This window comes from Pinus tabuliformis, chromosome 7 (assembly GCF_031772625.1).
Source record: "Pinus tabuliformis cultivar Carrire ecotype Pingquan chromosome 7, CPIR1, whole genome shotgun sequence".
Classification (NCBI taxonomy): domain Eukaryota; kingdom Viridiplantae; phylum Streptophyta; class Pinopsida; order Pinales; family Pinaceae; genus Pinus; species Pinus tabuliformis.
In genome coordinates, this window is record NC_142293.1 from 2054565687 (window position 1) to 2054637775 (window position 72089).

Genomic DNA, 72089 nt, shown 5'->3' on the forward strand with positions numbered 1-72089 from the left:
TTCTGTAGGTCAGCACCTACATACTAGTACCTCAGCTAGTACAAGAGCTAAGGGGGTTGCAACTCCCTTCCAGGAGAAGCTGGAGAATGAGAGAAGGTTGTAGCCTTCTGCAGGTAGCAGCCTGCGTACTAGTATAAGACTGCACCAGTATAGAATCATTGTAAAAAGAAGTTTCTAATTAAAAGAAGATAGAGACGAATTGCAATAGGTGGTTTTCACCCACATTGGGTTTCCACCTTACATCTTGGTGTCCATGTGTGTTGCTTATGTACGATGATTTTTTCTGCTTTACTGATCCTGTTTACTGTTCATATGGTTAATAATTTTCTGATGCACTCATTAAGAAGAAACTAACTGAATTATAAGTTTACTGGATATACTCTTGTTGCATTACACACAGTTGCGTATACACGCAATTTTCCTTAACTGAAGTAGCGTATATACATCTGAATATGGAAATGAAAAAGTTATATTGATTTGATAATACTGATTCAGCCCCCCCTCTTAGTATTATTTCCAACAATTGGTATCAGAGCAGGTCCTTGAGAAGAAGCTTGATCGCTTGAAGGAAGATCTATCATCATGAGCAACTACGAAAAAGAGGCATCGATCAGGCCAACAATTTTTGATGGGAGCAACTTCGTCTATTGGAAGGTAAGAATCACAGCCTATCTTCAATTTCTTGGTACAGAAGTCTGGGATATCGTGGAAACAGGATACACATTTCCATCAGCAACTCCTACAAATACGGCTGGTAAGAAGCAGTATGAAACAAATGCAAAGGCTATCAATACTCTATTAGGGAGTCTATCTCAATTAGAATTCGTCAAGGTTATGTAGCTCAAAACCACAAAAGAAATATGGGACAAGATCGTTCTGAGCTATGAAGGAGATGATCAGGTAAAATGAGCAAAACTACAAACTCTCAGAATTCAATATGAAAATCTCAGAATGCACAATGATGAAAGTGTGGCTAACTATTTCCTACGTATAGATGAGATTGTTAATTTTATGAAAAACTTGGGTGAAGAAATAAAAGAAGTTGTTCTGGTTGAAAAGGTTCTAAAATATTTGTCTTCTAAGTTTGAATCAAAATTTTCTGCCATAGAAGAAAAATAGAATCTACAGAGCATTACCATGTCACAGCTGCACGGAATCCTAACTGCTTATGAAATGAGAAAAGGGGGACCATTAGACGAGAGAGAAGTTGCATTCAAAGCCTCTAGTAAAGGAGATTACAATGACTCAGGACATATGTTAGAAGAAGAGGAAGAATCAAACTTTGTCAAGAACCTTCAACACGGTTCTGGAAGATTCAGAGGTGAGCTACCTTTCAAATGTTTTTCTTGTGGAAGAGTCAGTCACTATGCAGCCAAGTGTCCTCATAAAGATAAGCTTGAAAAAGGTAAGGAACCTGTTAGATGGAACAGAAAACAGAATATAAGTAAGAAAAGCTATTATATACATGAGGACAGTGATGGATTTTCAAATAGTCATGAAGATGAACAATGCAATGATTATAGACTTTTGATGGCCTTTGAAGATGATGATTTCTTGGATGCTATAGATGAAGAAGGTCTTTATGAAGAAATTTCTAAACTTAAAATTTGTTTGGAGGAAAAGAATATGATTATAGATACTCTGACATTCCAACTTGCTGAAAGAGAAAAACACAATGAAAAGTTAGAATGTGAAATTGTGGGACTTAGAAAAGATATTGAGAAATCAAAAGCTCTTAATCTTAGATTTGCTAAAGGATCTAAAACTTTAGATGAGATTATCAAAGTGCAGCATTCTCCTCTAATCAAGACGGGTATTGGATATATTGAAGAAGCATCTCAAGCACAGAAGCCATCCACCTCCAAAAGTTATCTTGATGCAGCAAGGAGAAGTGAACAGGTTGACAATTGACAGCAAAAGAATAATGCAGATCACTAGGTAAATTAGGGACAATTTACTTCCCAAATGAACAGAGATCACCAAGTAAATTGGGGGAAATCTACTTCAAAGATGAATAGAATCTACAACAAACCACAGGTAAATCATTCTCAATTTGCCTCAATAATGGATGTCAATGGAAACTACAATCATTTGGTCGGTAGGTTTGATAATTGCAGGAATTTCTTCAATGGCCAATGTTTCTCTTGTCATAACTTTGGACACAAAGCTGCTCAATGTGTTGCATATAAGACCATCATGACTAGAGAAGCTCAAAAACAAAGGAGTATGGCTGGAATCATGAAAAGGACCTACAATAAATTTTCTGCTCTTGAGAATGAAATAGAATGTTCTATTTGTAACAACTTCGGTCATGAAGATTCTGAATGTAGGAGTAGGTTTCGACAAACAACTCAGAAGGAGCAAGCTTCATTGAGTCCCAAAACATGGAGAAAGAAAGAACCACAACCATAAAGATGTGGGATAGCCTTATATGCAGAAGGACAGGAAAATCAGTGGTACATCGACAATGGATGCTCAAAACATATGACAGGTGATAAAGAAAAACTTCAGTCATATAGTGCCTTAGAAAAGGAAAGGAAGGTCTCATTTGGAAATGACACCCCTGCACTCATAAAAGGTAAAGGTTCTGTTCTTTTAAAAGAAAAGGTCAAAGCTGGAAATGTTATGTATGTTGATGGTTTAAAGCATAATCTATTGAGTGTTAGTCAAATGTGTGATCAAGGAAATGAGGTAATATTTCGATCAAATGGATGTATTGTTCGTGAGCTTGATACAGGAGAAACAGTGATCAAAGGCATAAGAACTCCAAATAATTTATACATACTCAAGGGAGGACAACAACAATGCTATCTAAGCAAGAATGATGAACACTGGCTATGGCACAGAAGATTGGGGCATCTAAGCTTCTCTTAGATAAGGAAAGCATGCAAATATCAGGTGGTTCGTGATCTCCCTGACATCAGAATTCTAGACAATACAATATGCAAATCATGTCAGTTTGGTAAGAAAACCAGAACTAATTTCCCTGAGAAGGAAGGATCAGCTAGCAGGCCACTTGAACTTGTCCATACCGATGTATGTGGTCCATCTAGGAAAAGGTCACCTGGAGGAGAAGAATATTTTATATTGTTCATTGACAACTTTTCCAGGATGTGTTGGATATGACTTATGAAACATAAAGATGAAGCTTTCGAAAAATTCAAAGCATTCAAAGCCTTGGTTGAAAATGAATCAGATCGCAGAATCAAATGCCTCAGGTCTGATCGAGGAGGGGAATTTACCTCAGATGAATTTTTCAATTTTTGTGAAGAACATGGAATAAGAAGGGAATTCTCTACTACAAGGACTCCTAAAAAAAATGTAGTGGAAAGGAGGACCAGAACGGTTCAACAAATGGCTCGTGATATGCTTGATGAGTCTAGAACTCTCGCAACCTTCTGCGGTGAAGCTGCATTTGCTGCAGTTACTATTCTCAACAAGACAAACATCCGAGTAAACAACACTCAAACTCCTCATGAACTCTGGTATGGTAAGACTCCCACGGTAAAATACTTCAAAATTTTTGGAAGCAAATGTTACATCAAAAAGACTGATGAAAACCTTGGCAAGTTTGAACCTAGAGCAGATGAAGGCATTCTCCTTGGATACTCTCCCCACAACAAAGGATATAAGTGTTACAATAAAAGACTTGGAAAAATTGTTGAAAGTATTGATGTAGTGGTTGATGAAGAAGGAAACATTCCTAGGCAAGTAAAATCCGAAGATTTCGAAGATGATGAGGACTATCCTTCAACATCAAATCAGACTTATGATGAAGAAGAAACCCATGAGGCACCAGAAGAATAGATAAGGATAGAAGAAAAGACTCCATCCAGGTACGTTCAGAAGAATCATCTAGAAACTCAAATTTTGGGGCAGAAAGAGGCAGGTGTACAAACAAGAAGAACTATTTCAGAAGCTTCAAGCTATCTAGCATTGCTCTCCTCCACTGAACCGCAAAATGTAAGAGAAGCATGCAAAGATGAATGTTGGGTCAAGGCCATGAATGAAGAACTTGAGCAGATTGAAAAGAATAACACTTGGTAGTTGGTTCCTAGACCAAATGATAAGAATGTCATAGGGACAAAATGGACATTCAAAAAAAAGCTGAATGAAAATGGAGATGTTATTGGAAACAAGGCCAGACTTGTTTGTAAAGGGTATGCTCAACAAGAAGGTATAGACTTTGAAGAAAATTTTGCGCCAGTTGCTAGACTTGAGGCCATAAGAATGTTCCTTGCTCTTTCTAGCTTTCAGAAGTTCAAAGTATTTCAAATGGATGTGAAATCTGCCTTTTTAAATGGGGACTTAGGAGAAGAAGTGTATATTGAGCAACTAGATGGATTCATCCTTGGAAATGATCCAAAACTTGTATGCAGACTTAAGAAGGAACTCTATGGTCTTAAACAAGCTCCAAGGGCTTGGTATTATCGTCTGGACAAATATCTCCATCAACAAGGTTTTTCAAAAGGATCAGTAGATAGCAATCTATATATAAAAGGTGATAATGATAAATTGCTAATACTTGTTGTGTATGTTGATGATATCATCTTTGGTAGTAATGAAGAAGCCATGAGTCAAAACTTTGCTTTGGTGATGTAGAAAGAATTCGAAATGTCCTTGCTTGGTGAGCTGACATATTTTCTTGGTTTACAAATCCAACAAAATAAAGACGGTATCTTTTTATCACAAACCAAGTACCTCAAGCAGATCTTGAAGAAATATGGTATGGAAGATTCGAAACCGGTATGTACCCCTATGGTAACAGGATGCAACCTCAGTGCAAATGATGAATCAGCAACAGTACATCAACCAACCTATAGATCCATGATTGGTAGTCTGCTCTATCTAACTGGTACCCGACCAGACATCATGCATGCAGTGGGAATAGTTGGAAGATTCCAGGAAAATCCAAAGGAAGCACACCTTCAGGCAGTTAAGAGGATTTTCAAATATCTTCAAGGAACACAAAACTATGGCTTATGGTATCCTAGAGATGCAGATCTCACACTTCATGCATATACAGATGTAGATTGGGCAGGAAGCGTGGATGATAGGAAAAGCACTAGTGGTGGTGCATTCTTTATGGGTTCCAGATTAGTATCTTGGTTCAGCAAGAAACAAAGTTCAATTGCTTTATCTACAGTTGAAGCGGAATATGTGGCTGTTGCATCTTGTTGCACACAAATCCTTTGGATGATGCAAACTTTGCAAGATTTTCAAATCACTTGTACTCCACTTATCTCCATCCTATGTGATAATACAAGTGCAATCAGTATTTCAAAGAATCCAGTCATGCATTCAAAGACCAAGCACATACCTATCAAATATCATTTTCTCCGGGAACAAGTGCATGAACAAAAGGTCAAATTGGAGTATGTTCCCTCTAAGGAACAAGTTGCTGATATACTCACCAAACCACTGCCCAGGGATACATTTGAATACCTCAGACAAAAACTGGGAGTAGTCGATGCATCATCTCTCTGTTGAAACTTTTCTGTTTCCGAGAAAAGTGGTTGTACACGAGTTTCATGAGGAGGATCCGCGTACATACGCCGGTTTATGTGGGTACAGACGTGTATATGTTGGTTGAAGACAAACAATGGGCCAGGCTCTGGATGAAAAGAGTCTGATATGGGTCTAACAGAGACCATCTGGCACAGGTTCAGGGGGAGCATATATTCTTCTCATAATGCATTGTTGGAATTATCTTAGAAGATCTTGGTTCAATTTCACAGTTTTTTTTGGTTTCAGGTGGAACAGATGCAGAGGGAGAACTTACCGGTCTAAATGATGATTGACAGATGCTGTTGATGATAGTTGTTGAATAACTATCATAGTCTTGTTGTAGATATTTTGTCTCTATGTCATATATTTCTTTTCTTATTAAGGTCATGTAACGGCCTATTTTGGTTTCCCCACTATGCCTGGGATGGTTGATGTAATGTTCTTGTGTAAACTTTTGGTGTATCCCCACTTGGTTGGGTGGATGAGTCAATATTGGTATATCCTCACTTGGTTGGGAGATGGATGTATGTATGAGTCTTTGGTAATAGGAAGGTCACTTATAATGTATAGAGTCATGGTCTTTCTTATAGACCATTTTTTTCAGACCTTGCCTATAGTCAGGGGGAGCATAACCCTTTGCCCTTGATGTTAAAGGGGGAGAATGACCTTGAATGATTTGGGGTTGCCATCAAGTCCAAAGGGGGAGATTGTTGTCATTATGACACAAGTTTGGCACTATGGCACAGGTGTTTTCCTTGATGGAAACTCACTCAAATGGCAGATCACAATTCAAGCTCCCAGAATGGAAGAAAAATACATATACGCAGGTTCCTCTTAACCAAGTCATGTATACACACGAGATTGCTGATCAAAAGTCGTGTATGCATATACATGCACTTTCATGCACAGAAAAGCGCGTACATGTGGGAAAGCTTATTTTTGGGTCCATGGTATTTGGACCTATGGTTTTGGACCTTGGTATTGCGTCTAAAGTATTGAACCTAGGTATTTGGTCCCTAGTATTGGATCTCTATGGTTTTGGACCATGGTTTGAGAAAGGCCTAAGACTATAAAAGGGGAAGGAGATCATTTGAAAAGGGCATTGACTTAAGCATTGAATATCTTATGAAGAGAAAGATCTAGAATACTGGTCATTGGGTTATGGTGCATAATTAGATCTGAATCAAGGAGGAGCCTGAGTGCAAGGAGAAGGATAAGTTCCATTGATGGGTCAAGACCTTAAGGCTTGAAAAGACATATCATTGTGTAATTTTGATCTGTTATATTTGGCGCATGACTTGATATATAAATATGATAATCTGGGTATAACTAATGTCTGAATAAGTGAAAAGGGTAAATTATCTTTTATAGATCTGTACACAGGTTTGGCACAGCAGAGGCGCGTATACACGCTGGTTCACTAGATCAAAACAGTGTATACGCTGGTTGGCCTTGATGCAGAAGTGTATGCACGCAGGTTCTACATATTGAAGTAGCGTACGTCTCATGAAATATGTTTTAGCTGCTTCTGTTTATTGTTGCAGTGTTCTGGGTTCAGGATTGGTGTCTGGTTACTGTTATTGTATTCTGGTTACAGCTTTCAGAGAAGTGATTGTTTGATTCAGTTGTGGTTTGTACAAAGAAGATTGGTTGATGCAGATATACTTGATGTTTGATTGATGTTATTCATGGATCCAGTCTGAAAATTTATGAAACGTGGTCCCTGGAAGAAAAGAGAAGGTTGTAGCCCAAGGAAAATTTTAAGGATGGAAAATTTTCTTGAAGTTTAAAACATTGGCGAATCTCACTAATCCCTAATATGCAAATTATAAATTTTTATTGATATATTTGTAAAATTAATCAAATTTATAATTATTTTATATATAGTCTCTATATAATGTTGGCGATTTTTAAGGTAAAATAATTTTATATTCTAAAATTTGGGCGAATCGTCTTTTATAAAATTGGAAATTGGCGATTCTTTTTTGTGGACAAATCATGGAAAATTAGCCCACTGGGCGAACATTAGCCCCTAAAATTTTCCATGTTGTAGCCTTCTGTAGGTCAGCACCTACATACTAGTACCTCAGCTAGTACAAGAGCTAAGGGGGTTGCAACTCCCTTCCAGGAGAAGCTGGAGAACGAGAGAAGGTTGTAGCCTTCTGCAGGTAGCAGCCTGCGTACTAGTATAAGACTGCACCAGTACAGAATCATTGTAAAAAGAAGTTTCTAATTAAAAGAAGATAGAGACGAATTGCAACAGGTGGTTTTCACCCACATTGGGTTTCCACCTTACATCTTGGTGTCCATGTGTGTTGCTTATGTATGATGATTTGTTCTGCTTTACTGCTCCTGTTTACTGTTCATATGGTTAATAATTTTCTGATGCACTCATTAAGAAGAAACTAACTGAATTATAAGTTTACTGGATATACTCTTGTTGCATTACACACAGTTGCATATACACGCAATTTTCCTTAACTGAAGTAGCGTATATGCATCTGAATATGGAAATGAAAAATTTATATTGATTTGATAATACTGATTCAGCCCCCCCTCTCAGTATTATTTCCAACAGGTTTTTCCTATGTGAACCACTAAAACATGTTATGACTGAAGATTTTGGAGCACAGGTGTTGACCTCACATCATATCGTAGCAGTTCCACGATTCACAACAGCTGATCGACCATGATGAAACAACATAACCAACTTGCAGCTGTTCTCAACCCGTTTTGGATCATTTCTGTTCTTGCTCTCTTGGCATTGGTGATTTGTTGAACTGATGTATATCTTTGGGCATATAGTTGCCAGGTTTTGGGGATGATGTTATTCCCCTTTGTACTGTATAAAAGACGGGTCATTCTTGTATGAGGGGTTAGCCAGACCCTGATCTGTATTGTAACAACATTTTTCAGATTAATAAAATACAACCCTTTTTGCTATTCTATCTTTCGCTGTCAGTAACGCAGCCCTGATCAGAGAGCTGGGCCCGCTCTTCTGATCAGGTGCTGCATGTTTCCTTTTCTTTGTGTGTTGTTCATTGCTGCGTGTATTTCTTGATTGTTGTTACAGATTTCTTTAGATTACTGTGAATGCATTTTTTTAAGTTTTGCAGTTTAGTTTTTATTTCCGTTATAGCAATGCTTTGATTCTGTAATCGTGAACCCTTGGTCGATGACAAATTGTAACCTTGCCCCTGCATATACCTTGCGTGTTGCCTTGAAAATAATACACACCTAGATTGATAAGTTAATGTAGGAAAAGGGGTGAATAATTTGTTCATACCTGTACACCAACATTTTGGTGCCATTGCCGGGGAGGCTAACAAGGTGCAAGACACGATCTGTATCAGCCAGAGGGTCAATCTCTCATCCTGGGGAGATAAGGAGCTTTCTCACTCTGCTCCAGGTCCCGAGCATAGGTATTTCTTTTTTTTTGTGCTTTTATTGTTATCCTGTTTTTATTAGTGCCGATCTCTCATCCTGGGGAGGGAGGAGTCCTTTGACGCCCTGCTCTAGGCCTTGAGCTTAGATTTTTCCAGCATCTTTGTTGTTTTGGTTTTGAGAAACCCAATCTCTCGCCCTGGGGAGGGAGGGGTCCTTTGACGCCCTACTTCAGGTCTTGAAGTGTTAGTTTTTCTCGCATGTGTGTTATTTTCTTGTTTGGCTTCTTGTCCTGGGGAGGGAGGAGTCCTTTGATGCCCTGCTCCAGGCCCTGAACCCTAGGTTCCTATTTTCTTTTCCGTTGGCTGTTTTCCTTTCAACATGATCTCTCGTCCTGGGGAGGGAATGGTCTTTTGACGCCCTACTCCAGGTCTTGGGCACTGTGATTTGGTATCAACATCTTTCGTCACACCAACTTGTATGAACAAAGAGCCAAATAAAAGGGGCAGAGGGAGAGCCCCAAAGAAGGGAGGATAGGATTTGGGAAGGAATACTTATATCCAACAAATCATTGCAAATCTGAATCAGAGGCGTCTTCTTGTGTAGCTGTGAGGCCAGGTGTGCGGACAAGATCTGAGGGACAATCTATAGATCAACTAGTGTTGTCCACAACACCCCCTACTGATTCGATACAACAGACCCTTCCAACAGTCGGAGATACAAGCAGCAGTACACTTGATAAAGGGGTACAATTGCTCATAACAAAAGAAGAAGAAGTTGCAAGTAAAACATCTGAGGAAACGGTCCATTCCGGTAGGGAAGAAGAAGTTGTAGAGAGAAGCTTTGAAGGGTCAAGCCACTGTGACAGGAAGGAAGAAATTGTAGGGACATTTCTATCACCAGAGGATAGAGGGAGCATTGTTAAGACAACTCAAACCCCCATGATAAGAGCCCTTTCTACAAAGTCTACTGAAATCCCCAGTGAGTATTGGAGGATATTCATGGCACCTACAACCTCTACTATTGACTTCCCAATTGGGGATCTTAGGACTGGCCCACCAACAAGGCCCATTCCTTTAACAACTTTACCCAGCTTCCATGGGCTTACTTCAGAAGACCTCGACACGTTTTTGTTTGAATTTGACATTGTGTGTCGACGATATGATTATATAATGGATGCTCAGAAATTGAAAATCTTCCCTGCTATGCTAAAAGGGACAGCTTTGCGGTGGTTTATGGGTCTTGGGGGAAGGACTATCACAACATGGGAGGATATGAAAATTGCTTTCTTGGAGAAGTACCAGGGTTACTGTAAATCACGAGACATTAAGGAAGAACTTTTCAAGTTTACACAGAAAGAGGATGAAAATATGGAAGACTGTGTGGAACGCTTCAAATACACATTGCAGAGATCATGTCACTCTGACCTGGATAAGGTCATTTTGAAAATTATCCTTCTCCAGGCATTTCGAGAGGACTCTTTGGAATTGTTAAATATAGTCGAAAAGGGAGATATATCAAAGGAGAACTTCGACACCATCTGCGAATTGTGCATCCAGTGATCAAGGGGAGTTGCAAGGAATAAACAAGGGATTCAAACAACAAAAGTATCTGGTGGAGGTTTCAAAAAAGTAGAAATTGGAAACCTGTTGGATAATTTGAGAACTGATATCCTGAGTACCCTGTCTGCACAAATGGACACACTACAAGTGAAACAGAAACAGTTGGAATTGGAAAGAACTATGGCCATATTTTTCCCAAAGTGTAGAAATAAACATTCAGAAAGGGAATGCCCATTGAACTCAGTAGAAGAATGTGTGATCTGTGAGTTAAATCATGCAACAAGTTCATGCCCCTCCTTGCTAGGACTGAAAGCGGTATTTCAAGGGATATGCGAAGAGATGGAGCAGTTGTACTTCATGGGACCCAAAAAGCCATGGCAACCTTGACCATCGATGAGAAATCAAGGTATGTTTCTGGATCCATCTCAATATTTCAGTAATTTTAATATGGGTCCTCATTCCATGCCTTATTCACCCATGTGGCCCCAATACCAGCTTCCACCTTGGCAGCAGTGGGCTCCTCAAGCTAGTTTGAGTTCCTCGTGGGCTCTGAACTGGCGGGGACCTTCTCCTCCTAGGAAGTTTCCCCAGTCGATGCCACAACAACAACTCTAGTTACCCTCTAATGTGCCTCCTGGTAATCAGCTTGTTCATCCCTAACTTCCCATCCAACCCAATCCAAATCCTAACAATAAAGGGGCTCAGCAAGCTGACACCCTCAGTCTACCTTCATACAACATCTCTACAGCAGAATTTTATGAGATGAATTTACGATCTAGGCAGACAATAGATGCTCAACCCTCACCAGTTATCATTGAACAAGTTGGTAGTGAGGAAAAGGAACCAGAAATGGTTGAAGAGAAATCAAACCAAGTCAACAAAAATCATGCACCTCCTCAACTGCTAGTTACTCAAAAACACCAAGCTGAACCGCCCTATCTAGAAAGGTTAGCTTTGAGTAAACAAATCCCTCAAGATGATTTCAATTTGTTGGGGGAGCTGCAAAATTTGTTTGTTAAGATTCCCCTGCTGCAAGCTATGAGGGACGTACCTATATATGCAAAACCTATTAGGGAATATTGTGCTAAGAAGCCTAAAAAGAAATCAAGAGACCCGCTCACTATTCATGTAATGGGGAAGCTATCAGATTTTATGATGGGAAAGTTCATGCCTGTAAAGTATGGGGATCCCAGGAACCCAATTTTAACCGTGCAAATTAATGGGGTAGAAATTCAAAATGTACTGGTAGATTTGGGTGCCACCATAAATGTCATCACTACTGAAACTATGCAAGCATTAGGTCTTCGTAACTTGAAACATACACCTACAGTGTTAGAGCTGGAAGATTGATCTACAGTGAAACCGGTAGGGAAGTTAGAAGATATCACAATTTTGGCTGATTCATGGCACTACCCTGTGGACTTCCTAGTACTACAAATGCAATCTCCAGCTAGAGGCCATCCTCTGATTCTGGGAAGACCGTGGCTGGCAACTGCAGATGCTTATATTGGGTGTTGGTCTGGACATATGGTCATTTTGAATGGACAAATCACTAAGAATTTAGTGTTATATCCTCCTGTAGAGCCTAACCCGACATCAAAACCAACAGGTCGCAAGAAATATTTACCCAGGAAAGAGTCTGAATTGGAAAATGAGGAATTAAGACCAGTTCTTACTATTGGATAGGCCCTCCAGCTGAAAATAGAAACAGAAGATGACACAATTACTACTTTTATTAGTGACCCTTGTTTTGTTTCATATTTAAATCAACAAATCTTGGAGTTCGTCTTGAGCTGTGAGACACAAGAAAGTATTGGAACAACAGATGGATTTGGTGAGCTACCTACAACTGCGCCCCATGATAGTATTTCTATGGAAATAGAACCAAGAAAAACCCTGAATATCAATCCAGATCTGTCAGAGTCCCAAAAGAAACAACTCTTGGATGTTCTTTGGAAACACAAAGAAGCCTTCACCTGGGACCACTCAGATATGAAGGGATTCCTGCTAATCTATGTACCCATCATATATACATTAAGGAGGACTGTCATCCTGTAAGGCAGCCCCAGAGGAGGATGAACCCTGCTCTGAAAAACATTGTCAAGGAAGAACTTCAAAAGCTGTTGGACGTGGGATTTATCTACCCCATTTCAGACAACCAATGGGTTTCCCCATTGGTAATGGTCCCTAAGAAAAATGGTAAATGGTGGATATGCGTGGATTATAGAGAATTAAATAAGGCAATGCAGAAAGACCATTTTCCATTACCATTCATTGACCAAGTCTTGGATACGTTGACTGGGAAGAAGTTTTTCTCCTTCCTGGATGGATTTAGTGGGTATAACTAGATCCAGATAGCTCCTAAAGATCAGGATAAGACCACTTTCACATGCCCTTGGGGAACATTCGCATACCGAGTCCTCCCATTTGGTCTTTGTAATACACCTGCAACATTCCAGAGGGCAATTTTGGGGATTTTCTCTTATCTGGTGGATGACAGTGTTGAGATCTATATGGATGATTTCACTCCAAATGGGGATTCATTCGAAGAGGGGCTAAGGAATCTAGAAAAAGTACTTGAAAGATGTAAATAGGTGCATGTCCCTTTAAATACGGAAAAATACCATATGATGATGAAGGAAGGAATATTCCTAGGACACTTGCGTTCGGCTGCAGGAATCTGTATGGACCCAGCTAAGATAAAGGTAATATTGCATTTTTCGATACCCAAAACACCCACACAGGTATGTAGCTTTATCGGTTGTGCTAGTTATTATAGGTGCTTTATAGAAAATTTTGCTAAAATAGCACATCTGCATTTTCAATTGCTGACAAAAGATACAGATTTTGTGTGGACAGTTGACTATGATGCAGCCTTTATGAAGATCAATGAACTAGTCTGTAGCGCTCTGATCCTTAGAGGGCCAGACTGGGCATTACCATTCCATATTCATGCTAATGCTTCCCAGACAGCAGTTGGGGTAGTTTTGAGGCAGCAAGTGGATAGGGTATCATATGCATTTTACTATGTTAGTAAGAATTTGGCTCCTGCTGAGTTAAACTACACAGTGACTGAAAAAGAATTCCTTGCTATCATCTATGCCATCAACAAGTTTTGGCACTGTTAGCGCTCAAATCTTCCCTGGGCTGAAAGAAAGAAAAAATTGAGGCAACATCAAACCAAGCTCAGCCTCATAGTTAGCCCTACGAGGGAAGGAGAGAGCTCTCTCCAGTCAATCTCGATAAAATGAGGAATTGGGTGCGAGATGACTAAAAATGGGAACTGATTTAGGCTAGTAAAAAGATAAGAAATGGTATTTTGATAAATGACTGGGTTTTCTGGGCAGCGTGGGGTCAAGGAATAGCATGAACAGAGAAGTTAAATCAAAGATACAGATTATCTCCTGAGGCAAGATAGGCAAGAGATTTAACATCAAATTTGAAATAATGTGGAGTGGGTGAACTGTTGAGAGGTTGACAAGGGCATAGAAGATGAATCCTTGTCAAACAGAAGAAAACATTAAATATGAACACTTTCCCAAAGCAGAGCAATAACTTGGATTTTGCCTTTCTCACTTCAAAAGCATTTAGCGGAAAACGATTATGAATGAACTATGAAACAGAAACAAGAGACATATGAAACAGGAGAAGAAACACATGCTAAATTCATACCACAAGGATCTCATGAAACAGAGCTGTACCATTCAATTATTTTCTCTGTCAAATCTGTACAATTCCTTCCACACTTTCCTCAGAACTCTAGAACCTCTCACAAATGATTTGTCATACAATAAATAAACTTCATCTGTGGGAAAACAAATCGATGAAAAATAGGGATCTCGAAAGCCAATCGAAGAAGATAGGAAAAGAGTTGTCCATCTATGCTGAGGACAGAGCAGCGTTACATCTCATTTTTCTCTGGTGACCAATTAAAAATAAAAAATGTAATGTGGATACCATGAAATCATGATTGAGGACAAAAATGGGCAAGCGTTCCTATCTCCCTGCCGTGATGGATGTTCTGCGTTCTAATTTTGGCTTTTGTTCCTTTCACCTTCCCACTACTGCTTGACTCGTTCAAAATGGAATAGATCTTCCGCAAGAGCTTCAACTTCTTTCCATTTTTTCTCCTCATTTATAAATTCCACCATTTCACGTCCATAATCAGCTTCTTTGTAAGGATCTCTACCGAAGGGAATCAGATCATTAAAGCTATTACCAGATATCGTACTTTTCTTTCTAAAGCATTTGAAATTTGGAGTAGCTTTCTTTGATGAGTAATTTGTATTTCTATAATCCTAGTCTTTCCTGACAATCAGATTTGAATTGAATAGTATGTCAAATTTATGAAATTTACCAGTCTCAGAACCAACATCTCCTTCTTTTTCCATAATGTAGTCCTTTGTGCCAGCTTCAACTTCTAATGTTGTTGCAGATTTTGAAGCCTCCTGCTTACTTCTTTCTTCCTTTTCTCTATCACTTGTTAAGTATTTCTCATCACCAGTAACTCTTCTAAATTGTTGATGAGTTCGATTTGCGAAGGACTCTTCTAAACCATTTTTTTCCAAAGACAACCCAGCAGAGCTTGCTTGTGATACATGCTTAAATCTTTTTATTTCAGTTGTATTTGAAACAATTTTTCTTTCCTTACAAATTGGCGACAACCGCACACAATTACCACTCAAGCTTGTCTTGCTGCTATCTATGACCTTAGAATGTTGATGTCTTGTGGTAACCTCCTCTTCATCTTCAGAATCAGCCACATTTACTGTTTCTTTAGTTGAAGATGATGAAGGGCAGAAGGTAGTTTTGAAGGTAAATGCACTACAGTCTCTAGCTACATTCGCTTCAACTACTTTATCTTCACTCAATCTAGCGATTTCCTTAATGTAACTGAATTCATTAGAGTCAAGTCGTAAGTTCTTTTTTTGTGCCCTCTGCTGGAATTATCAAAAATTCACATTCTCTTGATACACCTGCCTGTGTACTTGAAAACCTCTTAGAAAATTGAATAACAGTAGCCCCAACAACTTCCAGCAGACGCTGCAATTTCTCCTTGTAATGGTACAAATGTAATGGCCCAACAACAAATGTGGCTCCACATAAGCATGCTTCTCGATGTTTTGGATCTGCAATCTTGACTTGTACAGAAACTCTCCCACATTTTAGTGCCATGGAAGGAGGAAAGCTCAAGCAGTTCGGAATCTCTGAAGGTAAAGATGTTTGCCCCACCATGGCTTGAAGCCAGTCATACACAGCTATGGGTTTTTTTTTTTCGCCATAATAGCTTCCATCACTTCATTTGTTATAGGAGAAGAATCTTCAACAATAAGATGTGTACACTCTGACATCCATTTCTCTATTGCGTAGGCTCCCATTGATGAGACAATGTTACATAAACCATGTTTCCGGTTCAATTTTTCTAGAGCTGGTATACAGAATAAGAATGGAACGAAGTTCAACCTGAAAGTTGAATTATTTGTTCCAAACGTTATCAAGTCCCTGTTACTTAGAATTGTCTCCTTATTTGCTAAAGAAAACACGGGCTTTGAGCAAATTTCCTTGTTGACAAATGTGCCAAACTTTGAAAGATCCTTTAGGTGAATTTCTGGTGAAGGGACACTTGAAAAGCACTGCAAGGCATTCCAAGAAGAGGTTGCCTCAACTATGATCTCCGCATACACACGTGAGATAGTTTTATCAGTTTGAACTGCCACTGCACAATCTTTCCGACCAACGTTGTATGTTCCTTAAGATATCAAATAGTACTTTGAAGCACCTGAGGAATTCAAAGGTTCAAGCTCCCAAACCATTTTCGCATGAATCAACACACATTACATGCTCTCCTGCATGAAATCCAACAAAGGTGGTAGCGAGAGGCTCTTCGTCTATGTCATATCCAGGGGATACAACTTTCGAAATTTTGGACGTTTAAATTTATATAATCATGAGGGTGCTCTCCTCGAATCTATGACCAACACCTTGACATCTGGTAGAGAAATCAAGTGTTTCTCTAACTGTCATTTCTGCGACGCGTAAGTCACGCTGGCTTATGTAAACAGATGTTTTGAGAGGAACAAACGCGTCCAGTTTATGCCCGTTGTAAGTGCTCTCTCCAGTCACCTATTCTATGCACATCACAACAAATTTTTGAGCTTCACACACATCTTCCTGGAGAACATCACACCTAATAGTCTCAATTAACACCCATCTCAAGCGATTCAGACTCAATAAAGTGAATGATTTGCAAAAGGAAGTAATTTTTCTTCTAAGAGCCTGCACTGATTTTATGAAACCCAATCTAATATCATCTTGTTCCTGTGCATTATCAAGAGTGTTTCCTTTCATCGGCCTGGTCGATACTGTTTTCATCTGTGCTCTTCCTTTCATAATGTGTTGAACCAATGTCAATCCTATCAAAAGCTTCATCATCTATCTCCCATAGGTCCAATCAGCTACTACTTAGACCTGATTTATATGACATTCTAGTTTCCCAGTCAAGAAAAATGGGAGCCGCTAGAATATGTGGCACTATCTCAAAATTTTCATCTAAAACTTTAAGATAGAAAAAACTTCCATCGAGAACTTGTGCAGAAAAGTTGGCTATCTGCAATGTTTCTTCCAATGATGCTTTATTTGTTTGTAAACATTCTTCAATTCCATTAGGCAATATTAAGGAAGACGCATATTTTTTCCAAGCAATGCGAGATTCCATGAGTGCTGATGTAAGATGCTTCAACAGTTCCTCAATTACAAGTCTTGCAGCTTCTTTGGAAATAATTGGCACTGGATCCTCTTCTGCTCCTCCAAGGACACATCGTAAAAACTGAACACATGAAGGGTTCTTCAGAGTGTTACGACGAGCAATGGCAACAACTACCGCATCTAATCTCCTAGAATACCAGTTCTTAGCTTCAAAGCCTAACATTCCATATGATTTTTTCAACACTTTCTTGTCAATGAACTTGTCCAAATGGAAGCTACGGTGAAGGAGTTAAGCGATCCCCTGAAGTTGGTTGAGTTTTGACAGTACCCTGCTCCACCAACACATTGATGAAAGGAACGGTGCTATTTGGTTGAGTGCCACTGCCTGCTCCACCAGTTTGCTGCCTTTTGCGACCTTGACTAATCTATGGGATTTATTAAGTTAGTATCGATGCTCTGTGTATAGCAGTAGAAACGAAGATCGCCTCAGTCATTTACCATGCGACAAAACAATGGTAATTTCCCCTCACATTGTCTGTGAGAAACCGGTAGTGACCTGATTTCCCATAAAACCGGTTTGTAGCAGAAAATTTTGAGTTATTTCGGAAATTTGAGGAAGAACTGGTGAAAAAGTTCTTTGGAGGCTCTGTGTGCCGCGTTGTGCTAGTGCAAAAAGGGCACTGTGGAGGAGTGCCCAACGTGCCATGCGGCCTATGTGCACCGCGCTCTAAGCCAATGCGCTGCGCAGACTAAAAAAAAATCACTAGTTTTGCCCTCTCCATGAAACTTCGACTTTCCTTGATTTCTTAGATGTAAATGAGATTGATTCATGTGCTTTCTTGTTTTGTAGACTTGCAGATATGCTAACAGATTAAAAAATAATGTTCCTCTCAATTCATCCTACCCAGTTTTCCTCAAGAACGTATAGGAAAGGAGCCCAATACTCTGTGTTGACGAGCTGCCAGAAGAACTTCGGGTGAAAACAATAGCATCTGCTCCTAGCCTCATCGTGCTTGTTTTGAAACCATTACCATATTGTCCAATGGTAGTATTTGTGTTCTTCATGGAGTATCCCAAGCTCATGCACCGCCGGATGCATTCAGGATCCATACCCCCTCCATCATCCTGAAAAAGTAAAGCATGGCTGTAATCTCGTGGGTTAAAAATTTGGTCTGCTTTAACATAAGTTGCACCATTTTGGATCTCATCAACTGCATTATCAAGAAGCTCTGCAATCGCTCCAAATGCCCATTTGTGGGAGGTTGCATTAGAATGAAGAAATTTAGGGTGTACACGAACATGGTCCATTCCACCTGTTATAGTTCTTTTTTGTGTAGATTGAACATCATAATCGCCTGCTCTCCAAAACTGGTGATTTTCTCGGGCAAGAAATTCAGACTGATTTGGCATTGAAGAGATGACTGGACGTATGCCTGTGGTTTGATCATTTGCTATCAATGCCTGACTTGTTCGACTGACAAGACTGAGTCTAACATTGGCTCCAATTGGGATGGCAGCTGCCGCTCCGTGGAGGTGCCAAGAACTGCAGATCTTTGGGTGAGTAGATAGTGCCTTCGTCCATTGGGCTATGGAATCCATTATTCCGAAAAACCAACATGACACAATTTATTGACTGAAACTTGGCTGAAACTGACTCAATGCAAACTGAAATGACTAAAAAACTTGACTCTAACAAACTAACTCAAAATGGCAAAGACCTGGACTTAAAACTTAAAACTGGGTGGTAGTACATGGCCACTTGTGTTTCTTGCAAGACAATATATCCTCAAACTATATCAAAATTCCAATGCAACCAATCAAGAAGATGGCTTCTTGACTGATTCTTCCTATCAGATCTTCTGGTCAACAGTAGATGTTTATAACTGGGTCTCCAAAAAGCTAATTTAACATGATCTCCTTCATCACCGAATACTACAATAATCACCTTCACTGTTGGCTGCAACAAACTTGCCAGAGGATCTTAAAAAACATGAAGATTTGCCATTGCCACCTCCTGCTAAAAGAACAAGGTGTCCTTTTCACTTGCTTCTGATCTTGCTTCAAAATGTACTTCATTAAAAATCTGCTCCTGGTCCCCAAATTTTTTTGAACAAATAGATGATCAGATCTCTTCTTGGAAAAACATTTGAGCACATGAAACATATGAAGAAGAATCTGAATGGAAATCCTGAATGTTTTGATCTTCTACGGTGTAAATGTATTGTAGGTTATCTTCATATGATATGATGGCTAGTTTTTCATGTTCCTTATTGCATTCATTAATCATAAGAAAAGCAACTTCGGATGATTCTTGAAACCCAAGCATGACATTATATATCATAAATTCATCCAGAGAAACTTTTTCACCTACTTGAACAAAGATATCCTCTTGCTATTCATGAATTGGCTGGATTACCTTGGTAGGGAGGTTGTGTTCTGATGAGATGAGGGCAGTTAAGCCTGTAACTCTGCTTTCTTCATTTGAGGCAGCCTCAACAATGCAATTCTCTTCTATGAGATCCAGAACAACCTGTTTCTCCTCATCACAATCCGTCTCTCGATGTGGTTTATCATCATCACTTTCAGATATTGGAACATCATTTTCCTGCGTATCCCCATTTATTTCAACCAGATCTGAAATAGGGCTTCTTTTTTCCATCATTTTCAGTCATATGGAAATCTTTAACCTGCTGATTTTGATCCTGCTGCAAAGTTTCCTCTAAGAGTTCTGTAGACTGCTGAAACGGATTTTCATACAATGCTTCCATGATTTCTTCATCCATGAAATTATCATCTTCATAATATTTCTCAAGGCTTTCAATAAAACTATGAACATGGCTACAACAATTTTGAACTAAAGTCAAGGATGGATATGATTCTTTGTACCTTTCAAAGAATACTGCATGAAAATCCTTTAAACAATAAATAGAAGCAGGTGGCAAACTTTCATACCAAGATCGGGCTTCGTCTTCCAGGGTAGCCATAAACATTTTAATCAAACAGTCCTCAGGGAAATTGATCTTTAATCTATGCACATGAATGTGAAATTTCACCAGATGAAGAGCAGCGTCATTACCTTCCACATTTCTAAACACAGAAAAATTCTTTGACCAATCTACCTTGGGCATTTTATTTGGAAAACCTGGGATGTGATCTCGGCTCATGGCAGCATATCTTCTTTCAATCCAATCCATCTTAAGAAATATCAAAGCTACTGATCCCTCTGCAGTGGAGTCACGATGAAGGACTGATTGCATGGATTCTTCAGTGAATGGAGTCGCCAGGTGAATGATTTCAGCCGTCTTCTTAAGTCTGATTGTTGTTCACCATCAACAATCAACTCTTAACTTGAGATATGTACTAGGGAAAATCAATCTTCAAGCAAACTCGGTCCCCAGCGGAGTCACCACTATGTTAGCGCTCGAATCTGCCCTGGGCTGAAAGAAGGAAAAAATCGAGGCAACATCAAACCAAGCTCAGCCTCATAGCTAGCCCTATGAGGGCAAGAGAGGGCTCTCTCCAGTCAATCTCAATAAAATGAGCAATCGGGTGCGAGATGACTAAAAATGGGAACTGATTTAGGTTAGTAAAAAGATAAGAAAGGGTATTTTGATAAATGATTGGGTTTTCTGGGCAGCGTGGGGTCAAGGAACAACATGAACAGAGAAGTTAAATCAAAGACACAGATTATCTCCTAAGGCAAGATAGGCAAGAGATTTAACATCAAATTTGAAATACTGTGGAGTGGGTGAACTATTGAGAGGTTGACAAGGGCATAGAAGATGAATCCTTGTCAAACAAAAGAAAACATTAAATATGAACACTTTCCCAAAGCAGAGAAATAACTTGGATTCTGCCTTTCTCACTTTAAAAGCATTCAGTGGAAAATGATTATGAATGAACTATGAAACAGAAACAAGAGACATATGAAACAGGAGAAGAAACACATGCTAAATTCATACCACAAGGATCTCATGAAACAGAGCTGTACCATTCAATTATTTTCTCTGTCAAATCTGTACAATGAAGCGCTGGGTTTTTTCCTCCCACACTTTCCTCAGAACTCCAGAACCTCTCACAAATGATTTGTCATACAATAAATAAACTTCATCTGTGGGAAAACAAATCGATGAAAAATAGGGAGCTGGAAAGCCAATCGAAGAAGATAGGAAAAGAGTTGTCCGTCTGTGCTAAGGACAGAGTAGCGTTACATCTCATTTTTCTTTGGTGACCAATTAAAAATCAAAAAATGTAATGTGGATCCCATGAAATCATGATTGAAGACAAAAATTGGTGAGATTTCCTATCTCCCTGCCGCGGTGGATGTTCTACATTCTAATTTTGGCTTTTGGTCCTTTCACCTTCCCACTACTGCTTGACTCATTTATAATTGAATAGATCTTCCGCAAGAGCTTCAATGTCTTTCCGTTTTTTCTCCTCTTTTATAAATTCCACCATTTCACGTCCATAATCAGCTTCTTTGTAAGGATCTCTACCGAAGGGAATCAGATCATTAAAGCTGTTACCAGATATCGTACTTTTCTTTCTAAAGCATTTGAAATTTGGAGTAGCTTCCTTTGATGAGTAATTTGTATTTCTATAATCCCAGTCTTTCCTGACAATTAGATTTGAATTGAATAGTATGTCGAATTTCTGAAATTCACTAGTCTCAGAACCAACATCTCCTTCTTTTGCCATAATGTAGTCCTTTGTGCCAGCTTTAACTTCTAATGTTGTTGCAGATTCTAAAGCCTCCCGCTTACTTATTTCTTCCTTTTGTCTATCACTTGTTAAGTATTTCTCATCACGAGTAACACATCTAAACTGTTGATGAGTTCAAGTTGCCAAGGACTCCTCTAAACCATTTTTTGCCAAAGACAACCCAGCAGAGCTTGCTTGTGATACATGCTTAAATCTTTTTATTTCAGTTGTATATGAAACAATTTGTCTTTCCTTACAAATTGACGACAACCGCACACAATTACCACTCAAGCTTGTCTTGCTGCTATCTATGACCTCAGAATGTTGATGTCTTGTCGTAACCTCCTCTTCATCTTCAGAATCAGCCAAATTTATTGTTTCTTTAGTTGAAGATGATGAAGGGCACAAGGTCATTTCGAAGGTAAATGCACTACAGTCTCCAGCTACAATCGCTTCAACTACTTTATCTTCACTCAATCTAGCAATTTCCTTAATGTAACTGAATTCATTAGAGTCAAGTCCTAATTTCTTTTTTTGTGCCCTCTGCTGGAATTATCAAAACTTCACATTCTCTTGATACACCTGCCTGTGTTCTTGAAAACCTTTTAGAAAATTGAATAACAGTAGCCCCAGAAACTTCCAGCAGAAGCTGCAATTTCTCCTTGTAATGGTACAAATGTAATGGCCCAACAACAAATGTGGTTCCACATAAGCATGCTTCTCGACGTTTTGGATCTGCAATCTTGACTTGTACAGAAACTCACCCACATTTTAGTGCCATGGAAGGAGGAAAGCTCAAGCAGTTTGGAATCTCTGAAGGTAAAGATGTTTGCCCCACCATGGCTTGAAGCCAGTCATACACAGCTATGGGCTTTTTTTTTTTTTTTTTTTTTGCCATAATAGCTTTCATCACATCATTTGTTATAGGGGAAAAATATTCAACAATAAGATGTGTACACTCTGACATCCATTTCTCTGTTGCGTAGGCTCCCATTGATGACACAATGGTACATAAACCATGTTTCCGGTTCAATTTTTCTTGAGCTGGTATACATAATAAGAATGGAACGAAGTTCAACCCGAAAGTTGAATTATTTGTTCCAAACGTTATCAAGTCCCCATTACTTAAAATTGTCTCCTTATTTGCTAAAGAAAACACGGGCTTTGAGCAAGTTTTGTTGTTGACAAATGTGCCAAACTTTGAAAGATCCTTCAGGTGAATTTCTGGTGAAGGGACACTTGAAAAGCACTACAAGGCATTCCAAGAAGAGGCTGCCTCAACTATGATCTCCGCATGCACATGTGAGATAGTTTTATCAGTTTGAATTGCCACTGCACAATCTTTCCGACCAACTTTGTATGTTCCTTGAGATATCAAATAGTACTTTGAAGCACCTGAGGAATTCAAAGGTTCAAGCTCCCAAACCATTGTCGCATGAATCAACACACATTACATGCTCTCCTGCACGAAATATAGCAAAGGCGGTAGCAAGAGGCTCTTCGTCTATGTCATATCCAGGGGATACAGCTTTCAAAATTTTGAATGTTTAAATTTATATAATCATGAGGGTGCTCTCCTCGAATCTATGACCAACACCTTGACATCTGGTAGATAAATCAAGTGTTTCTCTAACTGTCATTTCTGCGACGCATAAGTCACGCTGGCTTATGTAAACGGATGTTTTGAGAGGAACAAACGCGTCCAGTTTATGCCCATTGTAAGTGCTCTCTCCAGTCACCTATTCTATGCACATCACAACAATTTTTTGAGCTTCACACACATGTTCCTGGAGAACAGCACACCTAATAGTCTCAATTAACACCCATCTCAAGCGATTCAGACTAAATAAAGTGAATGATTTGCAAAAGGAAGTAATTTTGCTTCTAAGAGCCTGCACTGATTTTATGAAACCCAATCTAATATCATCTTGTTCCTGTGCATTATCAAGAGTGTTTCCTTTCATCGGCCTGGTCGATACTGTTTTCATCTGTGCTCTTCCCTTCATAATGTGCTGAACCAATGTCAATCCTATCAAAAGCTTCATCATCTATCTCCCATAGGTCCAATGAGCTACTGCTTAGACCTGATTTATATGACATTCTAGTTTCCCAGTCAAGAAAAATGGGAGCCGCTAGAATATGTGGCACTATCTCAAAATTGTCATCTAAAACTTTCAGACAGAAAAAACTTCCATCGAGAACTTGTGCAGAAAAGTTGGCTATCTGCAATGTTTCTTCCAATGATGCTTTATTTTTTTGTAAACGTTCTTCAATTCCATTAGGCAATATTAAGGAAGACGCATATTTTGTCCAAGCAATGCGAGATTCCATGAGTGTTGGTGTAAGATGCTTCAACAGTTCCTCAATTACAGGTCTTGCAGCTTCTTTGGAAATAATTGGCACTGGATCCTCTTCTACTCCTCCAAGGACACATCATAAAAACTGAACACATGAAGGGTTCTTCAGAGTGTTATGACAAGCAATGGCAACAGCTACTGCATCTAATCTCCTAGAATACCAGTTCTTAGCTTCAAAGCCTAACATTCCATATGATTTTTTCAACACTTTCTTGTCAATGAACTTGTCCAAATGGAAGCTGCGGTGAAGGAATAAAGCGATCCCCTGAAGTTGGTTGAGTTTTGACAGTACCCTGCTCCGCTGACATATTGATGAAAGGAACAGTGCTATTTGGTTGAGTGCCACTGCCTGCTCCACCAGTTTTCTGCCTTTTGCGACCTTGACTAATCTATGGGATTCATTAAGTTAGTATCGATGCTCTGTGTATAGCAGTAGAAACGAATATCGCTTCAGTCATTTACCATGCAACGAAACAATGTTAATTTACCCTCACATTGTCCGTGAGACACCGGTAGCGACCTGATTTCCCATAAAACTGGCTTGTAGCAGAAAATTTTGAGTTATTTCAGAAATTTGAGGAAGAACTGGTGAAAAAGTTCTTTGGAGGCTCTGTGCGCCGCACTTGGTGAGTGCGCTACGCCAGTGCAAAAAATGCACTGTGGAGGAGTGCCCAACACGCCGTGCAGCCTTTGTTTGCTGCACTCTAAGCCAATGCGCCGCGCAGACTAAAACAAAATCACCAGTTTTTCCCTGTCCATGAAACTTCGACTTTCCTTGATTTCTTAGATGTAAATGAGATTGATTCATGTGCTTTCTTGTTTTGTAGACTTGCAGATATGCTAACAGATTAAAAAACAATGTTCCTCTAAATTCATCCTGCCCAGTTTTCCTCAAGAATGTATAGGAAAGGAGCCCAATACTTTGTGTTGACGAGCTGCCAGAAGAACTTCGGGTGAAAATAATAGCATCTTCTCCTAGCCTCATCGTGCTTGTTTTGAAACCATTACCATATTGTCCAATGGTAGTATTTGTGTTCTTCATGGAGTATCCCAAGCTCATGCACCGTTGGATGCATTCATGATCCATACCCCCTCCATCACCCTGAAAAAGTAAAGCAAGGTTGTAATCTCGTGGGTTAAAAATTTGGTCTGCTTTAACATAAGTTGCACCATTTTGGATCTCATCAACTGCATTATCAAGAAGCTCTGCAATTGCTCCAAATGCCCATTTTTGGGAGGTTTCATTAGAATGAGGAAATTTAGGGTGTACACGAACACGGTCCATTCCACTTGTTATAGTTCTTTTTTGTGTAGATTGAACATCATAATCACCTGCTCTCCAAAATTGGTGATTTTCTCAGGCAAGAAATTCAGACTGATTTGGCATTGAAGAGATGACTGGATGTATGCCTGTGGTTTGATCATTTGCTATCAATGTCTGACTTGTTCGACTTACAAGACTGAGTCTAACAGGCACTATATTACTAGGTACCCCACCTTTGTACCTACTGATCACGCAACCATTAAGTATCTGATGAATAAACCCGTTACTCCTGGTCATATTACAAGATGGCTTTTGCTACTTCAAGAATTTGACATTACTATAGTAGATAAACCAGGGAAGGACAACGTGGTTCTTGATTTTCTGTCTAGGTTAGAAAATAATGTTGAAGGTACACCTATCGAAGATAGCATTCCAGATGAATATCTCTTTGCAATTTCCGCTGACGCTCCGTGTTATGCAGATATTGCTTACTATCTTGCTACAGGTAAGGTACCTCGTCATTTGTCATATAGGGATCAATGGAAAATTATTCATCATAGTACCCGATATTCATGGATGGCAGGGTACCTCTTTCGTACAGGGGTTGATCAACATATTCGGCGTTGTGTATCAGAGGATGATATCTATGAGATATTGAAGGCCGCCCATAATGGACCTTATGGAGGACATTTTGCAAATAAAAGAACATGCCACAAGGTGCTTCAAATGGGATACTACTGGCCTTCTATCTTTCGTGATGCTCGAGAGTATGTCCGAAGATGTGACAGCTGTCAACGAATGGGACAACCTTGGAAATCAGATGAAATTCCATTACAACCCCAGATAGTCCTTGAACCTTTTGAGAAGTGGGCCATCGATTTCGTTCGACCCTTCAACCCACCTTTGCACCAAAAGGTTCACATACTGGTCTACACTGATTATGTGACTAAATGAGTGGAAGCCAGAGCTGTTGCGAAAGCAACAGAACAGGTGGTTGCAGATTTCCTTTTTGAAGAGATTTTTGCCCGATATGGTACCCCAAGAGAAATTGTTTCAGATGGGGGAGCACAATTCACATCCCACATGATAGGAAGGCTTATGCAGAAATACGGGGTTAAACATAGAGTGACAACTCCTTACCATCCCCAAGCGAATGGACAGGTAGAAAGTACAAACAAGGTATTGGAGAATATCTTGACAAAAGCTGTAGCAAGTCATCACCGGGATTGGTCACAGAAACTTCCAGAAGCTCTTTGGGCATATAGGACAACATGGCGGAATACAATCGGTTTTCACCATTTGAGCTAGTCTATGGGAAATCCCCCTTGTTTCCAGTATAGTTCGAGATTAGTACACTCAGAATGGCTTTGGAAGTGGGGTTAGACTTATCAGAGGCCCAGAAACACCGACTGGAATATCTCAATGAGTTAGACAAGATTTGTTCAGTAGCTTTCCAGAAAACTACTGCTATCCAACAGTAGAGAATGAAATGGCATGATAAATTTATCAAGAGCAAGGTGTTTCATACAGGAGACTAGGCATTGCTCTATGACTCCCGGTTCAAAGATTTTAAAGGAAATCTTAACACTTGTTGGATGGGACCCTATGAAGTGGATGTTGTATTCAACAATGGAACAGTCAAATTGGTTACAATAGATGAAAACCATACTTCCTTCCCAGTGAATGGACACCATATGAAGTTATACCACGTCCAAATTATAAGGATGCCTTCATCAAACATCTTTCTGATACATTTGGTTTGATGGTTGTTGGTGTAGAGAATACTCTCTCTTCCTTCTAAAAAATAAAAAATTAATAATAATAATAATAATATAATAATATGTTGTTACTACTTACTTGTTTGTCTTTTGCAAGTATAAGAATCGAATTATGACAAGGAGAAACTGAGAAATCTTCCAAGTAACACTCAGTGTTGTTACTCCACTGTTGTTGTTACTCCGTCGGTGTTGTTACTTCGTCGTTGTTGTTACTCCGTCAGTGCTGTTACTTAGCCGTTGTTGTTACTCCGCCGGTGTTGTTACTCCACCGGTGTTGTTACTCTGCCGGTGTTATTACTCCGTCGTTGTAGTTACTCCATCGGTGTTGTTACTATGTCGTTGTTGTTACTCCACCAGTGCTATTACTCCACCGTTGCTGTTACTCCTTTGGTGTTGTTACTCCGTCGTTGCTATTACTCCGTCAGTGTTGTTACTCTGCCATTGTTGTTACTCCGTGGGTGTTGTTACTCCATCGTTGTTGTTACTCCGTCGGTGCTATTACTCTGTCATTGATGTTACTCCACTGGTGTTGTTACTCCGTCGTTGTTGTTACTCTGCCATTGTTGTTACTCCGCCATTATTGTTACTCCACCATTTATTTTTGTTGTTACTCCACTGCCAGGTAGGTCATCAGGTATGCCTCCATTGACTCTTACAGATTTAATTAAAATATTCCAAAAGAAAAAGATACTGGTACGTGCCGCAGATGGTTGCATTTAAGTTGGGGGGGTCCCATCACAAATAAATAACAGCGTACCTAAAATTGTATTTATATCACATCATTACCAAATCTAATGCGAACGAAAACCAAAAATATTGTGATTTTGTAAGCATGATTCTGACGCATTGGAATTTGAAATCGTACGCCAAAAACCTTATCGGTCATTTCCCCAGTACACCGCATTCAATCATTGTAATCATTCAGCTGTACTGCCATAACCCACCATTATTCGTTGTGTTTTTCGAGATGTACCAATCATTTTTATCATTCTTTTACCCTACAGCCACCATGTTGCTATTATTGCCATCGTCAGTTTGGAATGCTATTAGTATCCCCCTACCAGCTGACTATATCCATCATGCTGATCCCATTTCTGCAGCAATGGGTGGGTTGGTTGTGCACCATGAGCCGGAGGATACAACAATGGTCCAAAATAATTGAGAAGTATGGCAGGTTTTTGAAAATGCAGGTTGGAATTTCTATCTTGACAGGTTTCAGGGGTTTAACGAAGCAATTGCAATGAATTTGCACTCAATCTAGAGGAAGGGAGCTCTCAGGTCTGAGGTATAGAAATCCTTGTTATAGAAGAAGCCATTGCGGAGGTCAGCGGGCTACCCTGGCAAGGGAAAAGATGGTTTTCATGAAGAACCTCCCTCCCGAAGTTCCCCGAAGCATTTTTGCAAGCCAGAGAGAATGTTGTTCAGAAAGGCCAGGGGTATGACTAGAATTCATTACCACACCCATGGGGTGAGGTAGCAGGTTTGGTAGTGAGATACATAACCTGCGAGGGGAGGTATACCATTGTGTTTAAATATCATTTCAGAGTATTGGATCACCTCTGGTTTCCACAGTCAGAAGCTTTCTCATTGAATATGCCTTTCTTCCCGTTAAAAAGTCTCCAGCTAATGGCACAATCTGCTCGGTGTTCACGACAAGTTGCGGCAGTCAACCAACCATGGGCTGGTTCAGATGTTAGTCATGCATGCAATTGATCAGTTTCAAATCCCGTGGGAAACATTCTGGGATTATATAGAGGAAGAGATAGCAGCTACTATGGCTGCTAGAGAAGAAGAGCCGGAAGCAATGGAGGAAGAGCCCGGGGCAGAGGACGAATACGTAGACCAAGAAGAACTAGAAGAAATGGATATGGAACTCGAGGTGCCGGAACAAAATAGGGAACTTGAACCAGAGAGGATAGTCGAGGTTGCTCCACAAGAACTAGCCTCGACTGCAGAACTGATGGGAGAAGAAGTACTGCAGCAAGGAGCCGATATAGAAAGGGTCACTAGCACCACGGCCGAGGCTGTCCCACAAGAACCAACCTCGATTGCGGAGCTAGTGGAACAAATCGGCAGCACTGTAACAAGACAAGAGGTACCATAGCAGGCTAAGGTGGAAGAATTTGTTAACATTGCGCCCGGGGGTGTCCCACAAGAACCACCCTCGACCGTGGAACCAATGGAGGAAGATGAACCAGGACGATAAGTGCCTGAAGCTGAAAGAACCGTGGGGCCAACAGAAGGAGAGGCTATAGGTATAATGGATGGAGTTGAAATAATGATACAAGAGTGCATTTTTATCAATGTCGTGCTGGAAGAAATAGTGCCAGCATCATCTGCTCAAGAGTTTCTGGATACGGAGGGTGGTGTTACACAATAACCACCATCAAACCGCCCAGCTCTGGAAATTGCAGAGGAATTAGATCCTGAGGCTGACGCTACTCCACAAGAACCAACATCAACCTCAGAATGGGGGGATACATAGACAAGGGTCTCAACCCAGATCAAAGATGTTGCAGACAGAGGGAAAGAGCTCGAGGTCATAGCCACGGTCGGGATAGACCAGGTAGAAAAATTCTTTCAATTCCCCTCTTATTTCTCCATTCCGAGAGGGGCGAGGGTGTCTCGCTCTCCCTGATGGGCAGAGGAGGATGTTTCCATTCCACCTATTTTGAAGTTTGATGGGTGGACCAAAGGACTAGCTGCCATAGGTCTGTTGGATGCAAACTTCCAGAGAGACCTTTCCCAGGAACCAAGAAGAGAGGAAGAGACAGGTGTTTCTGAAACAAGGGAACTTGGAGGGGAAATGTTGGCTGAAACATCGATGGATACCCATCCAGTGAGTCCACCACCTACCAAGACAACTTCAAAGTGGGTCGAGGTAGGGGAAATAAGGAAGTAGTTGCCCCCGAGGAAGAGGAACCAAGCAGAGCAGCCCCGTCAATTAAACCTGTGGATACTCCCTCGAGTAATCCACCACCTGTCGAACCAGCTACAGTACCAGATGAGGTGGTGGTCAAACAGGAATGGATAGAGTTGTGTGAGCAATGGAGGTTTCCTGTTAAGCAAAAATATCAACTGCAATTCAGGGAAGCAATGCGGCTCAAAAAAGAGGTCAAAAGGCTGAGAAGGTAGGTACACCAATTGAAGAAACAGGTGAAGAAATATAAGCGGCGGGCTAAGAAGCTCAAAGCCATGATGGCTGAAGCAGAGACACAGGTAGACGAAGTGGCAACAACTTCTGTTGCCACTCAAACATACTCTATTAAGCATTTATTTGAAGACCACGAGTATTCCTTGACAGGTGAAGTACAAACCTAGAAATCCACCGCGGCGCAATATCAGAACGAAGTGAAGAGAGCCCAGGAACGAGAATCCACGGCTATCTTCGAATATGTGGAGCATATAGATATAATGTGATTGAGGAATGAAAAGAAGCAACTCAAGGTGGAGCAACTAGAATGACAAGTGACAGAACTGAAAGCCGATAAAGAATAGATGTTCAGTTTAGCACAAGAGGTGATGGCATGTCACCCTCCTGCCTCCAGTTATTCTTTATTTTTGCATGAAAATTTTATTTTCTTCTGTTTGGAAAGCATCAAGAAAGAAATTAGTCACGAGATCAAGGATGGTGTACAGTTCCTCCGGATATTGAGGGGCCATGATTTTCCAACTCAACATTTGATGTGTGAGATTTACATGCATGGGTATCTCCTTCTTTTTGATAGAAAATTTAATCTGGTCCCAGTTGTGGGGGACATTCATTTAAGGGCCCTCACCTCTTACATTCTCAATCAGATAAGTTGGCAGAAGGCTTCTAATATGTTTGAGTCAAATCAGGTCATGAAGCCTTTTATGGTAAGAGGAGAGCACGAGCGGTCAGTGGCTATGTACAATAAGCACAACACATTTTTAGAAATTGTGGGAAACAGGGAACAAATGTTGAAGACACAAAAGTGGTGCATTGATCTCTGTGTCAAGCAATTAGTCATGTTTCAAGATGAGGCCCTTGATAGTTGCCAGAAAAGGTGGATGATGTCACCCACGTCTGTCCGAAACAGAGAACCATTTGGAGCACCAAATTTTGCACGAGCACTCAGTAGGGTGCCAAGGTATGTGGCATGCATCCAAACATGTGGGGTCTTGTGGATGGGAATTCGGTTTCAGTACCCTGTCATTTGGTTGCCAGCAGAGCACTACACCCCAACATATAATGTACAAAATGACTGATGGAAGGAAGTTCTTCTCTCAAAGGGGTTTAAGGTTCCAGGAACAGAAATGGTCGGGGAATATGATCTCGCCTGGCTCCATGAAGCCCACAGCTTATCCAATCCAGACCGGCGGAGGCGGCGAGCTGCACGAGGGCATGTAGAAGGCTAGTTGGGGGGAGATGTTGGGTACCAAATCATCCTATCTTTTTCCTGCATTTCCACTCCTCTTTTCATCCTTTTTGTATTCATTCACATGTATTTACTATGTTAAAACTATGAGGTAATTCCCCTTTCTTCGTCTCTTGGAGTATTTAATTAATGAAGTAGAGTCATGAGGGTTTTGCCTATGTGAACCATTAAAACATGTTATGACCGCAGACTTTGGAGCATAGTGTTGGGCACCAAATTGGCCTATCTTTTCCTTGCATTTCCACTCCTCTTTTCATCCCTTTTTCATTCATTCGCATATATTTACTGTGTAAAACTATGAGGTAATTTCCCTTTATCGTCTCTTGGGATATTTAATTAATGAAGTAGAGTCATGAAGGTTTTCTACCTATGTGAACCACTAAAACATGTGATGACTGCATATTATGGAGCGCAGGTGTTGACCGCACAACATATTGTAGTAGTTCCGCGATTCACAGCAGCTGATCGGCCACGACGAAACAACATAATTGATTGCAGTTGTTCTCAACCCGTTTTGGAGCATTCCTGTTCTTGCTCTCTCGGTGCTAGTGCTGCAATAGAACTGATGTGTATCTTTGGGCATATAGTTGCCAGGTTTTAGGGAGAGATGTTATTCTCCTTTGTACTGTATAAAATACGGGTCACTCTTGTATCAAGGGTAGTCAGACCCTATATTGTATTGTAACAACATTATTCAGATTAATAAGATACAAACCTTTTTGCTGATCTATCGTTCGTTGTGAGTAACGCAGCCTTGATCAGATAGTTGGGCCCGCTCTTCTGATTAGGTGCTGTGTGTTTCCTTGTTTTGTGTGTATTGTCTATCGTTGTGTTATTTCTTGTTGCTATTGTAGATTTCTTAAATAATTGTGAATACCTTTTTTTTAAAGTTCTGCAGTTGAGTTTTTATTTCTATTTCAGCAATGTTTTGATTGGTAGTCACGAACCCTTGGTTGAGGACAGACTGTAACCTTGCACCTGCATATACCTTGCATGTTTCCTTGAAATAATACTCACCCGGATTGATACATTAATGTAGGAAAAGGGGTGGATAAATTGTTCATACCTGGACACCAACATTTTGGCGCCGTTGCTGGGGAGGCTAACGAGGTGCAGGACACGATCTGTGTTAACCAGAGGGTCAATCTCTTGTCTTGGGGAGAGAATGAGCTTTCTCACTCTGCTCCAGGTCCTGAGCGTAGGTATTTCATTTGTTTTGAAGCTTTTACTATTTTCCTATTTTATTAGGGCCGATCTCTTGTCCTGGGGAGGGAGGAGTCCTTTGACACCCTGCTCTAGGCCCTGAAACTTAGATTTTCCCTAGCATTTTTTGTCATTTCGATTTCGAGAAACCCAATCTCTCGCCCTAGGGAGGGAGGGGTCCTTTGACGCCCTACTTTAGGTCTTGAAGTGTTAAGGTTTTCTCGTGTGTGTGATATTTTCTTGATTGGGTTCTTGTCCCGGGGAGGGAAGAGTCTTTTGACGCCTTGCTCCAGACCTGAACCCTAGGTTCCTGTTTTCTTTTCTTTCTTTTCATTCGTTAACTACCCTCCTTTTAACGTGATCTCTTGTCCTGGGGAGGGAATGGTCTTTTAACGCCCTACTCTAGGCCTTGAGCAGTGTGGTTTGATCTCTGTCATCACACCAATTTGTATGAACAAAGATCCAAATAAAAGGGGCAGAGGGAGAGCCCCAAAGAAGGGAGGATAGTATTTGGGAAGGAACACTTACATCCAACAAATCATTGCAAAAGTTGAGTCAGAGGCATCTTCCCATGCAGCCGTGAGGCCATATGCGTAGACAAAATCTGAGGGATAATCTGTAGATCAACCAGTGTTGTTCATAGCACCCCCTGCCGATTCAATTCAAGAGACCCTTCCAGTAGCCGGAGAGACAAGCAACATTACGCCTGTTAAATAGATCCTACTGCTTGTAACAGAAGAAGAAGAAGTTGCAAGTAAAGCATCCAAAGGAACGGTCCATCCCAATAGGGAAGAAGGAACTGCAGAAAGGAGATTTGAAGGGTCTAGCTACTGTGACAGGGAGGAAGATGTTGTAGAGACATTTCTATCACCAAAGGATAGAGGAAGCGCAGTTAAGGCAACTTGAACCCCTATGATAAAATCCCTTCCTGCGGAGCCTGCTGAAATCCCTAGTGAGTATTGGAGGATATTCATGGCACCTACAACCTCTACTATTGACTTTCCAATTGAGGATTTAGGGACTGGGGCACCAACAAAGCCCATTCCTTTAACCGCTTTACCCAGTTTTCATGGGCTTACTTCAGAAGACCCTGACACGTTTTTGTTTGATTTCGACATTGTGTGTTGAGGGTATGATTACATAACAGATGCTCAGAAATTGAAAATCTTCCCTGCTACGCTAAAAGAGACAACCCTGTGGTGGTTTATGGGTCTTGGGGGAAGGTCTATCACCACATGGGAGGCGATGAGAACCGCTTTCTTGGAGAAATACCAGGACTACTATAAATCACAGGATATTAAAGAAGAGATTTTTAAATTTACACAGAAAGAGGATGAAAATATGGAAGACTGTGTGGAACATTTTAAATACACATTGCAGAGATTAGGTCACTCTGACCTGGATAAAGACATTTTGAAAATTATCCTTCTCTGGGCCTTCCAAGAAGACTCTTTGGAATTATTGAATATAGTTGGAAAGGGAGATATATCAAAGGAGGACTTTGATACCATCTGTGAGTTGTGTATTCAGTGCTCAAGAGGAGTTGCAAGAAATAAACAAGGGATTCGATCAATGAAGGTATCTGGCGGAGGTGTTACAAAAGAAGAAATCAAGAATTTGTTGGACAACCTGAGGACTGATATCCTGAGTACCTTGTCTGAACATATAGACAAACTGCAGGTAAAACAAAAACAACTAGAATTGGAAAGAACCATGGCTGTATTTTCCCCCATAGAGGGAATGTCCATTAAACTCTGTAGAGGAATGTGCAATCTGTGAATTGAAGCATGTGACAAGTTCATGCCCATCCTTGCTAGGACTAAAAGCGGTTTTTCAAGGGACAAGCGAAGATATGGAGTAGCTATACTTTATGGGACCTGAAAAGCCATGGAAACCTCAGCCATCAATGGGAAACCAAGGTATGTTTTTGGATCCATCTCAATATTTTAGCAATTTTAATATGGGTCCCCAGACTATGCCTTATCCGCCCATGTGGCCCCAATACCAGTTTCCACCTTGGTAGTAGTGGGCTCCTCAAGCCAGTTTAGGTTCCTCATGGGCTCTGAACTGGCGGGGACCTTCCCCTCCTGGTCAGTTTAAATTCCTTGTCAATGCCACAACAACAACTTCAGTTTCCCTCTAATGTGCCTCCTAGTAATCAGCCTGTTCGTCCCCAACTCCCTATCCAACCCAATCCGAATCCCAACAATAAAGGGGCTCAACAAGCTAACACCCTCAACCTGCCTTCATACAACATCTCCACCGCAAAATTCTATGAGATGCATTTACGATTTGGGTGGCCAGTAGGCGCTCAGCCCTCACCGGTTATCATTGAACAGATTGACAGTGAGGAGAAGGAACCATAAATGGTTGGGGAGAAACCAAACCGAGTTGACAAAAATCATACACCTCCTCAACCGCCAGTTACTCAAAAACACTAAGTTGAACCACCCTATCCAGAAAGGTTGGCTGCGAGCAAACCAACCCCTCAAGCTGAGTTTGACCTATTAGGGGAGTTACATAATTTATTTGTCAAGATTCCCCTGTTGTAAGCTATGAGGGATGTACCTATATATGCGAAAACTCTTAGGGAATATTGTGCTAAGAATCCTAAAAAGAAATCAAGAGACCTACTCACCATTCACGTAATGGGGAAGCTATCAAATTTCATGATGGGGAGGTCCATGCCTATAAAGTATGGGGATCCCGGGAACCCAATTTTGACTGTGCACATTAATGGGCTAGAAATTCCAAATGTATTAGTAGACTTGGGTGCTGCCATAAATGTCATCACTGCTGAAACCATGCATGCATTAGGACTTTGTAACTTGAAACACACACCTACGGTGTTAGAACTGGCAAATCGATCTACAGTGAAACCAGTAGGGAAATTAGAAGATATCACGATTTCAGTTGATTCATGGCACTACCCTGTGGATTTCCTAGTACTCCAAATGCAATCTCCATCTGGAGGCCATCCCCTGATTCTGGGAAGACCATGGCTAGCAACCGCGGATGCTTATATTAGGTGTCAGTCTGGAAATATGATCATTTAAAATGGGAAAAACACTAAGAATCTAGTGTTATATCCTCCCGCAGAACCTATCCCATCAGCAAAATCAATAGGCCACAAGAAATCGTTATATAAGAAAGAGTCTGAATCATAAAATGAGGAGTTAAGACCAGTTCTCACTATTGGGCAGGCCCTCCAGTCGAAAGCCAAAACAAAAGATGACACGATTACTACCTTTATCAATGATCCTGGTTTTGTTTCAGATTTGAATCAGCAAATCTTGGAGTCCATCTTGAGCTGTGAGACTCAGGAAAGTATTGGAACAGTGGATGGATTCGGTGAGCTACGTATAGTTGCACCCCATGACAGTGTTTTTTTGGAAATAGAACCAAGAAAAGCCCTAAATATTAATCCAGAGCTGTCGGATTCCCAGAAAAAACAACTCTTGGATGTTCTTCGGAAACACAAAGAAGCCTTCGCCTGGGACTACTTAGATATGAAGGGAATTCCTGCTAATCTGTGCACCCATCACATATACATTAAGGAGGACTGGTGTCCTGTGGGGCAAACCCAGAGAAGAATGAACCCTGCTCTAAAGAACATCGTTAAGGAAGAGCTCCAAAAGCTGCTGGACATGGGATTTATCTACCCCATTTCAGACAGCCAATGGGTTTTTCCATTGGTAATGGTCCCTAAGAAAAATGACAAATGGAGAATATGTGTGGATTACAAAGAATTAAACAAGGCAACACAGAAAGACCATTTTCTGTTAACATTCATTGAACAAGTCTTGGATACACTAGTGGGGAAGAAATTATTCTCCTTCCTGGATGGATTTAGTGGGTACAACCAGATCCAGATAGCTCCTGAAGATCAGGATAAGACCACATTTACATGCCTTGGGGAACGTTCACATACAGAGTCCTCCCATTTGGTCTCTGTAATGCACCTGCAACATTCCAGAGGGAAATTTTAGGTATTTTCTCTGATTTGATGGATGATAGTGTTGAAATTTATATGGACGATTTCATGGCATATGGATATTCATTCGAAGAAGCATTGGGGAAGCTAGAAAAAGTTCTTGAAAGATGCAAGCAGGCACATGTCTCCTTAAGTACGGAAAAAATCATAGGATGTTGAATGAAGGAATAGTCATGGGACTCTTGCTTTTAGCTGTAGGAATCCGGATGGACCCAGCCAAGATAAAGGTAATATAGCATTTTCCATCACCCAGAACACCCACTCAGGTAGGTAACTTTATCGGTTGTGTTGGTTATTACAGGCGCTTTATAGAAAATTTTGCTAAAACAATGCATCCGCTTTTTCAATTACTCACAAAAGATGCATATTTTGTGTGGACAGATGACTGTGATGCAGCCTTTGTGAAGATCAAGGAACTGGTCTGTAGTGCTCCGATCCTTAGAGGACCAGACTGGGCATTACCATTCCATATTCATGTTGATGCTTCCCAGATAGCAGTTGGGGCAGTTTTGGGGCAGCAAGTGGATAAGGTACCATATGCAGTTTACTATGTTAGCAAGAACTTAGCCCCTACTGAGTTAAACTACACAGTGACTGAAAAATAATTCCTTGTTGTCATCTATGCCATCAACAAGTTCTGGCACTATATCACTGGTTACCCCATTTTTGTGCACACGGATCATGCAACCATCAGGTATCTGATGAATAAACCTGTTACTCCTAGTCGTATTACAAGATGGCTTTTGCTACTTCAAGAATTTGATATTACCATAGTAGATAAACCAGGGAAGGACAACATGGTTGCTGATTTTTGTCAAGATTAGAAAACAATGCCGAAGGTACACCTATCGAAGATAGCTTTCCAGATGAATATCTTTTTGCAATTTCTACTAACACTCTGTGGTATGTAGATATTGCTAACTATCTTGCTATAGGGAAGGTACCTAGTCATTTGTCATATAAGGACCAATGGAAAATTATTCATCATAGCACCCAATATTCATGGATGGAAGGATACCTCTTTCATACAGGGGTTGATCAACAGATTCGACGCTATGTATCAGAGGATGATGTCTATGAGATATTAAAGGCCGCCCATAGTGGACCTTATGGAGGACATTTTGCAGATAAAAGAACAGGACAGAAGGTGCTGTAAATGGGATACTACTTGCCTTCTATATTTCGTGATGCTAGAGATTATGTCCGAAGATGTGACAACTATCAACGGATGGAACAACCTAGAAAATCAGATGAAATGCCATTACAGCCCCAGATAGTCCTTGAACCTTTTGAGAAATGGGCCATCAATTTTGTTGGACCCATCAACCCACCTTCCCATCAGAAGGTTCACATATTGGTCTATACTGATCATGTGACTAAGTGGGTGGAAGCCAGAGCGGTTGCGAAAGCAACAAAATAGGTGATGGCAGACTTTCTTTTTGAAGATATTTTTGCCCCATATGGTACACCGAGGGAAATTGTTTCAGATGGAGGAGCACAGTTCACATCCAACATGATAGAGAAGCTTATGCAGAAATATGGGGTAAAACACATAGTGACAACTCCTTACCATCCCCAAGCGAATGGACAGGTAGAAAGCACAAACAAGGTATTGGAAAATATCTTGACAAAAACTGTAGCAAGTCATCGCTGGGATTGGTCACAAAAACTTCCAAAAGCTCTTTGGGCATATAGGACGACATGGCGGAATACAATCGGGTTTTCACCATTTGAGCTAGTCTATGGGAAATCCCCCTTGTTTCCGGTTAAATTCGAGATCAGTACACTTAGAACAGCCTTGGAAGTGGGATTGAACTTATCAGAGGCCCAGAAACACTGGCTAGAATAGCTCAATGAGTTAGACGAGATTCATTCAGTAGCTGTCTAGAGAACTACTGCTGTCCAACAGTAGAGAGCGAAATGGCACGATAAATTTATCAAGAATAAGGTGTTTCATACAGGGGACTAGGCATTGTCATATGACTCCCGGTTCAAAGATTTTAAAGGAAAGCTTCACACTCATTGGATGGGACCCTATGAAGTGGACGCTGTATTTGCCAATGGCACAGTCAGATTGGTTACAGTAGATGAAAATTGTACTTCCTTCCTAGTGAACGGACACCATCTGAAGTTATATCACCATCCAACTTCTAAAGATGCTTTCATAAAACATCTTTCTGATACATCTGGTTTGATGGTTGTTGGTGCAGAGAATGCTCCCTCTACCTTTTGATGATCAAAAAAACAAATATATATATATATATATATATATGCTATTACTACTCACTTGTTTGTCTTTTTGCAGGAATAAGAAATGAATTGTGACAAGGAGAAACGGAGAAATTTTTCAAGTAACAATCATTGTTGTTACTCCACTGGTTGTTGTTACTCCGTCGGTGCTGCTACTCCACTGGTTGTTGTTACTCCACTAGTGCTATTATTCCACTGGTTTTCGTTACTCCGCCGGTGTTGTTACTCCTCTGGTTGTTGTTACTCTGTCGGTGCTGCTACTCCATTGGTTGTTGTTACTTCGTTGATGTTGCTACTCCATTGTTGTTGTTACTCCACCGGTGTTGTTACTCCACTGTTGCTGTTACTCTGCCGGTGCTGTTACTCCACTTTTGTTGTTACTCCACCGGTGTTGTTACTCCACTGTTGTTGTTACTCCACTGTTGTTGTTACTCCTCCGGTGTTGTTACTCCGCCGTGGCTGTTACTCTGTCATTGTGGTTACTCCATCAGTGTTGTTACTCCATGGTTGTTGTTACTCCACCGTGTTGTTACTCCGTCGGTGTTGTTACTCCGTCAACGTTGTTACTCCGCTATTGCCATTACTTCATCAGTTATCTTTGCTGTTACTCCACCGTTAGGTAGGTCACCAGGTACGCCTTCATTGACTCTTATGGATTTAATTAAAATATTCCAAAGAAGAGACTAGTACGTGCCACGGACGGCCACATTTAAGTTAGGGGGGTCCCATCATAAAGAAACAACGGTGTACCTAAAATCGTAATCATACCACATCATTACCAAATCCAATGAAAACGGAAACAAAAAATTGTGGGATTTTGTAATCATGATTCCTATGCATTGGAATTTGAAATCGTATACCAAGAAATTTACTGGTCATTTCCCTAGTACGCTGTTTTCAATTACCATAATCATTCACCTGTACTGCCACACCCTGTCATTCATTGCTGTGTTTTTCGAGGCGTACCAGTCATTATTATCATTCTTTCACCCCGCGGCCACCATGCTAACAAGATTGTCATCGTCAGTTGGGTTTTTGTCACTCTCCCCCTACCAGCTTACTGTACCCATCGTGTTGATCCAGTTCTTACAGTGATGGGTGGGTTGGCTGTGCGCCATGAGCTGGAGGGCACGACAATGGTCAGAAACAATCCAAAAGTATGGAAGGTTTTCGAAAATGTAGGGTGGAACATCTATTTCGATAGACTGCAAGGATTTGATGAGGCAATTGTGATTGAATTTGCACTCAATTTAGAGGAAGAGATCTCTCGGGTCCGGGGGATAGAAATCCCTGTTAGAGAAGAAACCATTGCAGAGGTCAGCAAGCTACTGCAGTAGGGACAGAAATGGTTTTCACGAAGAACCGCCCTTCCAGAGTTTCTCGAAGCATTCTTGCAGGCTGGAGAAAATGTTGTTCAGAAAGGCCGGGGGTATGACCGAAATTCATTACCACACCCATGGGGTGAGGTAGTAGGTTTTGTAATGAGATACATAACCTGGGAGGGGAGTTATACTACCATGTTTAAATACCATTTCAGAATATTTTCTCACCTCTGGTTCCCACAGGCGGAAGCCTTCTCATTGAATATGCCTTTCTTCCTGTTAAGAAGTCTCCAGCTGATGGCGCACTCTGCTCGGCGTTCACGACAAGTGGCAGTAGTCATTACCAAACATGGTTTGGTCCGACTGTTAGTCATGCATGCAATTGGTCGATTTCAAATCCCGTGGGAAACATTCTGGGATTCTACAGAGGAAGAAATAGTGGTTGCTAGAGCTGCTAGAGAAGAAGAGCCGGAAGCGATGGAGGAAGGAACCAGAGCAGAGGATGAATACATAAATCAAGAGGAACTAGAGGAAATGGAGATGGAACCCGAAGAGCTAGAACAGAATCAGGAGCATGAACCAGGGAGGACAGTCAAGGCTGCTCCACAAGAACCAGCCTTGACCTCGGAACCAATGGAAGAAGAAGTGTTGTAGCGTGGGGCCAATATAGAAAGGGCCACTAGCACCACGATCGAGGTTGTCCTTCAAGAACCATCCTCGACCTTGGAGCCAGTGGAGAAAATTAGCAGCATTATAATAAACGAAGAGGGACCACATCAGGCTGAGATGGAGGAATTCATTAATATTGTGGCCAAGGGTGTCCCACAAGAACCACCCTCGACCGTAGAACCAATGGAGGAAGACGAACTCGAACAAGAAGGGCCCGAAGCTGAAAGAACTATGGGGCCAACAGAAGAAGAGGCTATGGGTATAATGGATGGAATCGATGTGATTATGCAAGAATCCATCTGTATCAATGTCGTGCTGGAGGAAACAGTGCCAACATCATCTGTTCAAGAACTGCTGGACATGGAAGATGGTGTCCCACAAGAACCACCATCAACCTGTTCGACTCTGGAGACCACATAGGAATTAAATGTTGGGATTGACGATGTTCCACAAGAACCAGCGTCAACCTCAGAACAGGGGAATGTATCAGGGGTTTTAACCCAGGGCAGAGACGCTGCAGATAGAGGGAAAGAGCCCCAGACCATAACTAGGGCCGAGATATATCAGGTAGGATAATTCTTTCAATTTTCCTCTTTCTTCTCCATTCCAAAAGGGGCAAGGGTGTCTCGCTCTGCTCGACATACAAAAGAGGATGTGGCCGTTCTGTCGATTTTGAAGTATGATGGGTTGAAGAAGGAATCAGCTACCATAGGCTTGTTGGCCACAGATCCCCACAGAGACCTCTCTCAAGAACCGAGAACAGAGGAAGAGGCCGATGTTTTTGAAATAAGGGAACCTAGAAGGGAAAGTCTGGTTGAATCACCGATGGACGACCACCGAGTGAGATCGCCACCTGTCGAGATAGCTTCACAATAGGACGAGGCAAGAGACAGTAAGCAAATGGCTACTCCTCAGGAAGAGAACCCAAGAAAAGAAGCCCCGTCAAGTAACCCTGTGGATACTCCCTTGGGTAAATCACCACCTGTCGAACCAGCTGCAGTACCAGATGAGGTGGTGGTTAAACAAGAATGGGTTGAGTTGTGTGAACAATGAAGGCTACCTATGAAGTAGAAATATCAGCTTCAGTTTAAAGAAACGATGCGGCTCAAAACAAAGGTTAAGAGGCTGAGGAAACAGATGCACCAGTTGAAGAACTAAGTGAAGAAATACAAGCGGCAGGCTAAGAAGCCCAAAACCATGACGACTGAAGTAGGGATGCAAGTAGATGAAGTGGCAACAACTTCTATTGCCACTCAGACAGACCCAATAGAATATTTGTTTGAAGGCCATGAGTTTTCTTTGTCGACTGAGGTTTAGACCTGAAATCCACCGCGGCATGATATCAGAATGAAGCTAAGAAAGCCCAAGAGCGAGCATCCACGACTATCTTTGAATATGTGGAGCACATTGATATATTGTGATTAAGGCATGCAAAGTAGCAACTCAAGGTGGAGCAGCTGAAAAGGAAAGTAGCAGAGTTAAAAACCGATAAAGAGAAGATGCTCCATTTAGCACAGGAAGCGATGGCATGTCGCCCTCCCGCTTCCTGTTATTCTTTATTTTTGCATGAGTGCTTTCTTTTATTTTTTTTGGAAAGCATCCAGAAAGAAATTAGTCACGAGATTGAGGACGATGTACAGTTCCTCCGGATATTGAGAGCCCATGATGTGCCAACTCAACATTTGATGTGCGAGCTCTACATGCATGGGTATCTCTTGTGCATTGAGAGAGAATTTAATCCAGTTCCATATGTGGGGGACATTCATTTAAGGGCCCTCACCTCTTACACTTTTAATCAGATAAGCTAGCAGAAGGCTTTTGACATGTTCGAGTCAAATCAAGCCACGAAGCCTTTTATGGTAAGAGGAGAACCCGAGAGATCAGTGACTATGTATAATAGGCACACTACATTTTTGGAAATTATGGGAAACAAGGAACCGATGCTGAGGACACAAAAGTGGTGCATCGATCTTTGTGTCAAACAATTGGTCACGTTTCAAGATGAGGCCTTGGATAGTTGTTAGAAAAGGTGGATGATGTCACCCACATCTGTCTGGAACAGAGAACCGTTTGGAGCACCAAATTTTGCACGAGCACTCAGCAGGGTGCCAAGATATGTGGCATGCATCCAAACATGTGGGGTTTGGTGGATGGGAATTCGATTCCAGTACCCTATCCTGTGGTTGCCAGCAAAACACTATACCCCAGCCTATAATGTACCAAATTATTGGTGGAAGGAAGTTCTCCTCTCAGAAGGGTTTAAGGTTCCAGGAACAGAAATGGCTGAGGAATATGATCTCGCGCGGCTTCAAGAAGCACACAACCTATCCAACCCAAACCTGTGGAGACGGTGAGTTGCACGAGGGCGTACAGAAGGCTAGTTGGGGGGAGATGTTGGGCACCAAATTGGCCTATCTTTTCCCTACATTTCCACTGCTCTTTTCATCCATTTTTCATTCATTTGCATATATTTACTGTGTAAAACTATGAGGTAATTTCCCTTTATCGTCTCTTGGGATATTTAATTAATGAAGTAGAGTCATGAAGTTTTTCTACCTATGCGAACCACTAAAACATGTGATGACCGCAGATTATGGAGTGCAGGTGTTGACCGCATAGCATATCATAGTAGTTCCACGATTCACAGCAACTGATCGACCATGATGAAACAACATAACTAATTGCAACTGTTCTCAACCCGTTTTGGACCATTCTTGTTCTTGCTCTCTCGGCGCTAATGCTGCGATAGAACTGATGTGTATCTTTGGGAATATAGTTGCCAGGTTTTGGGGAGAGATGTTATTCTCCTTTGTACTGTATAAAAGACGGGTCACTCCTGTATCAAGGGTAGTCAGACCCTGTATTGTATTGTAACAATGTTATTCATATTAATAAGATACAAACCTTTTTGTTGATCTATCGTTCGCTGTGAGTAACACAGCCCTGATCAGAGAGTTGGGCCCGTTCTTCTGATCAGGTTTTGCGTGTTTCCTTGTTTTGTGTGTATTGTCTATTGTTGTGTTATTTCTTGTTGCTGTTGCAAATTTCTTAAATAACTGTGAATACCTTTTTTTTAAGTTCTGCAGTTGAGTTTTTATTTATGTTTCAGTAATATTTTGATTGGTAGTCATGAACCCTTGGTTGAGGATAGACTGTAACCTTGCCCTTGCATATACCTTCCGTGTTGCCTTGAAAAGAATACGCACCCAGATTGATACATTAATGTAGGAAAAGGGGTGGATAAATTGTTCATACATGGACACCAACACATAGGTGTTGACCTCATGGAATATTGCAGCAGTTTCACGATTCACAGCAGCTGATCGACCACGATGAAACAACATAACCAACTTGCAGCTATTCTCAACCAGTTTTGGATCATTTCTGCTCTTGCTCTCTTGGCGCTAGTGTTGTGTTGAACTGACGTATATCTTTGGGCATATAGTTGCCAAGTTTTGAGGATGATGTTATTCCCCTTTGTACTGTATAAAAGATAGGTCATTCCTGTACGAGGGGTTAGCCAGACCCTGCTCTGTATGGTAAAAACATTTTTCAGATTAATAAAATACAACCCTTTTTGTTGTTCTATCTTTCGTTGTGAGTAACACAGCCCTGATCAGAGAGTTGGGCCTGCTCTTCTAATCAGGTGTTGTGTGTTTCCTTTTCTTTGTGTGTTGTTCATTGTTGCATGTATTTCTTGATTGTTGTTACAGATTTCTTTAGATTACTGTGAATGCCTTTTTTTAAGTTTTGCAGTTTAGTTTTTATTCCTGTTACAACAATGCTTTGATTCTGTAATCGTGAACCCTTGGTCGATGACAGATTGTAACCTTGCCCCTGCATATACCTTGCGTGTTTCCTTGAAAGGAATACGCACCCGGATTGATAAGTTAATGTAGGAAAAGGGGTGAATAATTTGTTCATACCTGGACACCAACACCTGCCACCCCCTTCTTGAAGCCTTGTTGTTGTAGATAGTGATCCAATCTTGTGTACCAAGCTCTATGAGCTTGTTTCAACCCATATAATGCCTTTTTCAACTTACAAACAAAGTCTTTTCCTTCTACTAGATTAAACCCTTCTGGTTGCTCCATGTAGACTTCTTCCTTGAATTCCCCATTCATAAATGCTGATTTTACGTCCATTTGATAGATTTTAAATCCTTTTGAGCAAGAAAATTCCAAGAGCATCCTTATAGCTTCCACACGAGCTACTAGTGCAAAGGTTTCTTCAAAGTTGATTCCTTCAATTTGTGAATAACCTTTACAAACAAGCCTTGCCTTATTTCTGATGATTTTTCCATCATTCATTTTGTTTTTCAACACCGACTTGGTTCCAATTATATTTTTATCCTTTGGACGAGGTACCAGCTCCCATGTCTCATTCTTCTCAATTTGAGACATTTCTTCTTCCATGGCTTTTACCCAATGAGGATCCTTGCTTCAGTAAATGTTTCTGGTTCTATCATAGATAGGAGAGCAACATCATTTTTCTTTGGTGTACTTGTCATCCTTCTTCGAGTTTGTATCCCTTCATCTATATTGCCAATAATCCGCTCTTTCGGGTGATGTTTTCGGATAAACTTCATCTTTGAAGGGGTTTGAGATGGTTATTTTTCCTTGTGTTCTTCTTGATCTTTTTCCTCCTTTTCAGGTTCTTCTTCAATGAGAGGGTCAACTTCATGATCTTCAATTTCTTGTTCTGGAAGGTCTTCATCAATATTCACATTAATGCTTTCCACTATTTTCTATAGTCGATTATTGTAGCACTTGTAGGCTTTGCTCCTTGTTGAATATCCAAGGAATATCCCTTCGTCAACTTGAGAATCAAATTTTCCTGGTGAGCCATCATCGATTTTTATGAAGCACTTGCTTCCAAAAATATTGAATTATTTTACTGAAGCAGGTCTTCCTTTCCATAATTCATAAGGATTCTTCTCATTATTTGGTCTTAGTTGAGTTTGATTCAAGGTATAAATAGCTATCCCGACTGCTTCTCTCCGAAATTTTGGCTGCAAGTCAGCTGTTATTAACATTGTTCTTGCCATTTCTTGAATTGTTCGGTTTCTTCTTTCAACTACCCCATTTTGCTTGGGTGTTCTGGCAGCAGAGAGTTCTCTTTTGATTCCATGTACTTTACTGAATTCATCAAATTCTTTTGATGTGAACTCTCCCCCTCTATCTGTTATAAGACATTTAATCTTAGGATCCTTTTCATTTTCTACAAGAGCTTTAAGATTCTTAAAACACTCAAATGCTTCGGATTTATATTTTATGAAATATACCCACATCATTCTAGTATAGTCATCAACAAATAAATCAAAGTACCTTTCTCCTTGCAGTTCCAGAGTTCTAGTTGGTCCACATAAATCAACATGGATGATCTCTAAAGGTTTTGATGTAGAAAACTCCTTGGTCTTGTGGCTGGTTCTAGTTTTCTTTCCATGTTGACATGGACCACATACTCCTTGATTTGGCTTGAATAACTTTGGGATGTCTCGTATTGCATTAATCTTGCCGATATTGATCAAGTTATCTAAACTTGTATGTCCAAGTCGCTTGTGCCACAACCAACTTTCATCTGTTTGACTTAAGTAACATTTATCTTCTTGAATTTTGTTTAGAATGTAGATGTTATTTGATGTTCTAACTCCTTTTGCCACAAGTTCCCCTGAGGAAGAGTTTCTTATTTCACAATCTTTAGTGCTAAATACAACATTATGTCCTTGGTCATAGATTTGGCTAACACTTAGGAGATTGTGTTTGAGCCCGTTTACTAGCAAAGCATTTTGAGCCTTTCCTTTTCCATTAATGAGGGTAACAGTTCCTTTTCCAACAATTTTGGCAGATCCACTTCCAAAGGATACATTTCCTTCCTTTTTATTCAATGAGACAAACTTCCTTTTGTCCCCTGTCATATGTCTGGAGCACCCACTATCCACAAACCAATGATTTTCATCACTGTGAGCACATAGAGCTAGGCCACATTTATCCATGTTTGGATTCTCATTTTTTGTTTTTCTTCCTTTGAGGGGGCAATTTTGTTCATTATGTCCATTATCATTACATAATGAGCAAATTGGATCAAATTTGGCTAAGGGATCAAAAGCGTTGTAGGTCTTGATTTGTCCTTGCCCTTTGAGGCCATATGGTTTGTTTGTTTAATCCTTCAATTTTGGTGTTTCATTCTTACGGGCCATGCAATGTTTAGCTTGATGACCAAAATTTTTACAATAAAAATAATGCCCAAAAAAGATAGTTTTGTACTTGTTGTAATAGTCATGATTTGAATCAACATTCTTCCTTGGAGTTAATCTCTCTTCATTCTTTGCATTTGAGATGGGCCTTTGATGAAATAATCTTTCTTCTTTTGGGTTGCTTGAAAGTATGTTGGCATAGCTTTTCGCATTATTCTTAGTACTTGATGATTCTCCTTTAAAACCTATCCCAGATTTGTCATGTTGAGGTTTTTGATTATTTAGGATAATGTCAAGTATTTGAGAGCTTTCCCAACCCTTTTTGACTTGCTCCAATTCCTTCCTCAGAGATACTATTTCGGCTTCACGTTCTTCAAAAATTTCTTCTTTTTCTTTTAGCTTATTTTTCAAGAGGTCTTCCCTTCTTTTTGTTTCCTCGTTTTCTACTTTGAGAGAGATGATTTTATTTCGTAATTTCTCATTTTCTTCAATGGCACTCATTAAAAATTCATCTACATTTCCTTCTAGACCTGAATCATCATCATTTGTGAATTCCATTAATAATACTTCTTGGCTTCCAGCATGGTCATTTTCTTCATCTAATTCATCATTACCTCCTTTGCAGTGAGGGAACTGATTAGTTGATTTCTTTTTGATGACTACAAATTCACCTTCATCAGACTCATCTTGCTTAGAGAAGAAATTCTTCTTATTGAACCCTTTCTTTTTGTATACCATCCTTTTAGAATTTTCCTCACCATCACTATCATGATTAAGAGGACATTTTGCAGCATAATGACCTATTCTTCCACATTTGAAACAAATAAGAGGGTACTTACCTTTTAGCTTAGATCCTTTCTTTAGTCTTCATACAAATTGCGCCAATTCAGATTCAACATCAGAGTCATCACTACTGGTATTCCATTCTTTCCCCTTTTTTGATTTTGAGGCCTTGAATGCCGTGTCTTTGGAACTTGGGCTTTCCTTTTCTCTTCTCATAGGCAATGAGGATTCCATGAAGTTCATCCATATTGAGAGTATCTACGTCATTCATTTCTTCTATAGCACTTAATTTGGAGTCAAATCTGTCTGGGAGAGATCTTAAGACCTTTTGAATAATAGTGCTTTCTTCAATGTTTTCTTCCAATCCTTTAAGAGAGTTGACCACTTCTGCTACTCCGGGAAATTATGATGCAATATCTTCTTCATCATCCATTTTCATAATTTCAAATTGCCTTCTATGAGTTTGAAGCTTTGCCTTCTTAACTTTGGAGTTCCCATCATATAAGCTAACTATCTTATCCCATACTTCTTTGGCCGAGTCACAATTCATGACTTTTGTAAATTCAAAATCAGTGGTTCCACCAGTGATGGAATTTAATGCTTTTGCATTTGCAATGTAAGTTTTCCTTTCATCTTGATCTATTGGAAGAGTGGAAGGGGTTGTGCACTCATTTAAAATCGAATGCCAAACTTCAAGTCCAAGGGACATTAAGTAGTAGGACGTTCTTTTTTTCCAAAAACCAAAATTTGTGCCATCGAACAGAGGAGGTATTCCTGACACTTCTTGATTTCTCATTGTCACTAAGAATCCTTCTTCTAGCTGTTAAGCTGATATGACGAAGCTGGCTCCAATACCAATTGTTGGAAATACTGGGGGGGGTGAATCAATATTTCTTTTCAATTGTTATTTTTACCAGATAAATTATTTATATTTAGAACACAAAATTAGAAATAGGAATAAATGATTTTATTAATATAATCTTTACAATAAATTAGGTACAATATATATAAGGCTCCAATCTGTTGCCACACACCAACTTGGTCATTTGTGAGGCTCCAACCTCTAGGGCTCCAACGCTATCTTCTCAAGGCACCAACCTTCTATTTAGGAGCACCAACTCCAAGGACACCAATCCTTCCAATTCTGACACAGCAACCCCAAGGGCTCTGACCCTATAGTTTTGCTTTGTCAAGAAATGTTTTGATTGTATTACACTACTCTCAAAATATTCTTCATTGTGTTCTATCAATCTACAGCTTCACTACTACATCAATGACAACATGTCTTCATATGAAGTAGCCTTCACAATTCTTCATATTGCCCACATAGAGTCTACAAAGTTACCTTATGATGATTTCAAATAGCCACCATGTTCTCCAATAATGTCTCCAAGATCTGTGTTGCGGTAAGTGTTTCGGGAGTGACTACTTCTTATTGTCGCGATATCTTCCTTCCAAGAAACAAACTCACAATCACTTCAATGTTGGGGCTATCTACTGCTCCCTTCAAACGATGACAAATGAAACATTATTTCCTTTCACAGAACTATTCTTCAAAATTTCATTCTGTACTTCTTCCATCGATTTATTTTATCACAGGTCTAAGCCTTTTTAAATATTAACCCAATCAACAAAATGTTTTTACCTTCGTCTTCTGCTGGCCCTTCAGTTTCCTCTGCGCTCACTCGACCTTCGGCTTTCTTTCTACCGTTCGATCGACCTTTGGCTTCCTTTCTTATGCTAATTCACGTTCACGATTTGTGAATTGTCCTTATTCTCTACATGGAGGTCCCACATGCCACGTCATCACCTTTAATCCTGCAATCGCAATTTCATAAAAAATCAGAGGTTTTACAAGTGTGCATGTTCTCTGTCTTCCGATGTACTTTCCTACCCCCGCTCTTTTGATGGTTGTTGCTCCTGTGACTTCTCTTCACTTTTCCGCTCTTCCGATAGTTTTCTTCTTTACTCCTCTATTATCGATGTTGCTCTTTGTTCTTTCGATAACACTTACCCTTGGGCATATGCAATAACCTGCTTCTCTTGCTCTGATGACTTGTTTCTTTGATGGATTTCGATAAACTCTTCATCTTAGTCTTTGGCTTCTTTATCTTGTTGCTTTACTAGATCTACTGCGTCATTTGCTATTCAATTGTTGTTCACTTGCTGATCAATTGACCTCCTGCGTCATTTTCTGTTCAAGTACTATTCAATTGTTGTTCAATTGACCTCCTGCATCATTTGTTGTTCAATCCACTTGGATCCTCCATCTCATCATATCATCATATATGAAACTTTCATGATCACTATGAGAATTATGATCAATGGTAATCAATGGGAAATCATGTATCAAAGAATTTTCCATCACAAACACTACTATATTGACATCAATGAAAACCTAGATTAACAGATCCTACCATTCCCTACTTGATCTTTTCTTCCTCTTTCCTTCCTTGACTTTCTTTCTCTAATGCCAAAGTGCTCCAAGAAACTTTGTGTCCAAAAGTGAGAGAGAGAGAGAGAATAATGAGAGAGCTCCAAAACTGAATTGACAAATGATTACCAACTAATCCTCATAAGCTTTTTTATGAATGAGGCCTCTATTTTCTTCATTTTCCTCCTCACATGCAACCTGTGACATTTTAGCTCCTTTTTCTCTGGATTTCCATTATTTTCATAAATAAATGTGTCAAAAATTCCATTTTTCCTTTCCAAAGCCTTAGACATTGCCTTTGCTAATTTCCTTAGCCATATACAACCAAATGAACACCCCCTAGGATGTCTTGCCCAACATTCATCTTGGAATAAGTGTCCCGTCAACCATGGTTATTATTTTTAACTTTTATTACATGGAATTTTCACCAGGGTTGTTACAAGGACATGTTGAGGATGTACATCATGCATCAACATCAGAAATGGGAAGAGTATCTTCCACTGGTTGAGGTTGCATACAATAACGGGTTTTAGGAATCGTTCAAAATTAGTCTATTTGAGGCACTTTATGGGCAAATTTGTAATACTCTCATCAGTTGGAATGATCCCGTGAACAAGGTATTGATTGGACCATACATGTTGGCTGAGATGGAATAGGAAATGCAGGTTATCAAGAGGAATTTGAAGGCAACACAAGATAGAAGAGATATGCATATCAACATCGGGTATTTAATGAGTTTTATGTTGGGGAACATGTGTACTTGCGCATCAATCCCAGGAAGAGTTCCTTGAGGATTGGATCATGTGCTAAGTTAGCACCTCGGTACTATGAGCCTTTTGAGATTATTGAGAAGATTGGACTAGTGGCCTACCAACTTTCACTACCTCTGATAATGAAATTCCATGATCTTTTCCATGTTTCATTACTTAAAAGATATGTGAAGGATGTTGATCATGTGATTGAATAATTTGTATTGTAGGTGGAGCCAAAAGGAGAATTCCATTTGGAACCACAATGCATATTGCAACAAAAACAACTCTTTCTCCATAATCGAGCAATCGAACAGGTTAAAGTGCATTGGAAGCACTTTGGGCCCGATGAAGCTGCATGGGATATGGTTGATCAAATGCGGGCTATGTATCCTTCTCTATTCACCAGTTGAGCAGATGTATTCTGGTATGTGTTTGATGTTGTGTTGGTTATATGTATCTGCATATGTGTGTTGTAAATACCACATTGATTTGTGTTATAAAGCTCTGATAAGTAGTATGGTGTTCATGTTATTATGGTCATGGTCTTAGTAGTATGATATGATGTAAATGTTGCATCGAGCTAAGATATAAATCTTCATGGGAAACATGTGTTTTTCTAGTTTATAAGTGTCATGGAACACCAAGGATGGTGTTCCCCCAAGGGGGAGGGGTTTGTAACAACCCCTAATTGATTTCCATGTAAATAAAATAAGATCAAGGTCATGGGACACATATTCCAAGATGAATGTGTTGGAATTATGGCTAAAGTGTTGTCCTTGATGGCAACCTATACAGGTGATGGATCACAGTACAACCAGTCAGTAGCAAAGATTAATGAGTAGCCTCTCAGATTGGAAGAAAATAAGGGGTGCGCATGTACACCTTACAGAAGGTGTATACACGCAGGTCTATCTTACATAAAGTGTGTACATACCCGCAATTGTCCCGTTCATGAAGTGCGTACCCCCAGTTCACTTACTTCAAGGCAGAGAAAAGCAAACGTGGGGTTTCTTATGTTTAACCCTTGGTATTTAGCTGACGGTATTGTGTTATTACGGTTTTGGCTCGTTGTATTGATCCATGATTTGAGGAAGAGCTTGCCTATATAAAGCAAAGGAGATCATTTGACTTGAATATGTGTTTTGGGTTGAACATCTTATGAGAGCTAGATCTGAAATACTATGATCTCTTGGAGTAATGTCTAGATCTAAATAAGGCGAATCTACTGATGGGTTGAGATCACTTCGGCGCATGATCAGATCTGTAGATCTGACAGTTTGGGTTATTCTTGAAGTCTTGAAATTACCTATACCCGTAGGTACGCAATTGTAGTGAAAGAAAAGTGCGCAGATACGCAGGCTCAGAAGCGTTGCAGGTGCGGAGGTCTGCGGCGCCACAGAAGGCGCAGCTACGGAGGTACGCGGCGCCACAGAAGGCGCAGGTGCAGAGGTCTGCAGCGCCACAGAAGGCGCAACTGCGGAGGTACGCGGCGCCACAGAAGGCACAGCTGCGGAGGTACGCGGCGCCACAGAAGGCGTAGGTGCGGAGGTGCGCGGCGCCACAGAAGGCGCAGGTGCGGATCTGCACAAGGATGCGCAGAGAAGCAGAAGACGCAGTGCGGAGGCGCGCAGACAGGTAGAAGGTACAGGTGCGGAGATCCACAGGCTCAGAGCAAGTGGAAGTGCGGATATCCGCAGATCTATACCAGTGAAGTTGCGGTCCCTGCTTGAAATTTGTTTTAACTGCCTTTGACTATTCTGCAAGGTTTTGGGTGCATAACTGATGTTTGGTTACTGGTATTGAGTTCAGATAGCAGCATGATTAATGACTTATCTTTATGTACTAGATCTGATTGATAACTCTCATAATATCATTGTATGTGTATGGATCTGGTGATTGGGTGATTAAGAAGATTACTTGATTATGTGCTTCAATGTTGTTGTTGGGTCCAGTATGAAAATTGGATGAAACGTGGCCTTTCAGATTATGTGTTGTGCTTCAGTGTATCCAGTATGAAAATTGATGAAACGTGGTACTTGGAGGAGAGAAGATTGTAGGTCGGCGCCTACGTACTAGTATCTAAGCTAGTACAAGAGCTAAATGAAATCTTTGGAGCATTGTAGCAGGTAGTAGCCTGCGTACTAGTAAATGGATCGGCTAGTACAAGAGCAAAGGGGGTTGTAGCTCCCGTACTGGTATAAGACTGCACCAGTACAAATATTGTAAAAGGATTTTCTTATTAAGAAGAAGATTGAGATGACTTGTAGCAGGTGGTTTTCTCCCACATTAGGTTTCCACCTTATATCATGGTGTTCATGTGTGTGCCTTATGTGTGATGATCTATTCTATGTTACTGCATCTGTTAATTGATAATATGGTTGATAATGTTCTAATGCACTCATTGAAGATCAATTAACTTAATCATAAGAAGTTGTGGAAGTAGCATGTATGAATCTGATTATGGAAATGAAAATTTTTTATTAATGTGATAATACTGATTCACCCCCCCCTCTCAGTATTATTTCCAACAATTGGTATCAGAGCGGGTCCTTTGATAGAAGCTTGATCGCTTGAAGGAGATCCGTGGAACAATGGGAAAGAAGCTTAAGAAGAAAGCATCTAAGAAAAATAAGTCATCTCAGAAGAACTATGACAGTGGAAGAATCGATTGGGGATTAGGCATAAGAAGCTCTTCAGATTCAGAATCAGATTCAGAATCATTATCAGGTATGAATGTGTTATCCTCTCATGTTCCAGCTATATTTCCTTGTGAAAGAGATGGAAGTCATAGTGAAACTACTGAACTTGCTCTTACGGGTGAACAAGAAAGATATCAAATAGAGGCAGAATTTAAAAGGCTGACAGACAAAATTAGAGATCAACAAGATCTATTGAACAAAAGGGAATGTGACTTCAAAGAAGAAGCTACCAAACTAAAGGCCCAACTAGAAGAAGGAAACAAGGTAAGAAAACTACTCAAAGACAAGGAATACCAATGTCAAAAATTGCAGCATGAAGTGACATCATTAAGAAAAGAAGTCAACGACAGAAGCACAACCATCAAGAAACTCAAAGATAGATCCAGCTACTATGAAACTCTTGAAGCTACAATCCTCTCACTAAAGGGAGATCTTGAAGAATGAAAGAAGAAAAATGAAGATCTACATCAAGCAATTGAAAAACAAGACAACGAAGTCATCAGCTTAAAATCCCAGCTGGAATATGCCTTCCAAGTTCGTCAAAAGCAGCAGGATCTGAATGAAGAACAAGAAAAGGAGATTCTCAAACTAAGGGAACAAATGGAAGAAGGAAGAAAAGATGAAGAAGATTTGAAAAAGCAATCTCTTGAAAAGGAATAACAGGTTCAGGTTGAGGTAAATATCTTGAAAGGTAAAATAGAAGAAAAGGATAAGATTTTACGATTTCAAGATAGCTCTAAAGTCTTGGATGATATTCTTAGTAGTCAAAGGTCTCCTGCTATAAAGACTGGTCTTGGTTTCCATGAATCGGTTGAAGGTGAATCTAGTTCACAAGGTGAAGCAAGGAACTCTAAAGAGAAATCTAAAGTGATCAACGAAGAAATGAAAGATCCATCTCATCATCAACCAAGGAAAGAGATTCCTCAAAGAAAATCCTTTACTCCTTCTATGAATAATGTTGAATGTTATGTATGTCATAATCTTGGACATGTTGCAGCTAGATGTAGAAGAAGAAGAGTTCAAGACCATTATGCAGAAAGGTCATCTCAATCAAGGTACTTTTATGGATATTGCTTTGCTTGCAATATGTTTGGTCACAAAGCTGCTGATTGTTACAGGAGGAATATGAAACATGTAAGATGTTATGCATGTGACAAGCTTGGACATATAGCTAAGGAATGTAGGAACAAAGTGTGGGCACCATGTCAAAAGGAGAAAATGTTATCATCACGCTTGAAGATATGGAGGAAAAAGGAAGTACAGTCAGAAAAAGGCGGCACAGCACAACGTACAGACGTACCAAAATCAGAGGGAGCTGAAAGTACAAAACTTCAGTGTCCTGAATCTCATATGCAAACTCCATAAAGGGAAGTCGCGTATATACGCGAGTTGGATACTGCACAATCGCGTATATGATTATTTGAAGAAAGGCAGTAGGCAAAGTGAAGTTGGAAATGAATCTGATCAGATCTGGGCATCTGACTAACTGTGGCACACTGGTGAACTACCAATTCGGCCCTAATCAGAAGTACGCAGAGCAGAAGAAGGGGCACTGCGTGGGTACGCAGAGCAGAAGAAGAAGAATTGCGTGGCTACAGTAGAAGTACGCGGCGCGATAGAAGAAAAGGTGCGTGTGGTACGCGGCGCAACTGATGGAACAGGTGCGTGTGTACGCACTGTAATAGAAGATTTTCTGCGTATATACGCAGTGCAGCAGAAGGATCTCTGCGGGTGTACGCAAGGGAGCAGAAGGTGAAGTGCGTAGCGACGCAGGACAGATAAAGAAAAACTGCGTACCTGTCTTAAGGCATTTATTGGCTGACTTTTTGATAAGATCTGACAGATGGCACCAGTTTAGGGGGAGCATATGTTCTTAATGCATTGTTGGCATTATGGTCCTTGGTGATGATGCTTATGATTCATCTTGCTATGGTTATGAGTTGTTCACATGGTTCTTGGATCAGATTTGTGGTTGATTCTCTAATGATGCTTGCATGGAGTCTTTATTGTTCTTGGCACATATATGGATGAGGATTGTTGGCTGGATTCATGATTGACTATTCAAAGTTGCATTGTTGGAGACATGATGATGATGAGATCTTACCTATATGATGATAGGTTTTTTCGTACATCTGTTGATTGGTGCAGATGCTTGCATTTGATGACTCTTGGTTCATGTAGATCTGGATGGTTATGAATGAGTTGATGCAAACGTACCTTGCTGTTGACAGATACTATGAAGCAGATCATACAGTGTTGTTGCTGATGTTTATCTTAGGTGATTGGTCTTTATGTAAGAGTGTGTCTCTATTGTAGTTATCTCTTCAGGTCATGTAACGGCCTATGCTTCCCCACTATGCCTGGGATGAATGATGTTATCATATGTAAATGTTTGTATCACCATTGTGATGAATGTATGTATTGAGTCTTTTGGTGATAGGAAGGTCATTTATGATATATAGAGTCATGTTCTTCTTGTAGAACATCTTTTTGCAGACCTTGCTTACAGTCAGGGGGAGCTTGAGCATGAGCAGCACTATATAGCAGAGCGGATATTTCAGCTTGTTCTCAGAAAGAGCATTATCAGATTGGAGCACCATGGCATATACAAAGGGGGAGTTCATTCAGAGACTTCAGCAGATCTGGTTTATAGTCAAGGAGAGCATGTTCTTAGGGGGAGCATAACCCTTTGCCCTTGATGTCAAAGGGGGAGAGTGATTTGGTGTTGTTGCCATCAAGACCAAAGGGGGAGATTGTTGGCATTATGATGCATGTGTTGTACTTGATGGCAACCCTCTCATAGAAGATCATCTCACTTGTATATATTCAGATGTATCCACAGAAGAGATGGATGTAGGACAGTTCAAAGGCATCAGATGACAGTTCACAAGTAAGCTTTGCCATCAAGTCCAAAGGGGGAGATTGTTGGGATTATGGCTAAAGTGTTGTCCTTGATGGAAACCTATACAGGTGATGGATCAAAGTACAACTAGTCAGTAGCAAAGATTAATGAGTAGCCTCTCAGATTGGAAGAAAATAAGGGGTACGTAGGTACACCTTACAGAAGGTGCGTACATGCAGGTCTATCTTACATAAAGTGCGTACATACCCGCAGTTGTCCCGTTCATGAAGTGCGTACCCCCAGTTCACTTACTTCAAGGCAGACAAAAGCACACGTGGGGTTTCTTATGTTTAACCCTTGGTATTTAGCCAACGATATTGTGTTATTATGGTTTTCGCTCGTGGTATTGATCCATGATTTGAGGAAGAGCTTGCCTATATAAAGCAAAGGAGATCATTTGACTTGAATATGTGTTTTGGGTTGAACATCTTATGAGAGATAGATCTGAAATACTATGATCTCTTGGAGTAATGTCTAGATCTAAATAAGGCAAATCTATTGATGGGTTGAGATCACTTCGGTGCTGTTAGCACCCAGGTTGTTCCCTTTGACTCCCAAGGGAATACGGCCGGGGTAACCACTAACCAATCTTTGGATTACAGCTTCTAGCCAAACTGTAATCAGAGAGGGCTCTCTCTTTAAGGTTTGTCTGTGTCTTTGTGAAGATTTTAGGCTAGTTATGAGTTCAGGGTTTGTTTTGTTTTTATGTTTTGGTTGAAGGATGTCTTCTGTAGCTAAGGTGGAAATCTTCAAATAGTTCTAGTCCATTGGGCAATGGAGTCTGTGGCTACAGGTTGTCTGAGGTATTAAGTTGAGTTGCTGAAACTGCAGGGCCATTCAAATACATCATGAAACAATTATTTAAATTGTAATTATGGGGTGTGCTTAACCAGTGAAAAGCAATTAAGAATTTTCCACTATGGTGAGGGTGTAAGAAAGAGAAATATTGCACAGGAGCAAACTTGAATTCCTGAAACAACAATCACTGTGAAAGATATAGTTTGAAGGTGCAGCAATTAAGAATTACACCTTATGACTATAACTGAAGAAAAACATTTATAACAACATAGATTGAGTTCAGGGTATTTCTGTGAATAAATCCTGGAACTATTCTTTTTCTTTGCCATTAACTATGAAACACAGGAACATGGGTGAGCTATGAAAAGATAACAAAACACATAACGAAGAGTGTTAAGGAGAACTTATTGTGCCATGAAATACGCAGGAATCCTGTAACTTTCAGCAAAACACCAGTATGTCTCAAATAACGCAGAGCTTTGGAAATTCCATCACTTTTGTATTAATAATCTGGAAGTTTACAACATAAGAAACTCTAGAAGAGAAATCAACAACAACCCCTGCAAACTTATGCGAGGGGGGAATATATACAAGCGGTCATACAAAATATCTGAGGCGTTGAGTCATCTGAGAAATAAATACATTCACCAACTTGTACAGAAAGCAGATAAGAAGTTATTACAGCTTTGAATACAACATAAATGCTCTTTAATGCTGTCAGAAAACTTTTTGACCTTTGGAGGCCATTGAGTCAGTTGAACGCTTTGTTATAAATGATGAATGACGTGTCTTTGTAGCTCTGTCATCCTGTAGCTTTTCGGCCCTGTCACCTGTGACTGTCACTGCTGCTTTGGTGGCCGAATAGTTTTGTTGAGCTGGCTCAGCCCATTCTTCTCCATGCATGCTGATTTTATCAAAATTTTCCTGTGCATGATAACTTATATTTTTTGATGAAAAACTTAGTGAATGGCTTCTTGTCTATAATATCACCTGTATGGTCTTAGTCCACCATTCCTGTGTGGGCAATTGATGTCTCAGAATTGCCTCTAAGGTCTCATCTGCCTCTGTGTATTTATAGAAATTTGGAGGCACATCAAACAAATGTCTGATCTCGTTCATGATGAAAAATAAGTTCTCTACCCTATTGTAGAGACTTTGTCCCCTTGCTGGTCCTGGTTCTTCAGAGGTACTGGGTCTTTCAGTGATCTGATTAGTAGTGAATGTATTGACCCTTTTGGCATACTGCTCATGAGAAAGTAGCCTTCCTGCGCTGTTCAGTAAGCCAGGAAGACCTCTGCTTTGTAATGCTGCAAATATGTCCATAAAATTATTAACCTCTGTCTGCATGTCCTAGCTTCTTCTTTCCAATGTCTGTACCAGGCTTTTTAATGTCAGGACCCTCTTTATCAGCTGAATGGTCTCGGTTCTGCTTGTAATTCCCATGGTCGCCAGCTGAGCACTTATTCTGTTATTAAGCACATTGATCATTCTGTTGGAAACTTCAGGCATATTTCCTAGAGATGCCTTTGCTCTCTGGATTTCCCTATGTGCTTTCCCTATGAGCTCTATTTGCTCATGAATTGTCTCAATGTATTGCCATTGATCAGTTATGGATTGGCCAATGTTGGCCCATAGGACTGTCTTGAGCTCAGCTGTCACTTTGTCAAGTGTGAGCTCCTTCTCCAGCTCCTTTATCCTCTCTTTGAGAGCCTTTATCTCTCTTCCTTTCTCAGCCACAGTCTGCTTGGATTTATCATATTTTTCATTCAACTTAACCAAATTCTCCCTGGCCTCATTAAGTTCTGACATTTGGGCTTCCAGGGCTTGGATTTCACTCCTTAGTTTCTGCATATCCAGGCTTGGAGCCTGCTCTGTTGTTGGTGCTGGCGTTGATGTAGATGGTGCAGTAGTCTTAGGAGGTTCCTCCAGGTTGATTATCTCTGGAGGAGGCTGAGATGTTTGTCCTCCTTCCTTTTGTTGTAATGTTGCCTACAGTGCAGCCTGTGCAGCCTCTGATTCTCCCAATTTTTCTTGTGTTTGGATGAGCTGTTTGTATAGGGACACCAGCATAGCTGATGCATCTTGGTCATGCCTCAGCTGGGCAACTTCTCCAGTTTGTGGGTGAATGGTTGCTGGGACTTTTACCATTTTCCTTAATGCTGCCATATCTGCATCTCTCAATTTCAACAATGCCTGCACAGCCTTGATGTCCTTGGGATCATGCCCAAGTTCTATGATTATCTCCTCCAAGGCTTTGATTCTGTTGTCCTTTGCTTGAGAGGATGCTCTCTCCAACTCAAGTTGGGCAGCTGTATTATTTAGGCTATTTTCTAGCCTGTAATTCTCCAATGTCTTATCTGCCAAGGAGGCATACACCATCTCACCCGTTTGCTTATGCAATTCGATTTTGTCCATTGGGTGGATGTCCTTGGCAAGGACCTCAAGGTTGGTCCTTATGTAATCTGCAGCTGACTGCGGCTGCAATACGGCTGGCATGAAGTGGCTCATGATCATCTTGCCCTCTTGGACATCAAATGCGGACATTAGTCTTTGCTGGTTAGTGGGAGCCATTTTCAACAAATGATTATATAGCTGTACTCTTATGGGCTCATTCCTCTTCTTTATGTCAATGAACTGCTGCTTGATGCCCACCTCAACTCCTCTTTGCTGGCTTGAGGAGCTGACTTCTCCTCCCACTGTCCTCTCTTGTTCCTGCTAGAAGGAACTTGCAGATGCCTCCATGCTAGGTGGGCCCATGCCCAAAGATTTCCCTATAGGCATTTCTTCCTCTGAGAGGGGATTCATTCTATGTCTTTTCTCCCCATGAGTTGTTGATGTTGTGAGGGGAGTCTCTCTGTCCCTCTTTCTGCTTATGTCTTCTTTTTGTGGGGTTTGGAGGAATGAGGCCTCCACTATTGTCTCCTCCATAGGAGGTAGGGTGTCTTGAGCTTGCTACCCAGTGGATTCTGGGGCCTGTGATGTTTGCTCTTGCCGCACTGGCTGTTCTTTTTCTTGTTGCCCCCCTTGTTGCTGTTGTACCTGTTGTTGTTGCTGCATTTCCTGTTGTTGTACCTCTTCATGTTGCATTTCTTCATGAGGTGGCTGCTCTGGCTCCATCTCTTTCTCTTTGCCTTTGCTAGAGGTTTGATCAGTAGCTTTGGTTGTTTGCTGCTGTGCTGTGGAGGATGAGGCAGCTGCTCCCACTTGAGTGCCTGGAAGAGCAAATACCTGTGCAAAAAGCTCTAAGTCAGCCATCTTTTGGATATTTTTAACTGTCCTTTGATTTAAATCTTCTTGTGTGGCAGCCTCCTCTAAGGTTCCTCTCCTCCACTTAATTTGATTTGCATACTTTTATATGTGAGGCAACCTTACATGGTCATAACAGGACAACCTATATTTGACCCTTCTTAAAGTTATGAAGTGATTGGGGTCATAAGGTTTCCAAGGGAAACTGGTCTGTAGGCCAAGGGACTCTAGCATTCTGTATGCTTCTTGCCAACCTTCCTCCCTTTTGTTGTAAATGAAGTGGCCTAATTGGTTTCTTACTTTGAGCTGTGCTTTCTTGCCTTTCCCTGAAAAATGTAGTATATCAACATTCCCAAACTGCCTGAAATATTCAAGGGCAAATAATCTCATGGGCACATATCTGGGCAATCTGTATGGGGGCAACTCACACCCATATATTCTGATGACTGTGTGGTGTTGGTAATAGTACCAATCCCCAATGCTGTATGCCTTGGACAGCTGAAGAATCCTCTGCATCTCATCAGTTATTCTAGGAGGAGGTGAGCTCATGAGCAAAGACATTGCTGGGTGGATGAAGAGGTCTATAAACTCACAGTAAGTGTATGGAGAGCAAGATCTGTGGTGGAAGACAGAGGACCAATAAACCACTGACCTTGGATTTCCTTGTGCATCCACTCTCTTCATAGCAAAGTGAAATTTCTCATGTTGATAATACAAAATTAGGTGGTAGATGTAGGAGGTGTATCTGAACACCCTTTCTCTTGACAAGTTCATTAGTTGCTCATGTATTTTGTCAGATATGTAGGTGGCATAGTCATAGCAGATTGGAGACTTGCCAGGGGCAAACATGAGCATCATCACCAGCACAGTTTCATCAACAAACTCAATAGAATTATAGCCCAGAATGGGACTGATCATATCTACAAGGTCCCTGCCCAATTGGTTGAGGTAAACATGAGAAATGGGAGGGTACTTCACGGTGTCAGACCCAATGTACAACTGATTTAGTTTGGTGATCTGAGCCTCTGTCAATTTAGCTCCTTGCTTAATCAGATCCATCAGTGATAGAGGGACTAATTTCTTCTCAGTTTTGAAGTGCAACATCTCTCTGATGGCTTCAGGGGTGACATAGAAAACTACTGAACCTGAAGGGTCAATCACAGCCCTCTGAGTGGCATCATAGCAGTCAGCACATAGGTGGATTAGGTCAGGGAACTGTGTGACCTGAGGGAGCTTGAAGATAGGGAGGAAAGAATCCCAAATGCCCAATACATCTGTTCCACACTCATGTTTAATATTCAATTCGTTTAACAAGTGGATATGGTACTTGCTGTGCATTAGCATTTCTTCTGATATCTGATAATCCAGGTCTGCTAATGGCTGCCATTCCAATTCCCTCTGAGGGGCGTTTAATGGGGCAATGTTCAGGGCTACAGGAGCTACTGGTGCATCCATGGTTGCTTTAGGGTTCTGTTTGTATGTGTCCTGTTGTTAATGAACAGAACAATACCAAAGAGGTATTTTTGCAATAGAGAGGTGAATTGCAAGAAACAGAGGGTAAAATGGCAATGGCAGCAATTGAAATACTGCACAAGAACTGATAGGGCTAATGCTTGGCCCTTACAACTCTTTTTTCACAGTAAATTAGTGCAGCTCGGGTTCCCCGTTCACGATTGCGCGAACATCATGCAGGTTTTGTGAAAACTCGGGTAAACAAGGCTTAGCAGTTGAATTTCGACCTTACAGTTGTAAATGGAGACTAGGCAGAGAGGATTTGCCGGTAAATTATGTGTTTTTTCAGTGTTTTAAGTTATCCTTGGAGAATTATGGACAAACTTAGGCGCAGGGAGGATAATTCGGATAAATACCTGGTACACTGCGGCAATGGTGGCAAATGCAGGTGGGTTTGGCGCGCCAATGGTCTCCAGGTCGAATTCAGCAGGTTGGTGAGAGCTTGGACGTAAAATGCATGCAGAAGAAACAACAATCGTTTTTGCAAAAAGTGCAAAAAACACGCTTTTTTGGTCAAAATATGAATTTTTGGAACATTGGTGCTTTTTTTGGATGACGTCATCAGGTGGGGTCAAGATCGGATGACGTCAGCATGATGTCATCAGGTGACATGGCGGCTTAAGAGTGGTCCACGGGATGATGAGGTGGCAGATACAAATGGAAAACGGGGCGCTGACGCGGCGATGACGTAGCAGTGACGCTGGCCTAGCGGGTTAACGGAAACCGGAAGCGGTAAGCGGTTTGATATCGCACCGCCCTCTATACGGAAGCTGAATTGTCAGAGGGGGCTCCGATACGATGTGGGGGTGACGCGTGGCAGAGGCCTGACGTCACCCTCTGACAAATATCGGAAGCTAACCTACGGACGTCGGGGCCGCTCCGATATTCATGTGGGTCGTCCGATGAAAAAGGCTAGATCCCACGGTTGACAGATCGTTGAGATGCCAGGACAATACAACAGCGGGCGGAGAATATTTTAATATTTTCTTTGAAAGGTGTGCCCGGCGGGGACTTAGGACTTCAGCAAATTCATATGGTTTTCAATGTATTTTTCATAAAAATGCGCATAGCGCCCGAACTTTGGGTAAAATGAAAAAGTGGGTTTTTTCATATGTTTTTTCAAATGAAGCGGGTTAGGGGTGCAAATGGGGGTTTTTCACAAGGTTCTTTTACAAATGAAAGGTTTCATGGTTTAGAAAACTTCTGAAGGGGAAAGAGGGGTAAGGCTTTGGGTTCTTAAACTGACCAGATGTCAATTTAATCCCTGATAGTGAACATATGGCTATAATGCCAAGGGGAAGGGATATTTATAGAATGCTTGGGGTTTATACACCATAGTGTTTATAATAATAGGGAAAGGGTAATATAGGGGATTTAGATAATAAGAAGTTAGGGGTTAATATGAATGGAAGAAGTGAATGAGGGATGAAATCACTAAGTTTATATGAGAACAACTTAGCTTAGGGAGTAGATCAAAATGAAAAGAATTTTTAGACAAGAAATGTGGCTTTCAAAGGAATAAGAACCAACATAAAACCTTAAATTCTTTCATGAACACAACTGATGAAGGGATGTTAGTAATAAATGTGAAAAAGGGGGGAAAAGGAAGTTAGTCATGCTCCTTTGCTTTGCTGTGTATTAGACCAGCAAGATTCATTTGAAAGAAATGCCATTTCTGCAACCCCATCTGCCTACCCATCTACTTGCCTAGCATTTTTTGTTTCTTCTTGGAGGGTGCACTTAGACTTGCAGACCCTTATTTGCCTTTTCTTTTCTCTTGGCTTTTTCTTTTGATTTTCTATCTAGAACTACCCTTATTGCTTCCAAGGTCCCAGATTAAGCAGTTGGGAACCTTACTTCTCTACCTAAGCTACTGGTCTGCCAAGATTAAATAGTTTGGACAGACTTCTTTCTCTATTCTACAACAAAAAAAAAATTGAAACATGGCATGATCCAGATTAGGCTGTTGGACCACCCATCAAAACTTAATCAACATGAAGCTATATACACACATTGTCTCCTTTTGGAAATATGGGATCTTTGTATCACCAAAGCAGAGCATATTTGGAACTTTCTTTGCCAATCATGAAATATGAAACCTATTGGTATATGTAGCTAACAATGGCTCCACATGGGGATGGCTTTTCCATTTGAAAGGCCAAGAACAGTAGGTCAGAATGCCTTGGCCCTTGACTGCTTTTACCAAAACTTGAAGTATGCTGCTTTGAAATGCCAAATTGTACTCTTCCCATCTTGGTAAATCTCTGAACTTATTTTCCTTTTGCTGATAACTAATAAAACTTGAGAAACTGCATTTTTACATTTTAACAGAAAGTAATATATACACCTGAATATGTACAAGGGAAACTCAGGCTGCACTTATGGATAGTAGTCAAAATAGTGCTTCAACATCCTGCCATTCACAGGACCTTCATCCAAATCAGCTTCATCAAGACTTTTAAGGAAGTAAGTATTGTTTCCTTGTACTGCTTGGACAACAAATGGTCCTCTCCAAAGGGAATCAAATTTTCCATGTTTTCCCTTATCTTCTCTTCTTGAATCCCACTTGAGGACTTTGTCACCAACGTTGAAATCTTCTGCCTTGGTCCTTCTATCAAAAGCTTTCTTTAACTTTTCTTGTAAAACTTGAACTCTGCTGTAAACTTGGTCTCTAGTTTGCTGCAAACATATTATTTGATTGATCCTTCTTTGCATATCATTTGGCTCTGCTTGACTTTCTTGAAGTAGTTTCATAACAGGGGCCCGTAGTGATGAAGGAAATTTGGCTTCTAATCCATAAACTAACTCATATGGGCTGATCCCAATTGCTCTCTTGGTTGTTAGTCTATCTGCCCATAAGGCATTCACAAGCTTCTTATGCTAATTCTTCTTATTTTCTTCCAATACCTTCTTTATGATGTTTACAAGGCTTTTATTTGATGATTCAGCAAGGCCATTTCCTTGGGGATAATATGCAGTAGAATGGCCGAAGGTAATGTGAAATTTGTGGTAGAAATTCACCATCTTCTTAGATCTGAAAGCAGCAACATTGTCTGTTATTATCTTATCAGGACAACCAAATCTAGAGAGAATATTGGTCTCAAGGAACTGAATGATAGTGGAATCATTTGCTTGTCTGCATGGAACAGCTTCAATCCACTTAGTAAAGTAGTCTGTAGCTGTTAGAACCCATCTATGTTGGCCTGAAGATGAGGGATGAATTTCCTCAATGAAATCCAAGCCCCATTGTTGAAAAGGTCTCTCTGTTGCAATAGGCCTCAAAGGAAGTGGCAGTAACTTTCTCTTTCCCTCAAACACTTGACATTTATGACATGAGGTGGTGAATTTCTGACATCAGAGAAAACTGTGGGCCAATAGTAACCAACCCTCAGTATTTTATCCACAGTGGACTTCCAATACAGATGTCCACCACAATCACCTGCATGAAATTCTTTGGTGACATTGTTAGTCTAATTCTCAATCAGGCAGTTTAAGAGTATACCCTCATGGTTTTTCCAAAGCAAATTGCCATCCATGACACAAAATTTTGAAGCTTTCTTTTTTAGGAACCTACATTTAGTTCTGGACAATCCTGGTGGAGCACACAGGTTTTGTAACACATAACATATATCAGAGTACCAAGGGGATTGTTCAAAGGCTACATTGATCTTTGGAGTCGCCAGCTCCGGTTCATTGTCCAGCTGGTTTATTTCTAAGGCTTGGAAGTTTGCTTCTGTCATTAGTTTGGCCAAACCTTGCCCTTTTATTAGTTTTGTAGGTTTTATTTCAATATCAAATTCTAAGATTTTGGCTATCCATTTTCCTCTTCTGCCCTCTAAGTTTTCTTGAGTAAGTATGTCTTTTACAATGGGACTTGGCACATAAGCTATAACATGGGAATAAAGGATGTAAATCCTAAAGTCTTTAATGGCCTTGACCAAAGCATAAGATTGCTTTTCCATGATCTTATATTTCAGGGGTGCATCTCTGAGAGCTCTACTAAAGAAAGAAATGGGTTTCTCATTTCCTTGGTCATCTTTCTGTAATAAAACAACAGCAATAGTATGCTGGGAGGCAAAAGAGAAAATGATAAATTCTCTGTCAAATTGAGGATTTGTTAAGACTGGGGTTTGGGTAAGGGCCAATTTTATACCTTCAAAGGCTTGATTTGCTTCTACTGTCCACTTTACTTTTGAATCCTTTTTTAGCATGTTGTTCAATAATCTGATCAGTTCTGCTAAGTTTGGGATAAACCTTCTTAAGAAATTGATCTTCCCTAAGAAAGCTTGCAATTCTTTGATATTTCTTGGGTGAGGCATTTGCAAGATAGCTTGTATCCTGTCTGGGTCAATTCTGATGCCATCCTTTGAAATGATATGTCCTAACAGCTTACCTTCTTCCAAACCAAACAGAGACTTCTTTGGATTCAAGGAAATTCCAAATTTCCTACATGTCAAGAAGATTTGTCTCAAATGCTTCAAATGTTCTTGGTCTGATTTTGAGAAAGGTGTGAGGTCATCCAAATAAATGACAAGAAAGTCATGAATCTCTTTGGCAAAAGTAATATCCATTTCTCTTTGAAATGTTGCCCCTGCATTTTTCAACCCAAAAGGCATTTTTACATATTTGAAAGTTCCCCAGGGGGTTGTAAATGCAGTTTTGTCTTGATCATCAGGGTGCACTAGGATTTGATTAAAGCCTGAGAATCCATCAAGTAATGAGATCCTTGATGCTCCTACCACTCTTTGGAGAATGTGATCCATCTTAGGTAAGGGATAGTTGTCTTTGAGGGACACTTGGTTTAGATTTCTAAGATCAACACAAAGTCTTATTTCACCAGTTTTCTTTCTTGTGGGCACCAAATTTGAGATCTAATCAGAAAACCTGATTGGTGCTATGATACCAGCTTTAAACATTTTTTGTACCTCTTTCTCAATTGTAGGGAGAAGCATAGGGTTTATTCTTCTCAATTTTTGCTTAAATGGTTTTTGATTTGGCTTGAGAGGGATGGTATGTTGGATAACGGAGGTGTCATAGGATTTTAAGTCCTCATAACTCCATGCAAAGACATCTTGGAACTATTTGAAGAGGTCAATGTGTTTGGGCTTCTGATCAGGGGGTAGGGATGCAGACAATTTTATTATCTTGGGCTTTTCAATGGTTCCAATGTTGCATTCTTCAATGGCAGAGTTAAGGGGCTGCATTTTTGGTTTTCTAGGGACATCATTTGAATCAAACATATCCTCTAGTGGAGTTAGGCCAGCTGAAAGAAAATTGTCTTTCAATTGTATCACTTCAGCCTTAGCCTCAGCCACTTCTTCACAACTGATTTGTTGAATTTCTTGTATGTTGTGTTTGTTGAAAGTTGTTGGATGTAGGATTTGGTTAGCTGTTTTAGGTGATATTGGCTTATGTTTCTGTTGATCAAGTATTTGTGATTGACTTGCTCTATGAAGTATTTGTGATTGAATTGCTCCCTCAGTGTCAATATTTAGTTCTGCAAATTCCTGTTGTAAGGTCAAGAAATTGTTTATTTGTTTATCATCTTCGAATACTTGCCAGTCCTTGACATTGTTTGGGACAGAAGGTCTGTGTTTTACCTCAGCTGTAAAGCAATGGTGGGGCTCAAAAGGTAGCTTGCAGGTACTTGCAAATGTGGCCAAACTGTGAGCATGAAGATTATGGTCTCTAGAGATTTTGGTGATTTGGAATTCAGTGAAAGAGTTTAGTATTTCAGAAGCAGCAGATCTATAAGATCTCAGTATTTTATCATTGGTGACAAAATTACCCTTTACTTGTTGGATAACTAGGTCTGAGTCTCCTAGAATTGAAATTTTTATGGCTTGTAAGGATTTTACTAGCTTAAGGCCTAGCAAGAGAGCTTCATATTCTGCCATATTGTTGGTGCATCTGAAGTTTAACCTATAGGCTCGGCCTTCTGCATGACTGTTTTGTTTATTATGTATCCAAACCCCTGCTCCTGCCCCTAATTTGTTGACTGACCCATCAAATTCAAGGAACCATAAGATCTCTTGTTCTAGGGGAGACCTAATAACTTCTCTGTGATCTGGGATTGTGAGTTGAAGTTCTGGTTTTTTATTCAGTTTGTCTTTTAGGACATTCTCATTACTTGATTGGATCAGCTTTATTTCTAGGGCAGCAGCTTGTTCATTAATGTCCTGATCTTGTTTGAGTGTTTTGGTTTCATCATCATTTATAAGACCTGAATTATCATTGAAGAGAATATATGAATCTATATCAGAATGGACAACATATATGGGAAAATTTTGAGGTTTTTCTTCACTGCTGACCATGTATTTCATAAGTGACTCTCTATATAACCTCTTGGGTTGACCAAAGACCGAGATGGTTGCATACGACATGTCTAGTTGTAGGGAACCTTGGAGTTTAGCCCCCCATGACCTTGATAACAGCATCCCATATTTGGGTGGGATATCAGCAACCACAACATCCATGAGGATTGTCTTATTGGGATATTGGACGAGTGAGACACAGAGATCTTTTATGAGACCTAAACACTTAACTTGGCTGGAGTCAAATGAGAATAGGTCCTTATATGGCCTTGTAATATCTAGATTCAATCTTTCCATGACTGATTTAGGCATCAAGTTGTGAGAGGCACCTGAGTCAAACATTGTATTGTGTAGTATCTTATCATGAACATGCAGGCTGACATAGAAAGGTAAGATCCCATTAACTGCTATCTTTCCATCAACCTCTGGACCGAAAAGCAATTCTGGGGTTTCATCCAATACATTGACATTATCTTTATTACGAGTAAGTTGTAGGGACTTCTTGATTTTTTTTTATAAATGTCATTCTTGGCTAGTTCTGAGAGAGGGATAGCTACCTTCAATTTGCCAATTTCGGTTTCTAAGTCAAAGGGTCTTTCAGATTGGATCTTGGTGTTGTGGGTCACAGCCTTTTCCTTGTTCACTAGGTTTTCTTCTTGATTCTTATCTTGATCTTGAGGCTTGTCCTTCTTACTCATCTCTTGAGAAGTTTTACTTGGATTGGGCTGCAAGGGTGATGTATCTACTAGTTGTTGTTTTGAGGGGGATGTTTGAGTTACTTCTTCAACTGTTACCTCATCTGTACTTGGACCGGTTTTGTCACTTGGTTCTGTGACAATAGCTTTCTTAGGCTGTGGAGTGTCCTTGGTCTTGTCAGGCTATGTCACATTTATAGTTCTTCTTCTTAGCTTGTATTGCTTATGAACTTCATAAACAACTGTGTCATATCCTTGTTTAAAGTCAAATGACTCACTTGACCTGGTTTGGAATTGCTGAATGTCATCATCCTTATGATCTTCTTGACTCAGAAAAACTTGTTGCTCATCATTCAGGCCCATCAGGTTAATGTGGGTGTCATCTGTTTGCTCATTTAAAGTGGATGCCTCAGTATAGTTTTCCTGGAAAGGGGGCCTTATGTCTGGATCAGGACCGGCCTTACCAGCGTTTGGGTTTTGATTTCTCCTAAAATTTGGATTCCTGATAGGGTTATTTTGTGGTGCTTCCCATGATGACTTTCTCTCATCTGATTCTACTCTATCCCCCAATCTCTTCATACTAGTGAGTATTGCATCCAGTTTTTAGTCAAAGGCTGAGGGTTCTTCTTTGAAGGTGGTTCTTTTTTCCAATCTTGCCCTGTTTCTTTTGGCAATCAGGTTAGCCTCTACTGTGACAACAACTTTTTGGGCATCTTCAAGGGTTTCAGGAGCTCTTTCCTTCAATTGATATGCCATATAAGGGTCAAAACCATCAGGAAATTTGTACAAGGCTAAATCAAGGGGAGGTCTTAAATTCTGTGGTATTGCGTTATATACATTATTGAATCTTGCAAAATACTCCAAAACAGTCTCTTGAGGACCTCGTTTTATTGTATCATATTCACCAAGTATGTGCAGGGGATCTTTCTTTTTCTCCCATCTGTTAGTAAAGGCTTGATAAAGCTCATCAAGAGTTGTGATGGTATTTGCAGCCAGTGATCTAAACCAAGTTCTTACATCCCCTGTTAGGCTTTGAACAAAGATTCTCATTCTCACACTGTCATCATCTATTTCATAATTCTCAAAATGGTCTTGCATCCTTTTGGCATGTTGAATTGCTGTGAAAGGCCCAGTGGAGTCAAAATATGAGATCTTGGATTGGTAGTCATGAGGTAGAGCTGCAACATTTGCAGGCAACTGCAGGGGTGCATATCTATTAGCCATATTTGCAGGATTTATAGGGTTGACAGGGATAACTGGGATGACATGAATGATTGGTACAACAGGGGTAGTGGGAACGGTAGAAACTAGAGTGTTGGTCAAGGGAATATGTGCAGTGGATGGAGGTGTGAAAGGAGGGCTTTTAGATGTGGAAGGTGAATTGGGGGAATCAAGGGTAGATCGAAATAGAACCTTGATTGGAGTGAGAACAGGATTTGGACAAGCTGTATTAGGACTCAAATCAGTAAGAGTTTCCTGTCCTTGCTGCTTCCTAATGTTTTTAGGGATTGTATTAGGATTTTCAAAAACAGTTGGTGGGTTGGGGTCAGGATTTGACCTTGTATATCGCGGATTCCTCTTGGGAGCCAGCTTCTAAATTGTTTTTGAGTATGTTTTTTTTTGGAATATTTTTGTGTCTGCAAGGGCCAGACAAGATTTTGGAGTGACTGTGTATATCTTAAAGCTAGCATGAAAATTGACTGCAAGCAGCTTTAAGAAATATACAGAAATTAGAAAATCCTGAGGAAGTTCCCCAGTGGAGTCGCCAATTATGTTAGCACCTAGGTTGTTCCCTCTGACTCCCAAGGGAATACGGCCGGGGTAACCACTAACCAATCTTTGAATTACAGCTTCTAGCCAAACTGTAATTAGAGAGGGCTCTCTCTTTAAGGTTTGTCTGTGTCTTTGTGAAGATTTTAGGCTAGTTATGAGTTCAGGTTTTGTTTTGTTTTTATGTTTTGGTTGAAGGATGTCTTCTGTAGCTAAGGTGGAAATCTTCAGATAGTTCTAGTCCATTGGGCAATGGAGTCTGTGGCTATAGGTTGTCTGAGGTATTAAGTTGAGTTTCTGAAACTGAAGGGCCATTCAAATGCATCATGAAACAATTATTTAAATTGTAATTATGGGGTGTTCTTAACAGTGAAAAGAAATTAAGAATTTTCCACTATGGTGAGGGTGTAAGAAAGAGAAATATTGCACAGGAGCAAACTTGAATTCCTGAAACAACAAATACTGTGAAAGATATAGTTTGAAGGTTCAGCAATTAAGAATTACACCTTATGACCATAACAGAAGAAAAACATTTATAACAGCATAGATTGAGTTCAAGGTATTTTTGTGAATAAATCCTGGAACTATTCTTTTTCTTTGCCATTAACTATGAAACACAGGAACATGGGTGAGCTATGAAAAGATAATAAAACACATAACGAAGAGTGTTAAGGAGAACTTATTGTGCCATGAAATACGCAGGAATCCTGTAACTTTCAGCAAAACACCAGTATGTCTCAAATAATGCAGAGCTTTGGAAATTCCATCACTTTTGTATAAATAATCTGGAAGTTTACAGCATAAGAAACTCTAGAAGAGAAATCAACAACAACCCCTGCAAACTTATGCGAGGGGGGAATATATACAAGCGGTCATACAAAATATCTGAGG

General features: G+C 40.4%; 1 protein-coding gene and 1 pseudogene across 1 annotated transcript; one reads left to right on the top strand and one right to left on the bottom strand.

Moving 5' to 3' along the window:
• Positions 1-14515: 14515 nt before the first annotated feature.
• On the bottom strand, positions 14516-23433 carry LOC149256758 (uncharacterized; annotated as a pseudogene).
• A 12077-nt stretch (positions 23434-35510) lies between these two features.
• Positions 35511-35918, top strand: LOC149256759 (uncharacterized). The gene has a single exon (XM_089455449.1). It carries the CDS (start codon positions 35511-35513, stop codon positions 35916-35918), a length of 408 nt encoding a protein of 135 aa, XP_089311575.1.
• The last annotated feature ends 36171 nt before the right edge of the window (positions 35919-72089 follow it).

What these genes read in the sequence shown, in the direction of transcription:
- LOC149256759 (XM_089455449.1), top strand. Translation starts at nt 35,511, where the DNA reads ATGGGGAAGCTATCAAATTTCATGATGGGGAGGTCCATGCCTATAAAG.